At 39.3% G+C, this 72,089-nt stretch overlaps 3 protein-coding genes across 4 annotated transcripts; all 3 read right to left on the bottom strand.

Annotated features, from left to right (window-relative positions):
- Positions 1-532: 532 nt before the first annotated feature.
- asns (asparagine synthetase) lies at positions 533-10,948 on the bottom strand. Of its 2 annotated transcripts, none has more exons than XM_046844327.1 (12): positions 10,847-10,948; positions 7,205-7,460; positions 6,787-7,024; positions 6,429-6,614; positions 5,384-5,485; positions 5,182-5,309; positions 4,521-4,647; positions 3,653-3,759; positions 3,448-3,548; positions 2,351-2,432; positions 1,863-2,018; positions 533-1,181 (listed from the first exon to the last, which is right to left on the bottom strand). In XM_046844327.1, the coding sequence occupies exons 2-12, from the start codon at positions 7,451-7,453 to the stop codon at positions 972-974; spliced, it is 1,686 nt and encodes a 561-aa protein (XP_046700283.1). In that variant the 5' UTR covers positions 7,454-7,460; positions 10,847-10,948; the 3' UTR covers positions 533-971. The 2 variants fall into 2 exon arrangements, with proteins under 2 accessions (XP_046700283.1, XP_046700282.1); XM_046844326.1 differs by lacking the exon at positions 10,847-10,948 and adding an exon at positions 8,902-8,999.
- A 704-nt stretch (positions 10,949-11,652) lies between these two features.
- bloc1s4 (biogenesis of lysosomal organelles complex-1, subunit 4, cappuccino) lies at positions 11,653-16,816 on the bottom strand. The gene is made up of 6 exons (XM_046844512.1): positions 16,395-16,816; positions 16,291-16,362; positions 14,967-15,038; positions 14,765-14,866; positions 14,538-14,672; positions 11,653-12,922 (listed from the first exon to the last, which is right to left on the bottom strand). The coding sequence occupies exons 1-6, from the start codon at positions 16,782-16,784 to the stop codon at positions 12,827-12,829; spliced, it is 867 nt and encodes a 288-aa protein (XP_046700468.1). The 5' UTR covers positions 16,785-16,816; the 3' UTR covers positions 11,653-12,826.
- A 2,905-nt stretch (positions 16,817-19,721) lies between these two features.
- pard6gb (par-6 family cell polarity regulator gamma b) lies at positions 19,722-55,030 on the bottom strand. The gene is made up of 3 exons (XM_046844416.1): positions 54,713-55,030; positions 47,295-47,517; positions 19,722-21,552 (listed from the first exon to the last, which is right to left on the bottom strand). Exons 1-3 carry the CDS (start codon positions 54,785-54,787, stop codon positions 20,567-20,569), a joined length of 1,284 nt encoding a protein of 427 aa, XP_046700372.1. The 5' UTR covers positions 54,788-55,030; the 3' UTR covers positions 19,722-20,566.
- Between the last annotated feature and the right edge of the window lie 17,059 nt (positions 55,031-72,089).

The raw sequence follows: 72,089 nt of genomic DNA, 5'->3' as shown, positions 1-72,089 counted from the left end.
GCATTTTGCATTCGGATGTTAATGAATTTTACACCTACAGGCCACCGTAGTCCCTCAACAAACGCCATTCTGTTTACCAGCACTCCTGGGTAGTCTATAAAATCTCCTTATAGCACGAACATAAGGACATCTTGCTGTTTTTGATGTTCTGTTCTGATTAATGTGAACAATGCTAATCATAGAATTTAAAATATGGTGAATGTGTGTGAAGCCATTTACCACTTTATATGATGCAGAAATGGGTTTAATTCCATAATAAAAGAGACACAAAGAGTGGAAATGTGCAAGGGGAGTACACCAATATAAACAAAAAGTTGGTTTTATTGGTTCTCTACTGCTTTAGAAGCTCAAACTCACCTTGATTTCAAAAAACACTCCAAAATCTAGTGGAACATCTTCCCAAAAGAGTGAAGGCTACAGTATTATGATAGCAAATGGAGACCAAAATGTGGAATGGGATGTTTAATTATTAATCCTGTGATCAGATGTCCACAAACCTTCATCTATATATAACTGACACTTTGATCAAGAGTTGGAAACCAAAATATGTTTATTAGCCTTGGGAAAAAAATAAGCTAGGAAGCAGCATGTACTGGGAAACGGGTATATTCCGAAACACAGGTAGTCCAGAATGATTGCCAGAATGAACCGTAGATCGGACGGTGATTGAGTGGGAACGGGGGGCAGGTATAATGGAAGGGGTGTGGATTGGACACAGGTGAAGGTGACTGGTAAGAAGGCGAGGCGCTGCGAGTGTGCTGAGTGCAAAGGGTGGATCACAATATCAGTATCACAATATGGTAATTTTGCAATAACGACACACCCCCAAGTATATCATTCTTTTTTCAAAATAATTATTAAAGCTATTTAAAATGTTTAGCACTGTTATTAAAGGCACACAGGATGATCCACGATTACACAGTTACACACTGTGTTTACCTTTAAAACAGAATGGGGCTTGATTGAACGAGTTACTGATCTTTGTCTGGTTTGTAAATGGAGAGGGTTCGGGCGGAGGGATCGATGGCTTTGATCCATCGAGGCATCCAGTAATGAGGCGTCCACTCGGAGCGTCCCGGGTAAAGCTTCTCGAAGATCTTCCGGAAGAAGAAGGCTTCTTTGGTAATGGGCGGGTTGAAGGGGAACAAAACCGCCGCTTTCTCTAACTCGCTGTCGTTCACCTACGGAGGAGTCACGAGACAAACAAATCCACAAAACGTTACCACAGAGCTGAAGGCACACAATTGTGTAGGACGTCTTTAGATTTAATAGCCATTCATTTTCCCTTCACTTGATCTAGTAGACAAAATCTGTGAACCCATGAAGCTCTGCTTTACATGGAATGGAGAGAAGGATCTTGAGTGACCTGCTATAGAGTTTTGATGTGCTGAATAAGCACAAATCTTCATAAGCACACTCCAAAATCTAGCGGATCATCTTCCCAGAATAGTGGAGGTTATTATAACAGGAAATGGGAAATTAATGTGTTATGGGATGTTCAAAAAAAGCATAATTGAGTCCAGAAACTTTTGTTTATATAGTGTATTTAAACTGTTCTCAGTAGAATGCTTAATGTTAGTCATGTAGTTTTAGCCAAAATAAAATACTGAATGTGAAATGTTTCGAGCTAGCAGCAGGGGGCGTTGTAGAGACAATTATATTACATTCATTATATGACATAGAAGGATTTTTTTTCCCAATACACAATATAAAACAAAAAACTGTAAATAATTTAATATAATATTTAGAAAAACAATTAAAAATATTTTCTATTTATTTCTTTATTTTTATAATCATTTTTTTTAAAGGGGAAAATCAAACATATTCTATTGTGTAACAATGCGATTAGAACGTATTTTTACCTCAGACTCGATGTGTTCCTGCAAGCTGGTGTACCAGGACTTCTTCACAGACGTTATTCCATCGCTGAAAGCTTCTTTACGTCTCCACAGAATCTCGTCAGGGATCAGATTCAGTCCTTCGAATGATTCCCTCAGAAGACGCTTCTCCACGCCATCCTGTTCCCGTATTACACACGTGTTTTATAAAAAAACAGAGAAAAAAAAGTGACGTGATGTTAGCGTGAAATTATGAAAATGGTGTTTATAGTGTAGGTTACATCAACAGCATTAGATGAATTATATTACTGCTCTTGTTTCTATCGTAATAATAATAATAACAATAATTTTTTCACAAAGAATTGTTCCATTCAAATGTATGACAACAGGAGCTAACATGCTTTTCAGATTTTCTACTACATTAAACACAATTCCATGCCATCCCAAAATTCTCCACACATGTAGTGTTGGAACCACATTTTTGTGGACAAAGAGAAGGACAAAGTGTGAACCTTGGGCATCCTGAGGTCATCAGGCAGAGAGAGGTAGTAAGCGGTAAACCTGTGGTCCAGGAAAGGAACTCTCAGCTCCAACCTAAAGAGAGGAGGCCCAGAAAATAATCAACAATGAAATAAACTGGAAGAGACAATAATAATAAACTGATTACACTATACACTGTATGGACAAAACTATGTGGACACCTCGTCATAAGATTCTGTGTTTTTGAACATCCCATTCCACATTTGCTATTATAACAAGCTTTTGGGAAGGTCCCCAAAGACTCTTCTGGGAATAGCAGGAGATCTCCAAAACGTGCAAAGTATATCATTAATCTGCTCACGAGTATTGTTATGGTGGAACAAGTTTGGGTCTCTTAGTTCAAGTGAAGGGGAAATTAAATTCTACTGCATCCAATGAATTCTATAAAATTGTGTGATCCCCAACTTTGTGGTAACAGTTTGGTAAAACCCACATATGGATGGGTGGAAATGTGAGCTGTCCCAATAGCTCAATATAGTGAAAATACAAAAAAAAAACTTTCAAACTGTTTTAAAAATAATCCACCAGGGGTCAGTGTGGCGATTATTTTATACCCAGAGCGATCCTGAGTGTGTGGTTTCTTGTAAACGGTAAACTGCAAGTTACAATGATGTAATTTCCAACATTTAGAAATGTAAAATAATTAGATGGAAAACACAGATAGTTCTGTTCTACTCCAGTGAACATTTATGCAACATATTGAACCAGCAAACAAATAGCAAAAAAATTTGTTATTGTCTTCTCCAGACATCAATTATTATGGTCAGGATTATAAATGTAACTAAATATTTGTTTTTCTATATAAACTGTTCTAAACCAAATGCTGCTATTGACTCATTTGGACCTTGACACTGTTAACAGAGTGAGTGGTCATGTCAGTTTGACACAACAAAGTAAACGAGGGAAGCGACCATAAGTGATTAAATGGAAAATAGTTGAAATTTCACACAGGAGAAATGTTGTTTTCGGTGGTTCGGACCGGTTTAAGGCCAGGATTTACAAGTTACCAACGTGAGCACCATGAGACGTGTGATGGAGAGGGTAAAGCGTAACCACAGCAACGTCTCACCCGTGTGCTGCCGTCGTCCTGTCTGCTCTCAGTACGTCGAACAAATAAAGTTCCTCCATCAGGCGCACGCTTTCCTCTGCTCCAGCTCTGGCCGATGGAGCCTGAATTAAAAAGCATACAGCTTTACTTATGTATGTACTGAGTATATATATAAAAAAAAAAAAAGCTTAATACAGATTTTACTTCAAATCAGTCCAACAAGTACCTTATGAAAGTAGATGTAGCCCTGCGTGAGTTCATCAGATCCCTCACCAGAGAAAATCACCACACTGTCTGTCTTTTCTCTGATGTATTTAGAGATCAGATACATGCCTGGAAACACAAACAATACAAAACACAAGACTCTTGAAAACCAAAGAATTGTCGTGTTGTATCAGATAGAATAGCAGTCATGCTAGGAGAAGAAATGTGACAAAAAAAAAAACAGGCAGCATTGCTTTTCATGAATAACCTGAGGAAAACTGTTTTACGCTGATACTTTTTTACTGAATCAATCAGTGGCAATTTACCGCATTTCGTTTTTACCACTGTGCTGCATTAATGCTTAGAGGTCGACCGATTTATCGGTTTTGCCAATTAATGGGCATCGATAGTTGATTGCTGAAACTATCTGCAAAAATCCATACAGATAGTTTTTCCCGTGTTGCGTTATACAGTACGAGAGCGGCCTCTAGAGGCGAATCACTGACATCACGTGTCTTATTTTTATAAATTTTATTTGTAACTTTTTTATTTATTTGGAGTGTTTGTGTACTTTTTGCTTTAGTTTGAATGCATCTTTTATTTCACCTCAGTATTTATTTATATAATTAATATATTACATTTGACTAATTCACCTCAGACAGAAAGAAGAATGTCGTTTATACACAGTTTATGAGAAGACTGAATGACAAATGTCCAGTCTACCCACTGAACATGGTAGGCTAAAGAAAGTTTAAACTAGAATAACAATCCTAAAATGCCATGCTGGATCAGTTGTGGGCTACAGGTATTGTGAAGCTCATAGCTCTAGTCAGCGTCGGGCTGCATTGTGCACGGAAATTGCACAATTCGTAATATTGCAACAGGCTTACCAACTGACGCGCGCACTGTGGTGATGTCGTAACTCTCCAGGTGAAAAATAACCTCCTCCAGTGCGCGAATTCCCTCCTCGGGGGTAAAATTCACCTCGTGGTGTTCGCTGCCTATATGGGTTGCAACCTAGGACAAAAAAAACATCTAAACACCTACAGACACTGAACTGCCTTGTTTCAGTGTTCTATCATAGCCAGGCTCCAAAACACACCTCCATCTGAATACCAGCGCAAGTTTAAGAGCTTTCCGATATCGATAGCCAACCTGTTTGTTTTTATGAAGCTTCCATAATGCGAAGAGAACTTATAAACACTGATTCCACCTCTGGCAAGCACCAATGACTGAGGTCATTGTGAATGAAAGCAACAGGACATGATTTGAACCTGACTCACAAACTAAAATCAATCAAATGTCAGCCTCGTGTCTCAGTGCTCGCAGAAATGAACTGCTCCAGGCAAAAATGTAAAATTTCCACAAAAGCAGTAAAACCTTGTGTCAGATTCCATCATTTGGTATCTGATGCATTTTTTGAGAGTGTGAACATGAGAACAGTGTTGGATGGGCACCAAAACTCAACAACAATTGCGCTGGACTCTAACCCGCTAGTATGATCACCGTAACGTGGCATTAACCATAACTGATCAAACTCTTGATTCTGACCTTGCGTGCAGCTAGAACGTCCGGACTGTCTTCTGACCCGATAGCAAATGTCTGAATGGGATACTGCAGCTGCTCCTCCTTGGTTAGCTTAACGAGAGTGGCAGCAACGAGACTGGAGTCAAGGCCACCTAGAAATGTGAAGAGTGTTACATCGAAAACATACATAAAAAGTCAAAGGAAAAAAGGAAACATGCAGCTGTACCTGAGAGGAGGCAGCCGATCCTCCTGTTGGCCATGAGGCGCTTCCTGACGCTGTTTTCAAACAGGATCCTGATGTTGCTTTTTACAGTCTCTGGACTAAAACCTATAAGTGTACAAACAGGAATTATTTGTATATTATAAGGTAATTAATTTTGGCTTCATGAAGATAACGCTGTGAGGAGAAAAAGTACGCTAAAGTGTGTTTTTAGCTACATTTCTGCTATTAGCATGTGGGCATGAAGTCTGTTAGGAACGACGTGAAGCTAGCAAAGTGGAAACAATATAAAGTTTCGTTATCAGCATTTTCCTCAGATGTGCAAGTATATAAACCAAAATGCCTCAGCTAAAAAGAAACTAATAAAGCTACAAATAAAACTGTAACACACATTGACAATAAAGATATGCTATACTACAACTAGTGTGTGTTCATAGCTATAAAAGGCGTTAAATTACTGATGCCTAGGCGTTAAATTAAACCCGCGGAAAATCAGAATGCCGTGCTAGCAACTAAAAAAGCTAGCATTTTCATTGTGCCAATATGAACACTGCTTATACAACAAGTTAGCATTGCTAACCTTCCAGTCTTGGTCCACCGGCCCTACAATTATCTTTTCAGTTCAGATATCTAATCAGTGTAGTTTCAGTGAACCCAGAATGGCCTCGGATTCCTGAGGATCCTGAACCATTTGTATTTGCTACTACATCTGTTATAACATCTTGTGCATTTTGAGGTGCTTTTCTGCTCACCACAGCCACAAAGAGCGGTTTAATTTACCGTCACCAATCAGACCTTCTCTGATCTCAGATGCTTAACAGAGTGAGTGCACATGTAGAACTGTTACTGGATGTTTTTTGTTTGTCGCACCACTCCAGTTTTGTGTGGTAAAAACAAGATTCCGAAACACGTTAACCATCCTATCTTGTACCAACCGGCTGACCGGATCGTCTGATTGGAAAACCACAAGAACGAACAGCCCTACTGGTTTTCCTAATAAAAAGGACACTTCTTAAGTAAATGACTTTTGACCTCTCTCTTATGTTCTTACCTGTGCCGAGGTTCTCGATGTTGTTGTAGGCGGCGTGTTTGGGCTCATCGGTGCAGCGGTGGAAGCGATCAAACTGAACTGACTCCACTTTTCCGTTCAGCTTCAGGTCAAACACCTCAAAGTGGCCTGGTAGGAATGGGTTGATCTTCACAGGGGTCGACATGGAGTGGGTGATCTGGGTCAGGCCTAGAGAATGATATTTAGGTTTTTTTTTAACCTGACTTCCAAATGGCTTCTCTCCTCCCACTACACAGTGTTTGGTGAATGTATGTCTACATTATCATTTCACTGTGCAATCAATACATGTATGAATCATATTATACTGGTTATCATATTAAAAAAACAGAACATCCAGTACCTTTGGCCTCAGAACACACAGCGAGGAAACCATCTTCAGTCAGCATCTTGAATAAAGGCCTGACGCCGTACGTGTCTCTCCCCAGAAAAACCTTCCTATTGGCCGTGTCTAGAAGCACAAAGGCGAACACTCCGTCCAAAAGCGACACCATTTTCTCGATGCCAAATCGGTCGTACAGGTGGAGGATGATCTCTCCGTCCACTTTGGTCTGGTGCTCGAAATCAAAGTGCTTTTTCATCTGTAGAAAAAAAAAAGATATCAGACAATAGACTACACAAGAATCCTAAATGAAGAACTGATATATACTTGTTCATTACTACTATATAATCACAGAATTGATCGTATTATGGTATGTATTATTTATTTTATTATTATTGTTTTCAGGACTACAACGAATCAATCTAAAACTTATACACACCCTAAGGTGGTTGTAGATTTCTCCGTTATAACACAACCATAGGTACGGGAATCTCTTGATGCGTAACGGCTGCATCCCGTACAGCTGGTCCACGATGGCTAAACGGTGGAAGCCGAAGCAGCAGTTGGTGAAGCCGTTGACATTTTCGAAGCGGAAAGCGTCCGGACCCCTGTGTGCGATCTTCATGGCGCAGGTGCACTGAACTGACAGGCACTCATCACTGCCAAACAAGGCCCAAATACCACACATTGTGTTTCTGTAGGGAGGAAATGATACATAATACTGTAAAATAATGATTATATTATCAAGCTATTATATCACGTTCTTCTTATGTAGTCATTTCTTTTCTTATACTCTAAATGTGATGACATGCTCAGTTGTAGATCTAACCTTGTTCTAACATCACTTCCTAATGAAAGCCTTTATTTGCATGTACACAGCACTGCAGAAAAGGTCACAACGTAACACTAACAGGACAAAAACACTAGAGTATAAAAACAAGTGCATGTGTATGTGCTCACTGTCCACTTGCCCTCCCATTATCCAATCAGTTCAGTCTAGTTTCAGTGAGCCCATGAGGATTCATGAGGAACCATCTATTGTTAAAACATCTTGTGTGTTCTGAGATGCTTTTCTGCTCAACACGGTTATAAAGAGTGGTTACCGTAGGCTTCCTGGCAGCTTGAACCAAACCATTCTTCTCTGATCAACGACGAAACTACTAACGCATGTATTTTGTTGTCACGTGTAAAAATCCGGAAGCAGATTGTAGCCCATCTGGTATTAATCATGCCATGTCACTGAAATTACATTCATTTTCTATTTTGGTGATTGAAGCTTCTGAATACTACAGATATCATCTTTTTTTGTTGTTGTTTTTTTTGCAGTGGTCCAAATGAATGATGATTGGCTGATTGGAAAACTGAAAATGGCAAATATGTAAACCAGCCAATCTGGTTTCAACCATGTGACAGCACGTGGATCACATTCAAACATCACTCCATTTTCAGATAGACAGATAGATGGATAGATTTCAAAGATATTGAAAGAACCAGTCAGAAATGTCCCCTGTGAGTCATTTGAATGATTCAGCACTTTCGAAACAAATTTTTGTTAGGTTAAACGTAGCACCTAAGTGAACCCAGGAAATGAGCAAAACGAAATCCATTCTTTGTTTAATAAAAAAAAAAAATAATAATCAATAAAATCTACCATACACGTTTTCATTGGTGCCAATATATCTTATGTCATTATTCAATGGTTAAGTCTTAAAGAAATTGATTAGAGGAGATAAGTGACTCGAGTTTAAGAGTCGAACGTTTGATTCGTTGTATTGTTTGCATGGGAATCGTTTGCTTAAGGAGTCGTTTAAGTGAATCGATTCGCTCTGAAGCAAGACTGATGTAACTCTAACAGACCATGTGGCCATATAAAGAAACGTTTGAGATAGATTATTAAAGTTGATTATTAAAAAAAAAAAAAGAATAAAATAGGAATTTGAGTGTTTATAGAAAAGAAATTCATTCATTAACATTAACATTAATTCGAAAATTACATTAAATCTTGAACGGCGTTTTCTAGATTATTACAAATCCGAAATCGTTGTGTAAAAAAGAAGGTATAATTTTCAGCAAAAGTTAACAATAATATTAATAATAATATTAACAGCAATAATATTAATATACACGTTATGTTACCTTGGGTGTAAGAGATGAGCATGTGCTACGGTGGCCTGAAGCAGACACGCGTCTCACGCTGGAAATGCGCATGATGAAACTCAGCTGCAAATGTCATAGTATTTATGAGAGTGGGCGGGGCGTAACTAGTGGGCGTGTCAACCATTCATAAACTTGCGCTTTGTGTTCTTGTGAACAGATGGATTTTTTAAAACGTTTAAACTTTTAAGAAATTGTTTATTTTTGTAAATTATATTAGATTGTAACGTCATTTACAATATTATATTCCACTCTAAGTTACAGACCTGCTAAAAAGCATTTCACTGTGTGTAATATGTGTGTAACAAATAACAATTAAACTACTACTACCACTAATAATAATAACCATTACTGTTACTAATACTGCATCTTCTACTTCTAGAACTAATAATATTTATTACCACTACAACTTCAACTAATAAATACTTCTACCAACTATTACTACTGCTAACCATTACTATGACCATTACTACAATAAATACTACTAATAATTAAGTAATAAGGTAATAAATTATTTCCATTTAATATCATTGAAATTCAACTAATGTTCAAATGTTTCATGCCTGAATCAGAAGTGTACACAAATTTCCTGCATGATTAATACCTGCATCCTTTATCATACACAGGCAACCTGCTGTCTGTAAATATAAGAAGTGACCTCTGGGATCGTCTTTAATGTCACATTTATGTAAAAATATAAAGAGGTTTGAGAAAGAAATTTCCAGCAAACAACCAAACGCAAGTAAACACTCGAGAGCTGTTTTTTTTTTTGAAAAAAACAATAATATTTAGATTTTGGTGTTATTATAAATAAATGTATGTATTAACGCATGTTTTTTGTTTTCATGTGTAAAAATCCGGAAGGAGATTGTAAAATATGTATACCAGCCCATCTGGTATTAATCATGCCATGTCACTGAAATTACATTCATTTTCTATTTTGGTGATTGAAGCTCCTGAAAACTACAGACATTATTTTTTTTTTTTTTTTTTGCAGTGGTCCAAATGAATGATGATTGGCTGATTGGAAAAATGAAAATGAGAAATATGTGAACCAGACGATCTGGTTTCAACCATGTGACAGCACGTGGATCACATTCAAACATCACTCCATTTTCAGATGGATGGATGGATGGATGGATGGATGGATGGATGGATGGATGGATGGATGGATGGATAGATGGATGGATGGATAGATAGATAGATAGATAGATAGATAGATAGATAGATAGATAGATAGATAGATAGATAGATTTCAGAGATATTGAAAGAACCAATCAGAAATGTCCCCTGTGAGTCATTTGAATGATTCAGAACTTTCGAAACAAATTTTTGTTAGGTTAAACGTAGCACCTAAGTGAACCCAGGAAATGAGCAAAATGAAATGCATTCTTTGTTTAATAAAAAATAATAATAATAATAATCAATAAAATCTACCATACACGTTTTCATTGGTGTCAATATATATCTTACGTCATTATTTAATGGTTAAGTCTTAAAGAAATTGATTAGAGGAGATAAGTGACTCGAGTTTAAGAGTCGAACGTTTGATTCGTTGTATTGTTTGCATGGGAATCGTTTGCTTAAGGAGTCGTTTAAGTGAATCGATTCGCTCGGAAGCAAGACTGATGTAACTCTAACAACCATGTGGCCATATAAAGAAACGTTTGAGATAGATTATTAAAGTTGATTATTGAAAAAAAAAAGAATAAAATAGGAATTTGAGTGTTTATAGAAAAGAAATTCATTCATTAACATTAACATTAACATTCATTCGAAAATTACATTAAATCTTGAACGGCGTTTTCTAGATTATTACAAATCCGAAATCGTTGTGTAAAAAAAAAGGTATAATTTTCAGCAAAAGTTAACAATAATATTAATAATAATATTAACAGCAATAATATTAATATACACGTTATGTTACCTTGGAAGAGATGAGTCTGTGCTAAGGTGGCCTGAAGCAGACACTACGGTGGCCTGTAGCAGACACGCGTCTCACGCTGGAAAATCGCATGATGAAACTCAGCTGCAGATGTCATACAATTCAAAAGAATGGGCGGGGCGTCACTAGTCAACCCATTCATAAACATACGCTTGTGTTCTTGTGAACAGATGGATATTTTTAAAACGTTTAAACTTTCAAGAAATTGTTTATTTTTGTAAATTATATTAGATTGTAACGTCATTTACAATATTATATTCCACTCTAAGTTACAGACCTGCTAAAAAGCATTTCACTGTGTGTAATGTGTGTGTAACAAATAACAATTAAACTACTACTACCACTAATAATAATAATAACCATTACTGTTACTAATACTGCATCTTCTACTTCTACTACTAGAACTAATAATATTTATTACCACTACAACTACAACTAATAAATACTTCTACCAACTATTACTACTGCTAACCATTACTATGACCATTACTACAATAAATACTAATAATAATTAAGTAATAAGGTAATAAATTATTTCCATTTAATATCATTGAAATTCAACTAATGTTCAAATGTTTTCATGCCTGAATCAGAAGTGTACACAAATTTCCTGCATGATTAATACCTGCATCCTTTATCATACACAGGCAACCTGCTGTCTGTAAATATAAGAAGTGACTCCCGGATCGTCTTTAATGTCACATTAATGTAAAAAATATAAAAAGGTTTGAGAAAGAAATTTCCAGCAAACAACCAAACGCAAGTAAACACTCGAGAGCTGTTTTTTGTTAAACAATAATATTTCGATTTTGTTTTTATTATAAATAAATGTACATTCCATACAAATCGCTTCATTGAATTAGCTAAATTAACAGTCAGGCTAACTGATAACACAAGGCTAAGTTGAAGCGTAAAAAAAAAAAAAGACTATTTAAAACAGGAATATCCACAGATCTCTGTTTCTGTGGTCTGAAGGAGATAAATTGGACATTTACAGTATGAACAAGAAGCACAAGCAGCCGTGGCGTTGTATCAGAATACAGCGTATCACATTGTTGAATTGAACGCAGGTTTGAAATAAACGTCTTTGGAGTTACAGTGAAATTAGTTATGTTAGTGCGAAAGAAAAGAAAAATCTTGGCAGAATCAAAACAAAATACACTATAAAAAATCGGAATTAAAAACCTCAGAAAATCTTTCCGGTGTTTGTAGGCATGTGTTGACAATCCTTTGTGCAACATACAGAGATATTTGAATTCAATCACAAGATATGATCACGGTATGAACAAAATGGTACGTGATCTCACTCCTTAAAACTCCAGGAACTGGAACCCTATGTGATATTAAAGAAAACTCCACTTTCTGCTCTTGTTTTTCCATATAACCCGAAGCGAAGAGCAAAAAGTCCAGAGGGTAGAGTCAGCCCAGATCCAGTTCCTCCTGCTTACATGGAATTGAGCCAAAACCTCCAGGCGATGAAGACAACTCAAGAGTGCTTCAGGTTTCTTATAGGCTTTTATATTGTACATATGTCAGCCTTCGTTACCATAGAAACCATTAAGCATTAGCATGAGCGTATTCATACAAGCCTGTATCTTCCAGAACGACCTTCAGAGATGATGAAAGAAAGTTGATACATTTTGAGTGCGATATAAAGATCTAATCTCGACAACATGCCTGATTTGCTTCCATGTGAATGAAAACTGCGACGTTTCCAATTAGAGGCACTTTAAACAAAAGTCCTTCAAAATAAAAAGAAAAAAAAAAAAATTAATCTCGTTATAAAACTAGCTGCCTTCTACACGGTGTGCTAAAATAGTGCTCGGCTGTGATCGGCGTTCTCCAGTACCGCTTCAATATTGCTGTCGGAGGCGAGGGGCCGTCTCTGACCTTTTTTTTTTTGGCGGGAACGGTGCGAGATCGATGCTACTGTGTGGGTTTTTTATTTTTTTTCCCCTGTCGTCATGGTTCGGGCTGAACGGGGAAGAAATCGTCGGTCCTGAACACGCAGGGAATCTCTTGGTGTTGCTGTGCTGCTCGTTTGGGGCTGGACGGTTTCTAGGGGAACGAGGAAGGAGGGAAAAAAAAACATGATGAATCACAGCCAATGTTTATAACAATAGTGCAATTCAGAAACTGGCAGTAAACTGTGGAGAAACTGGAAACTCCTGACTAGTATTATCTGGGTGTGACTCTGGGACAAAAAAACATGGTACAGGATGTTCAGGCTGATAAAAAAAATAACCTCGGATCATGATAAAGTAGGAGGAAGTGAAGTGGTATTACATGACGTTGAAGGAGGAAGTGAATTCTTCTCTTTATAATAGAACCTGAACTACATGTGGTCGCGACATTTGTGCTATAATGAGATGCTTTACGACTTGTTTAATTGCACCAGAAATTTAAATTTGCTGTTGGACTGAAATTGTTATTTACTACCCAATTTGAAAAGAAAATCGCTAGTGAAAATCGTGAGATGGTACAACAAACTGCCATGAACAATTATACACATAAAAATCATAACTAGCTGTAAAATATATAGTGCATAGTAAAATATTACTGAACTATGTTTAGGAAAATAAAAGACCCTCCAAATAAATAAAAACATTTACATCCAACATAAAAAAGACACTTCACATAAACAGCACACGGCATCAGTGATTCACCTCCAGAGGCTGCTCTCATACTGTATATCGCAACCCGGAAAAACTATCGGGTTATGGATTTTTGTCGTTAGCCAATAGTTCCAATCGACAATCGGTGCCGATTAATCTGCAAAACCTACAAATCGGTCAACCTCTAATAAAAACTGCTTTTTTTTCATACCAAAAGTGTGTCTATATGTGGTAATGATTCACTGTCACCTCTCACAAGTTGATTATACTCCAATATCCACAAAGTGCTTTATCCTGGCACTTTGTCAGCAATTAAAAAACGGAATATATAACACATATATACGACATGTACTTTTTATCCATTTATAGTAACATTTAATGGTGAACTAAAAAAAGAAAAGTCCTGTCTGGACACTGGAGACTCCTTTTATAAATGTAGATTATTATTTATTTATTTTCGTTAAATAATATAAAAAAAAATTGTTATTCATTCAGTAATTTATTAATCCAGTAAGACCAGTAGGTATATGTGAGATAAAGAACTTGTCATCTTGCCCTGAAGTCTTTGCCCAGGAGCTCCACCAACTAAGTGTCCCACAAAGCTGGAATTCAGCCTTAGGCTGCAAAAGTTCTTGTTAAGTGTGTGTATCTGGATAATTCCATTTTCGTGCTGCGGGGAAACGGTGCTTTACTGCCACCTTCAGGTGTGTCGTTATTGCTCGTATAAGATGCAACAAATTGGACGTTCGGGTGTTTTGGTGTTGAACAATGTCTTTTGGGTGAAAATTGAAGATGATGTATTGCTGAACTGTTCGAAGAATGCAGTAGAAACCAAATGATCAAATGCAATCACTCCCACTACAATTCCCAATTTCACCTTATTATAGCATTAAAACCCACAGAACATTTAACATAAATATTATATAATTTTGGAGTGAAAGATCTTGAATGGCCTGCTATAGAGCTCTGACCTCATCCCTAGGCCTCCTCATCCCTCATTCCTCATCTTCCCAGAAGAGTGGAGTCCATTCACATACTATTTTTGTAATATTACTTACATTTAAGAATCCAGAGACGTTCATTGTTCGGAAAATCTTTTTGAACGCTCCAGGCAGAGTCCGGGCTTCGCCCTCAGCCTCGATTACTTGCTCCTCCATGGCGCTCACGTTGGCTGCGACCATCTTCACGAAAGACTTATTATATAATAGATAAAATAGATGTTAATACACGCATGTAAGTGACTGTTGTATATTCGCCGATCGTAATTACTTAAGCAAATAAATACCTCCAGCTTGTCGATTTTCCGGTAAATCTGTCTCATGTCCTCAGATTTTTGGTGAATCTGGGGCAAGCTGATGTTCACAATCTGAGATGTGTCATTGCGTATCTGCGGCGAAAGACAATAAATTGGGAATTATCTTGTGCTTTACTGTTAAGAGCATTTACGTAGTTATACACGTGATTCTGTGCGTTTGTTATTAACTCACCATATCCAGCATCCCCACAAACTCGTCCACTCGAGTGAGCATTTCTTCTAGACTCTTCTCCAGACATAAAATCTGCAACGGATAGAAAAGCGTACAAATCTTAAACACAATCAAGAGAGCTAGTAAAAGCTCCCGTGTGCTGCCCTGTCACGCTGTTCGACAGAGAAACTGTCTACGCTAAAAACATGGTGATCATACAATACTTTGCTTAACTGACCTGGACATGTGCTGTAGCATGTTACAGCAATCAACACTGTACAACCGGACTACTGCCATCTCATTACAACCATAACATTACATCTGCTTTTATTACTACTTTTATTAACACTACCACCACCACCACCGCCATACTACTACTAGAACACTACTACTACCACCACCACCGCCATACTACTACCAGAACACTACTACTACCACCACCACCACCACCACCGCCATACTACTACTAGAACACTACTACTACCACCACCACCGCCATACTACTACCAGAACACTACTACCACCACCACCATACTACTACCAGAACACTACTACTACCACCACCACCACCACCACCGCCATACTACTACCAGAACACTACTACTACCACCACCACCGCCATACTACTACCAGAACACTACTACTACCACCACCACCACCATACTACTACCAGAACACTACTACTACCACCACCACCACCACCATACTACTACCAGAACACTACTACTACCACCACCACCAGCACCACCACCACCACCACCATACTACTACCAGAACACTACTACCACCACCACCACCACCACCACCACCACCATACTACTACCAGAACACTACTACCACCACCACCACCACCACCACCGCCATACTACTACCAGAACTCTACTTCACAGTACTAATCCTACCACCTTACTACTACCATACTACTGTTTCAATATCACTACAACCATGACCTACTGTATAATCACCACCATATTACTACAATAACACTACAACTACCACCACCACCACCATCATACTACTAACAGAACACTACAACTACCACCAGAATACTACTAATACCACCACCACCACACTACTAACCAGAACACTACAACTACCACCACCATTCTACTACCAGAACACTACCATTCCTACCACCTTCCTATTATTACCATATATTACACCATTACTACCACTACCAGACCACTACTACACAGTACTATAATCCTCATGGTACCAGGGTTCGTGTCTGGGACGAAGCCGATGGAAGAATAAAGACAGTAAAGGTGATAACAGTGTTTCAGGTTTAGGTGTTGATACCGAAACCAAGCTTTAAGGAGCAAAAACCATGGATGACATCCCTCACCTCCTCTCCTGCATCTGCTCGGATATAAGAGGAGTAACTGAGCGCAGTCTGTCTCAGGATCTCATCCTCCTGCTCATGGACGGGACTCTGACAGCAGCAGCAGCACCATCATCATCATCATTACCATCACCACCGTCCGGCCCGGGACTCTGAGGCACGTCACCGCCGAAACTGGGACTTTCCGAGCCGTTCCCGGCAAAGCTGGGGCTCTGGGAGACGTTCAGCCCGAAGCTGGGGCTCTGGGAGACGTTTCCGTTGCTCAGGCCCTCACTCAGCATGGACACAGTGCTGGCGCTTTGGGACACGATCCCGCTGTCTCGGCTCACCTCTTCACTCGACTCCTCCAGCGGAGACAGCACCGGCGCCCGCCCTAACCGATGCTCCATGTCCGCATCCACGGATTTACCCACGTGTGTGCGTGTGTCCTTGTACCAGTTTCTGCAAATACGTTTATTTTCCCTGATGATTCTCCAGAGCAAGTCAGACTTCCGCATTCATCATGTGACTACAATTCCCCCCCTCCCTCCTCCTTCTCCTCAAGTACGGATCCTCGAGAGGCTCAAGAAATTCGCACGTTTGGTATTTGGTATTGTATGTCTTTTTTGACTATTTATTGATTAATAATTATATTAATAATTTTATTATTTAAATTATATTAACTTTTTTTGCATTTACTCACGTTACTGTAATTTAGTCGTTTTTTTATCTGTAACTACTTTTATTTAAGTAGGTTTTGGGGAAATGTATTATTATTATTATTATTATTATTATTATTATTATTATTATTATAAATATATGATTTTATTACATTTTTTGCACAATAAAGCTGTCTGGATTTCCAGATAAAGGTAAAATGAATAATTAGTGTTATATTTTAATATGGAACTGCTGATATTGTATTCGATTATAAAACATTACTGTATATTTTTAATAATACTTATATTTATTATATTTATACTGTATTATGTACTACTTTTTACTTGAGTAGAATATTTTATTACTCTTTCCATCTCTGTCTACAACGGCATTTCTCTCTTTGGTTGAATCTACATTTTTTTGGAAGTTGGATTGACCAAAACCGGTACCGCAACAAAGCAAACACACTTCCAGTACAGATTATTGTGGACATTCATAAAATTACTTCTAGGACTGCCCTTTATAGCTGAACAGTGTCCCAGGCCCTGCTGATCTCCACACCATGATAACGGCACCACCACCACCATGCTTCACTGTGATGGTGGTGTTCAATTATAATATCGGTGAACATTTGGTGGGTTTATATATATATATTTTTATATATATATATATATAAAACACTTGGGTTCTGTCAAAAAGAGGAATACCAATTCAGGGTGGTAACAGGGTGTTACAGGGTGGTAACGCTTTGTCTTTGTTTTCATCTTATTGGTTCACACCACCCACACTTCATTATTAAGTGAGCCATTCCTTTGTAAATTTTTTAAACTACTATTTTATGTAAACACTGCTTGTCTGCTGTGCAACGGTTTTACACAGATGTGGAAAAATGTATGTTATAAATGAAGAATGCTTTCAAAATTAGAAGGGTTAATAGTTCTCAATAACTATCTCAATAATAAAGTTCTCAATAAAAAAAAAAAAAAAGTAAATGCACAGAAAAGAATCCAAATCATAAAGCATCAATTCATCTAGGTATACAGTTTATGAAGAAACTCAGCAGGTTGTTCCAAACATCTTAAAGAAATAACCATGGATGTAGACTCAAATCCTTCTGTCTCTTCATGAAGTTTAGATCAGGGCTCTGTGGGGGGAAACCCATCATTACCAGGACTCCTTGTTCTTCACTACACTGAAAAGCACATCTTGAAACCCCAGTCTTCTTTGAAATCTTTTGCCTGTGAGAGATGTTGCTGTGCTCAATCTGGTGTACGACCTGTGACATGAAATAATCCTAAAAAACTTTACCTTAGTAGCAAAGTTTGGTTGTTCCTCACCCCAAGTCTCCTCCACAGCTGTTTCTGTTTCAGTTAATGACTGTGTTTCAACCCACATATGAAATTAAGCATCTTTAGCACTTACTTGTACACTGGTTAATAATAGGTGAGATGTTTTGGACATGTGCAGAGGAGAAACATGGGGTATATCGGTAGGAGAATGCTGAGGATGGAGCCACTAGGAAGGAGGAAAAGAGGAAGACCAAGAAGGAGGTTTATGGATGTGGTGAGGGAAGACATGCAGGTAGTTGGTTTGAAAGAGGAAGATGTAGAGGACAGAGGGGTATGGAGACGGCTGATCCGCTGTGACGCCCCCTATTGGGAGAAGCCGAAAGTTGAAGATGATGTTGATTAATAAACAATTAAAATAGATATTTTTCAAAGCATTCTTACTTTACAGCAGTAGTCCTGAAGATACATAGATGACAAATTTAAATAATTAGCAAACAGATAAACCAAAAATGTTCACTGCAGCTTATAAAATTGACCTTTTTACTACATTTAAAAAAAGATTTTTATTCAAAATTAAAATTGTTGTACAGAAAAGAGAAAAAAAAAGAAAAACGGACAAAAAAACGAAAACACAAAGACAATGTTTATCATTTTAGAGTTTCTGCAGAATAAATATATATTTATTCTTATTTAAGATGGTTTCCGGCACTTCAGTGAACTCCAGTAGCGACCAGCAGAGGGCGACACTGATCTGCCCGTGAACTGAAATAAACTAAGGAACGTTCAGAGGCTGGATAAAAGAGAATGCAGGAGTTATGAGTTATCCAAAGTCCTATGTTTGATTCTAAGGCACACAGGATCATAAAGATCATGTAGATACAAGTGGACTATTCTACACTAGTGAAACATTTCATGTAGAAAAAAACAAACAAACAAATAAACAGGTAACCCAGAGTGCGCACACAGTCACAATGATCCCTAAGCGAGTGAAACAGGACACACAAATGTCACCCAAACACCTCATTCTTTAACCAAAGGAGTCAAAAAATAAACACTGAAAGGATTCATACTTCATACTGTATAACGATTGTTCCCAGATCCAGTGGTGATAAAAGTGCACATTAAAATAGTCCATAAAAAAAAAATAAAAACAAAAGGTTCTGGTGCGAATTTGTAGGTCGGTGCCGTATTTTGATTAATCCTGCAAAAAATTTGGCCATTTTGATGAGGTCATATACCATAAGAAACAACCCTCGTGCAAACCCTGGCCTCCCAGAATGCACTGCAGCCATACGACATGGCTGCTCTGAGCTACGGCTGAGCTACAAGAGGACTTGACTTGCGAGAGCTTTGACTGAGATGTAAACCGATGTATTTAGAGAAATAAAAAGAGGTAAAAAAAAAAAAAGTTGGAGAAGTTAGGCAGCCTAGAAAGGTTGAGACGAAACTCATAAACTAAACTCATTTCATCATTGAACATCACAAAGTAATTATAAAAATCTGCAAGTCGCTCAAGGGGGGGATTTATTTCTTTTAAGGACCGCTAGCACCTGCATGTGGAAGCTAAACACTGAAGCATCTCTGGAGAACAGAGACTGTACACAGCTGTGTGTACTCGTGTCACGAGCCCGAGCTGAGAATTCATTAGGAGGTAACCGACAAAAATTCCTGCTTGTTAGTCAGCAAACAGCATTACATATAAGCCAATTTATAGTAGGTGGGGGTTTAGGGGTGGTCTGGGGAATCCCAGCAAAAAAGTCAAAACCATATTCCCAAAGGTGCATTATGTTTAAAAAGAAACAGATCTGTGAAGTTATAGTGATTCACCAAAGCACAGTGACGAAAGTCCTACATCTCCTTTAGCTGGAATGAAATTTAAAGCCACAGAACAGAGTCGGTGACACTTTGGTAAAAGCATGAAGAAAAGTCTGAGCTGATTGGTTGTTTATATCTCCCAGAATTCCAGTGGACTGCTTATGGTATTGGGAAAACTTTTGAAAAACTGTACTGTATGAACAAACACCAATCTGATTTAGAAAAAATGATCAAATTTGATATAAATGACATTTGTGGTGTTAAATTTTAATCAGTGGCTCTAGAAAAGTAGTAAAAAGGAAAAAAAAGAAGGGAAAACCGATATAAAAGACACATGTACCACAATTTCCCGTATGCGCCCCCCCCGATGGATACGATAAGACATGTCATTTAAGAAAAACGAGTAAAAAGATGTTAAATTACATTGTACAAAAAAGCTTGAGGAAAGCACATCAAGTCTGTTGCTCCAGGCTGTAAAGTCTCTGGGTGGGATTAGGTTTAGAAGGCAATATAATAAGCGTGTGTGTGTGTGTGTGTTATAGCGTGATGACCATGCCATCCTCCTCTACTCCACCGCTGGGTAGCACCAGGCTGTTCCGAGGGTCCGTCCTCAGGCTGCTGAGGATTTTGTGGAGGCTGCCGTTGCTTTCTCTGGCACCGTTGTAGGACGTGTGATGAAGGTTCAGGTCTCTGTGAAGCCTGTAGCTCAGGCTGTTATGGCCTGTTCCATTGAGGCTGGCGTGAGAATGGAAGGAAGCCGTGGACACGGCGGAGAGCGGTCTGCTTTGAGGTTTGGGCGGCGAGGCGGAGGTCAACTGAGTGGATCGAGACGTGAGCGATGCCAGAGAGGCGTTCGAATGGCGAGTCTGGCGACTGATGCTGTTCTCGATGACAATGTCCGACTCTTCATCGCTGTCTAGGTCGTCGTGCCCATAGCTGGAGCTCACGGCGGGCATGGACGAAGGCAGAGACTGCATGCTGGTGATGCCCGAGCTGCTGCTGCTATCCGAAGACTGACCCGAACTTCCGGACACGCGGCTGGCACGCACCACATTGTTGCGCTGATTAGCCGGCTTCACCGTAACAATCAAGTTGTGGCTGTTGGCGATCATCATGTCGGTCACCTGGTCCAAGGTCTTCCCCGTCACCTCGATTCCATTGACCTCGAGAACCTCATCGTTGACCGCAAGCAAGCCTGTTCCTTCCGCCAGGCCGCCAGGGACCATTCGCGAGATAAAGATGCCCGGGACCTTCTCAAGGCCGTGCGCCGTGACACGTACACTTGTTCCGTCTCGGATGTAGAACCCCAGAGGTTTGTGCGAGCCATGACGGTACAGCCTCACACGCCGGTGCGACTCGGGCACGATGTCCACGTCGATGATTGACGATACAGGACGGAAGTCCTGAGGAAAGCCGATGCGGATTTGCGGCCGCTTCCTGTTCAGGTCGTTGCGCAGGGCGACCACGGCTTTTTTCTTTCGGGTTAGTGTGTTGGTGCCAAAGGTGCTGTAGTCAATTTCCTCTGCAAAAGAGATAAAGAAGAAGACAGTGGAACTGTTAATATTATTTCACAGTAATAATATCTATTTATTAATAATATCTTATATTTATAGTTCGTTTTATTTAATGCACAATTTTCTGACCAGCTGATTCTATTTGTTGTATTCTGTTTGTGAAAATCTTGAAATTAATAAATGGACAAATGTGCAAGAAAGACATAGAGTTAAGTCTCTCTGGTCAAATAACGTATACATTCTTTTTTTTTTTTTAGTTTAGACTCCAAAAGTAGGATAATGACTGCAACCTTATGAGCTAAACATGCCCCAGTATTGTACACTAATAACTTGTGAAAATCAAAAGGAAATCATAATATAAAATCTTTGCACATCCTTGTATATGTATAACACAATCGTAATAATACAGAAGTCTTACGAGGCCATGCATTATAATATTTTCATCTTTTCTCGTGAATTCGACACAAACATTGTGATCAGCACTTAATTTTTTACTTTCAACGTTATGGCGAGAAAATTCAGTCACGATCACGAAAAAAAAAAATCGAAAGTTCATCATTTTTTTATAATTCAAAAAATTGTATATGTATATTAAGAAATATTCTGTATTTGAGAATGTTTTTTCCACAAAATCCCTCATTTCCAGTTCAATTCAATTATAAAGCAACTATGGATATTGTCACAAAGCAGCTTTAAAAAACTTACAAAATTTCGAAAGTAACCAGATGTAGACACCTGTCGAGTATAGTTGTGGCCAGCAGTGTATTCTTTTGTGAATTTCATGACCTTTGTTCACATTTAACTTACAAACACGAAAGTATTTGCGTCAGAGGTAACCAAGTTTTACAGTAGCAGATTTCACAGGAAGAGGGTTTTCGGGACGGTCACATATCCTGTGCAGAGTATCATTATATTATGGCTTTAGAGATCACACAACAACCAGAACAACAACAAATGAGTAAACAGTAAATAAATATCTGAGCAAACACCACTTCTGACGAAGCTAGCATGTAATATTCCAGAGTAGCCATCAGCTTCCGGCCCAGAAACCCTCCGCATGAACGTGATGGGCGGACCAAGAACGAGCAATTAAGCGGTATACGGCTCTCCACACACCCTGCTGTCAGATGCCTTTTGTGCCCCTGCTAATGACCGAGTTTCCCCCAGAAGACCACACAGCAGTTCCATGACGATTCTCAGGGAGCACGTAGTCCACTGCAATCAATTCAGACAACCACAGCTATTCAAGGTGCATACCACCACTACAAAACACCATCCCAGGTTCCAGCTGCTGCCCGGCACGGAGTATAAATAACAGACTGTGGCTGACCGTACATGCTCTGATATATTTAACAGTACTCATACGAAGCTTTAGAGGTTTATCAAAGCCGCACTTTGTGGTTATTGTTAGGCAGCATCTGACTGAATGCAGACTTACTTTTATTATGTGCTGGAATTTCAGCTGATAGGAAACACATTGGCTTTCTTTCTGGCTCCCATTAGGAACGTAAAGCACTTGCCAGACTTATATTCATGACTTGCTCTTATCTACGAACATAATAAGTACACCTCATGTTTTGACATCTGTCCAGAGGTTCATGATGCGGTTTGGAATAAGTAAAAGCGTGACGAAGAGCTTTAAAGCACTACATCATGCTCAGTTTATATTATCCTAGGTATTCAGCCTGGAGCTAGAAGTCAAGGTTCGGTACCGGATGTTTTGGGGGTTTCAAATCCCAGGAGATACTATCAGAAGACGACGACGGTTAAAAGAAACAACTCCGGTGTTTTTTTTTCCTTCAACGAGATCTCCATCTTCCTCATCTAAAGCATGTGTATGAACATCACACACACACCACAATCACAAATTCTGTTCCCACATCGGATTCCATATTTAGTCCCCATGATAACCTCCACTCTTCTGCAAAGTTGTTCTAATAGATTTTGGAGTGTGGCTGTAGAGATGTGTTTATTCAGCTATGAGGATGTTAGTAAAGTCAGGTAATGATGTAGGTGAGGTGAGGAGGCCTGGGGTGCATCAGCATTCCAAATTTATCCTGTTCAATAGGGTTGAGATCAGAAGAACTCAAGTTCTTCCACTCTTACTCATGTAAACCATATCTTAATGGCTTTGTTCACAGGAACATTGTCAGGTTGGAACAGGTTTGGGTCTCCTAGTTTCATGTGAAGGTAAAAGTTCATGCAACTGCATCCAAAGACGTCCTGTAGAATTCTGTCTCCACAGAAAACAACACCATATAGCTGGAAATTCTGATGTTTTAATACTTATAGTCCGTATAGTGTAACTTTGGATCACGGTTTAGCATGAGCAGACCTTCTGAGACACTGATGCATGATGGAAAAACAAACACTGCCTAGCCGTTTCCAGACACTGTGATGGCACAGCCTACTAGACAGAACACAAGGTCTAATTGAAATAGAAAGAAAAATGCTCCTCCATTTGAAGATTTCCTGCACGATTTGTGCCAAACCTTAAAAATATTTTGGCTAAACAAGGCGCAGAAACATGAGCAAGCTAAAATGCTAAGAAAACAATTACAGGCTTTTGCAAATGATCCTCCAGTCAAGAAAGAATTAACTCGCTAGAAACGGCACTGAAAACCAAATTAAAACCAAAATAAACCGAGCGAGACGTGACGTCATCAATCACGGCGGCTTCAGTGAGCACCGCATGCCAACGTTAGCATGCAGACAATGAGTTATTTTAAAGCTTCAGTAAAGAGACGAAGTTCTTCACACGGTGCCAGGCACCCGTTGCTGTCACCTGACTCAGCCTGGCGGAGGGGCAGGGGTCAGAGGTCAGGGGTTACTCAGGGGGTGGGAGGAGAGGAGTGGAGTGGAGTGGAGAAGGAGGGTGGGAAGGAGGGATACATTCCAGCATGACTCAAAGTTTTAAACATTCAGATCTGCCGCGCATTAGAAGCTGCACCTAGATCCAAGGCTGTACCGTGGCTGATTTGTCCGCCTTTTGGAAGAATAATCAGTCGGTCATTGTTGTTGCAGACGCTCTGCCGGTGCGTGATAATAGGATCGCGCTGTGGGAACGGGACGGTGGGAGAGCAGGCGAGTCTTTTGTTGCAGATTTCCCACCTCTCATTAACTTTCACAGTGAAAACGGCCCCCCTTTCAAGTCATGCACAATTTTGACAGAGGCTAATAAAAGCAGGGATCTAAAGGCTTTAACAGGCACTCATTAGGGCTCCCGATGCAGTTTACTCTGCATCTACTCTAGGGCATAATGAAAAGTCTCAATTTAATCCAAACGCCCAGAAAAAATCAATTAATGTGCCAGGATTTCAGTCGCACTCTGAGTAAAACGATCTTCTCGGAGATAAAATAAATGTAGCACACGGATTAGCGATGTGACACAAAAAGCAAGGATCTGCTTAGCCCAGGCTTGATTCCAATCCATTACCAACAACGTTGATTTTTTTTTCCCGCTTTAAAACTAACTAGCTTAGCTGTTTTCAAATACCTGGATATGAGCAACAATCAAAAAGAAAAGCAACTACGAATCGAGAAAACGTGAAACAAATTAGCGCTAAATGGGGCTACGTGATTCAATAGAAACGGATTGTTACAATGAGCATTAAAACAGGAAGATGGAAGACTATCTCAACTCCAGAGAAAATACAAAACACATTAGCATCCTATTTACTGTTCACAATGCATTCGTTTCAAAAAAACGTATTATATAGGGATATAAAACAAATCAACGTCCCAGTGTTGTAATGTGGCCCATCGAATTCTTGTCCAATCATGTTGCGTCCTGTGTTTTTATTCCTTTTGTACCACAGAAATGAGTCACCAATCACAAACAAGGAACATCATCATTACAAAATCCTCTATAAACTAAATATAATTATTTCATCATTGTTGATTTCACTGCTGCAAAACATTTCATCAGTTAAATCGAATCCGAAACTCTTTTCAAACTGGTAAGAGCCGCCTTACTGTAACTTCAGGATCCAGTGTCATCGTATGAGATCTTTTTACTTCCTTCAGACTGTAGATCGCCAAGATATGCATGAAGCACTAGCTGGGTTTAATAACTGAACACAGGAAGCGGGCTAAATCAGGAAACTTTCCATGAGTCTACAACCAGTACCAAGGACTGTTTTTATTTTATTTAGGAATCATGCATATTTGGTTATTTTCTTAATTACGAAATGTCATTTCAGTGGTGTGGAACCAAGTCTATTTATCAAAAATACATGATTTGTTTAAGCTTTTTGTAGCCAGAGGGGGGGAACCCACATATTTAATGTCTACAGTAATATTTTGGTGAATTTATTGGGAACAATTGAGCGGTTTTAATTTCCCAAAGGCAGCTTTATTAAAATGACCTTTGAATTTGTCTTAACTTTGTTATTTTGGCTAGGTTACTAGGACTAGTAACAGTGCAGCATTGAACAGTACAGTAAATGCATGTTAGTGCAAATAAATTGTCCATTTAGTAATAAATGCTGTGCATGTAAACATTGTGGTTATTTGTGCAAAAACTTTCAATGAAAATCTTCATTTGAGTGTGTGTAATTGAAAAATTTGCATCATAAAATTTATTGATGTGATGCATTGATTGATCGTTTTTAACATATTTGCATCGACTTATTTATATATATATTTGTAAGTAGATGTGCCATACTTTTATTATTTAGAAAGTGACTAATGTAGATTGAATATGACGTATCACAACACTACAGAGACAGAGGCGTGTCCTGAGAGTCGCATAGAATACAGAGATTAACATGGCAGAGGTAGAGCTGCGTCTTCATGGAGACAGAACAGAAAAGAACATCTGGTTTTATTTCATCTTGTATCTTTTTTTTTACAAAGGCCTGTTTGGGAAAGGTCAAAGTCGGATCGCACTGCATTGTAATAGGGGTGAATCGCATCAGTAGCTGCTTCATATGTATCTTTAATGTATCGCATCATTGGCTATCGATGAGAGACGTGTGTCAGTCCAGCCACTTCGTATTGTCTGATTTCAGAATTCAGAAACCCACATGACGAGTGAAACCAGCCAGACTGTAATACTGGATTCTATTTCCTTCACTGTTACAGATTTCAAGAATCACCTGTGCTATTACTGCTTGACTTGGATTTTCCAGCTCATTTTTCTACAGGTTGAAAACGAAACGTAAAGGTTTGCTGACAGACTCCCGAATTATCTCTTATATCTTCTGAAACATATAAACAGAGAAATCAGTGGAACTGAAAGATCTGCAGGTTTACAATCTAAAACTAATTGCCTTGAGTGTGTACTTGTCTTTTGCTGAATCTTGAAGTTCTTGAAATCACGGAGCTCCTCCTCGACTATTAAAGTTAGTGCACAGTCAGCACACACACACACACACGCACACTTTTCCTCTTTCAACCTGTATCACCAGTCTTACCCTGTCTCACATCTGGGAAAAGTTAAAGGCCTACATGCAGAGGAGGTAAAGAATGTGCCGTTAGATTAGCCTCCTTTTCAATCTCCTTTCTTGTCGACACAACGCGTTCTCCACAGGTCATGGCGGTGTGACAATCTGTATTCGCGTGTGTGTGTATGTGTTAGTGTGTGTGGGTGTGTGAATCGAGACACAGCTTTAAAAATTCCTCCAAATGGACACAGACAGCGGAGGAAAACCTCAATAAACGTCTGCCAGGCAAACCAAAACAATACCCTACAAAAAGGATGTTTATTAACAGTAGCAGGAAAAGTAGTGTAGCTTCCTGTAACTATAAATTCAGCTCAAAATGGCCACCAGAGCTTTGATCCCGTCTGTTTCTTTTCTTATATACCTGCCTGATTGATCCTTCGGTAGCTCCACATGTACACCATAAAAACCCATGTGGTTACAGTAGAAGGTTAAAATCCAGAACCATAAAGATGAATCTGGAGCGCAATTAATATGAACAGTGATGTAAATATTATAAATAAATATTCAGTGTTGAGGATGAGACGAGTTCCCTTTCGAATCAGGTTCCTCTCAAGGTTTTTTTCTCATGCTATCTCAAGCAGGTTTTCCTCAACACTGTTGCCACTGGCTTGCTCGTTAAGGTATAAACGAACAGGGATTCATTAATTAAGCTCGAATGTATATTCGTCTATTTAACTATGTAATTCTGTAAATCTGCCAAACAAAAAAGCACTGAATTGAATTGAACCTTGTTGTGGAATTTCTTCAATTCTTCTTCTGTTCACAATAAGCGAACGTATGTATGTTTTCAATGAGAAAAAGATCTCGCTATAAAATATTTTGCACACAAATTCTTATTAGATGGTTAAGGTACTGTAGATTTTAAGTTATTCAAGACCAAGAACAGTCTAGAGACCTCTAGAAGTTGATGTTCATTTACATTAATACTTTAATACATTAATATTAATACTTGCTTACTATGAGCTCAGTAGCTCATAGTTTTATAACCATAAATACTGTATAAGACTGTAGAAAGAACATTACTTATAATCTTATACTCCAGTGCTCATGTTAGTTCTCTCTCTCCAGTGTTCTGTAGTGTTGAAAGATTTATGATCACACTCTTGATGTCACCCAAATGAGGATGGGTTCCCCTTTTGAGTCTGGTTCCTCTCAAGGTTTCTTCCTCATAACATCTAAGGGAGTTTTTCCTTGCCACAGTCACCACGGCTGCTCATCAGGGATAAATGCACACCATTCACCTTGACTGTTGATTTCTGTAAAGCTGCTTTGAGACAATGTCTGTTGTGAAAAGCGCTATAGAAATAAACTTGACTTAACTTGACTGCTGAAAGAACTAGAACAAGTGGGGACAATTAAAACAATGGATGCTGTTTGACCATAATATTGGCCTTCTAATATTTATTATGCATTAATAACACTCACAAAGCAATGGACAGTATGTTTAACAGGGTGAAACCAGTGTCCTGACCTCATTCTGCCCAGAACATGACCCTCAAAATTCCCCAAACTCTCCCACAAGCTGCTCCCTGAGTCAATCCAGACCTGCCGTCTAATCTCGGCATGTCACACGTGATAACAAACAGGACAGATTTTCAGGGGGTTTAAGGTGTTAATAAAGCTCTCAATCCATCCCTAAAAAGTGTTTCTGGGAGAAGCAGATAAAAGTTATTCTGCTGTAACTCAAAAAAAGAATTCAAACATCAAACACTCAAACTGAAAAAGTCCACGGTAACAGGATGTGGCACATTTAGGCTGATAATTACAGAGTCACGGTGACAAAAACGTACACCGTTTTCCTTCACCACTGCAACACAATGCACAAAGAGCAAAGAAAAATGCCTCACTGGAAAACCACACTTTTAAAAAAAAAACCTCATTGAGAACTGCTTCGGTTGCATTTTTTCCCTCCGCCTTTTGCACTCGGAGACCTGGATTACAATGTGGTTGAAGGAAAGGAAACTACAGTCTTGTATGTAAATAATGAGAAATTACAGTTCTCATGGCAAGTTGAGCTTCTTTGGATGAATCATGAGGACTTTGAAGAAGAAGATGCATAAAAACGTCTTTGCCAACAAAAACTTAAATAATAAAAAGTAAAGTTTGGGGTCATTTCAGACTAAAAACAAAGAAAACGTATTGTATTAAAAGCAATTTGAAACAGATTTTTATATTTATATTTATATATTTGTATTTGCATTTTGATCATGAAATATGTTAATTAAACGCACTGTCTTTTCTTCTCTTGTATATTTAGTTCTTTAAAAAAGAAAAAGTACTTATTATCCGATTCCTCGATTAATTGATGGACTAATCGTAGAATCTGTAACCCTACTTCCTATGTGCTTTTTGAACATACTTACTTATCATATCATATACCCTTATAATAACCTCCACTCTTCTGGGAAGATGTTCCACTAGATTTGAGTGTGCTTGTGGAGATATGTGCTACAAAGTTGTTAGTAAAATCAGGTACTGATGAAGAGAGGATGAGGAAACCTGGGGTTCAGTTAGTATTCACATTCACTCTGTTTAGTAGTGTTGAGCTCAGAGCTGTATAGCATTAGATTTCCACTGTAACCCACGTAAAGCATTTCATCATGGAGCTGGCTTTGTGCATAGCCGTATTTCATTCTGCCGCATCCAGAGACGACACTCCCATTAAGTGTTTTGTTTCTAAACTCTGGTTAATTTTATTCGTATTTAAAACATGACTGACATTGCTATTTACTGATAGTATCTGATATGATTTAAATGGATAAGATGTTTTGCCTGTGACCGAAGGTGATTTTTATTTTCACTGCAACATCGAAATGTGTAGAAGCACATTTTGTGAAAACCACATGGGGCACTCATGTGACCAACCTTCTCTCTCGGGGGCAGCAACTTAATACCAATGGTATTTAAAACATCACCTTGTGGGTTTGGGCAGGTCCAGGCTTGCAGTGCACACCTGCAGTGCACACACACACACACACACACACACACACACACACACACACACACACACACATGTATTTTGCAACAGACTTCCTGGCTTGTGTGCTGACACAAATGTGTCAGGTTTTCGAATTGTGCTTCGCTCTACTGCTACTGTTTGACATCATCACGCACACACACACACACACACACACACACACACACACACACACACACACACACACACACACACACACACACATGCGTGCATACACACACGCAGAGAAGCAGGTTCAGCTCTTAGCTGCAGGCAATTTGACAATAACATTTGAATTGATTACATCACATTTTTTATCGCTGCGTTGACCACATGGATCGCCTCAATCGCCGTGGCAACAAGTATCTGGTTGAATGGTAACTTTACTCTGCATTATAATAGATGTTAAACTCTATTATTATTTTTTTTACTCTATTTTACTTTGATTTTCGGTTTAGTTCAGCGTCTTGAAGGCGAACTCGTGAACTCTGGAGAGGTTCGAGATTGGCAGGAGCCCTGCATGCTTGTGGAGAGATTCTGTCTCCGTCTCTGTCTCACTGCCATCTGGGGTAAATACCGCTGTCGGTATGTTACAGTCAGCCAGTTGCATTCAAGCCAATAAATAAACCTGTCCAAATAGCTCTGAGTGAATCGGGTAAAAAAAAAGGAATCATACTTTTAAATGACTCGTTCAAGTGAGTCGGGTTGGAAGTTGAAGGTGTGTTTTTGTCAATTTTTCCATTACTTTAAAAATCTGTCATTAAGAAAGTAGGAAAAAATTTGTAAGTTGGAAAACTAACTATATCAGCCAGATTATCTTGTTTGTCTGTTGAGAAATTATAATATCATTAATTATCTAATAAAAAAATGTGTTATAATAAAAACTTTGCCATCCAACTTTATAATTTGTTTCTATGAATCTCATTAATGTATTGGTTAATTGGACAAAAGTTTGTGGAAACCTGACTATCAGATTCTATATGCTTTTTAAGCATCCCATTATTTAATCCCCATCTGCTCTTATAATAACCTCCATTCTCCTGGGAAGATGTTCCACTAGATTTTGAAGGGAGATTAGCGATTTGTGCTCAAGGGTGTTAGTAAAGTCAGATACTGATGTAGGTGAAGTGAGGAAGCCTGGGGTACATTTGGTGTTGAGGGTTGAGGAGCTCTATAGCAGGCCACTCAAGATCTTCCACCATATACAACAAATCTTCATGGAGCTGGTTTTGTGCACAGGGGGCATCATCATGCTGGAACTGGTTTGGGTCTCCTAGATCAAGTGAAGGAAAATTTCATGGCATCCTATACATCTGTGTTCCTCCAACATTGTGAGAACAGTTTGGAGGAAAAACCGTATATGAATGGAAAAGACTGGTGTCCCAATACTTTTGTTTGTATAGTGTATATGCTGTAGATGTTACAGTTTGTGCAAAATAAATTGTGATGAAAAAAAATAGTTCAAAACAAAATCATTAAAAGATGTAAAAATTCACAAAAATGCGAACATAATAGTACAAAATCGTAATCCCGCAAGGTTGTTAAACAGGCATGTGTAACCAATGCCCACGATGTAACGTATCAAACAAAACAATTCACATACACTGATTCATGTATGTTTCATCAAAGCATCAAAGCGAACCATTGTGGCGACAGGGGCATGAGCACACAAAAAAGGCATTTTTTTTTGGTGATGCGTTTTGGATCATTGCACACATACCTGTGTGTCAAACCTGAAACCGCTGCCATCCGGATCCACTCTAACAAAGACGGATGTGTGTTTTTTTAGTATCTTGCGTTGAGAGCTTATTGGCTGATCGTGCATGGTGACGACAGACTGTCAATCCTCTCGAGCGCAACACAAAGGGCTGGGGGGGTTCAAATCCACGTTCAAATCCCCCTAACTGGAAGCTTTTAGGGCAATGCTTTTAGGACTGTTTGTCAATCACATCGCTTTGTTTTAAAGGTCTCTGATCAATATCTTAATGGAGCCAGGTTAAGGAGTCGACCTGTCGAAATCCCATGATGCACTACAAAGAGCAACAGTCCCTGCAAATCCCTCAGTAAGCCGGAGATAACAGGAACAGGGAGGTTATAATAATTAATTTGGTGTACGCATCACCAGGCTGCAGAGGATTAAAGGAACTGACTTCATAAACAACATTTTGATTGATTTTCTCCTCAGCGTTTCGTTTATTGGGATATTAACCAGCTACATGTAATCATCATAGAGCTTTTTTTTTTCCAGACACCTTTCACTCATAAGCAGCTTTATCTGATCTAAATTTAATCAATCAGTATAGCACATTAAAATGGTGACCTCATAAGGGGTCAGATCACAGCCCAGGTCAAATGCATGCAAACGTTTCAGGAGTTGTAGCAAAAACTTGGAATGTACGTGTGCACGCCGTGGTCACATATTTTGAGGTGCCAGGGTGAAAAATACCTCTCGGGTTTCAGTCACGTACACCTCCCACACACACACACCAGGCATGGGCATTCAAGCTTCACTTAAAAAAAATAATAACAACCCCCCCCACAACACGGTGCTAGGTACATTGTAAACACGTTTTACACGTTGTAAGCAAACCTAGATTGGACATTTTGTCCTCCTACAACATTTTTCATTTCCGATACATTCTGCATCAACACCGAACTAAAATTAGGTATCTATTAATCCATAATGCTGTGAATGCTTCAGTCTGGTTTGTCAAAATGTGGTTTAATAGTGTTATATGACGGAGTTTATTTTATTAAGTGATCAGTTTAACAGTAAAGGACATTCACTGAGAGACATACGCAATTCGCCACATAATCTCAAGCTAATAATAATAAACGTGGTTTTAATTAGCAACAGAAAAACATTATAATGCTGTTTCCTGTAAAAAAGACATTTATTGATCAGTAATGCCAGGAGTCTCCAGTGTTGGAGCTTTATAGCAGTTTGTAGGCTCTTTCCTAACTCTGGGATATGCTAAGGTAACTTTATAGTGGATTACGTCCAATAACTGCAATAGCCCGTGGTTTTTTTATTTTTATTTTAGGGATACAACAACTAATCGATAAAATCGGTATTAAAATTTGTTGTCAACGAATGCCCTTATCGATTAGTTGGGCTGCTCAAGTTACCGGTTAGCATGACAGCATGATAACACAGCTGCTTGTAAAATGGAGAGTACAGGTCAACAGGCAGCAGGAATAAGTGTTTGTGTCCCAAGACATGAAAGTTTTTTATATTAAACTCAAACCAAAAGAACAAATGTTGGAGAACAAATTTAGATTTACACAAATTGTTTCACCTTGCATACTCAGTGTTTTTTTTTTTTTTTTACAATAACAACCCAGCATGAGTGAATTTGTTTAAAGGAGAAAGTCCCCATTAAGTCCTCAACAAACACCTACTAGATGATGATGATGATTAATTATTATTATTATTATTATTATTGAGTCCATATTAATATTTGAAATGAAATACCCAATCATTCTGGTATACATCACCTATTGTGCTTGATATTTCATAAACTGATTTATATTTTCCGATGCCAAATGTTTGAGAACCTGTTCGTTAGCTCTCCTTACAAAATAAACAGAATTTATCATCATATAAACAAGCTGGAACTTCCAATTAATCGATCAAAAAGCACAGAATCGTGTCTGTTCACATCCTCTCATGATGTTACTGGGAAAAAAACCAAAGTATGTGTGTGCGAGACAAGAAACCAGACATTTCTGTCAGCAAATAACACATTGAGCCTCTTGGCCTCAAAAATTCGTAAGAAAACGAGTTCAGTGCAATCATCTCTCCCCACTGTGGCTCCTCAACCCCCTCTCCTTCCTCTTTCCCTCTAACCATAACTGCCGGTTAGAAGAGAGATGGAGGAGACGTGGAGTCTCACAGCTGCCCTGTTTGTTTGTTAGTTTGCTGATCTTGCCATGGTGGATGCAGTGTGCCCAATGTGCATGTGCATGTGTGTTGGACTCCAGAGGATGAGGACAAGAGCCTACATTGTAATTAAGAGACCAGAAATAAGCCAGCAGCAGAGTCCCAGGTTTCCACAAACACCCTGCACACTTGCGACACTCACGATCCAAAGAGCTTGGTTCCGTTCGTTTGGGTGAATGTGTGGCTTCATGGAAGGGAGGAAAGGAAATGAGGCTGATTATGACCGTCACTGCAATCCAATTTGGGAACAACCGTAAACATTCTCTGCATTCCTGCACTGTTTTTAGTACGCGTCCATCCACTTTCCTTTTCCTTTCTTTTCTCAAAAAAAAATTCTAATAGGAGTGGTCTTCTCCAGAATGACTCCACCCCCTCAATTCTTTCTACCCAATCCACATATGTAGGCTCACAAAATGGTTTGTTAAGGATAAAGTGTTCTCCACAATCGAGAATATCATATCTACAAAGAACTTACTGAATAACGTTTTGTTTCGCCAACATCAGTTACTTTTCCCATTCGTCACTAAGGCACAACAAGTCAAATCATTTTGGGTTTTTGTTTGTTGTAGCTCTGTTGCTGTGTGATGAAAAGTACCCCAATATCTACCAATAACCAGAAGTTTGGCTTGCAGAACGATACCTTCCCAGACATTTTGACGGCATCCCATTGGCTTTTTCGGGATGCTTTTTAAATTGCTGTACAGTTCTAATCCTCAAACAGACCAATGATTAACATGAAATCATAAAAGCTTACCAGAAAACAGGATACTATCAAGAATTATAGTGTCCAAACCTAAATATTATTTAACAATATTGTTTATTTGCTGAACAGTGCAAATTGCAGTACATCAGAAGGAAGATGTGTAGAGCCTCAATGTATTTCTAAAAGGAACACAAAGAACAATGTCTGGTAGGCAGCGAGTCTTTTTTCGAGCTGTGTACAAAACTATATAAACATGCTAGTGACATGGCTGGTTACGTAAAAATAAAAAACCCTGCCAGACTGCAAATGCCTTCTGGGCAAGTTCTTCTGTCTTCTGAAGTCTACAGTTATATTGCCTTGGTTCCTCAGGTCTTCAAGCGATTCATCAATCAAACGTTTGAGCTATAAAATGATGTAAAGAGCCTTAAGGGTATAGGCAGGGTTTCGCTAAAAGAAATGGGAAAGGCGGGACATGTAAAACTCTGGGTTGGAAAAGAGGCATAGTGCGGGTCATGATCTTTCCAGAACATGCTAACGCTGCTAAAAACAGCTAGCACGGACCTCGAAAAATAAGGAGGGTCTGGTCTATGTTCAAACATTCTTAACCACAGAGACTGGGGAGTAGCCAGAAATCTGTCAATAGTTGGTAAAAAAAAAAAAAAAAAAAAAAGGGTGTGGATATGGACAAGATTAGAGAGAGGCGAACATGTTCCATATTCGGCATATGGCCACCATGCACATCAGATATTTACAATCCTGCAGCATATAATAAGACTGAAGCCAAGCTCTTAATTATGTAGATCAGTTCATCATTTTGCAGACAGTCATAAAAGAAAGCTATAACAAGATGGTGGCAGAATGTACTGTAAAAAAAAAAAAAAAAAAAGAGCAAAGTGGAATGTATTAGCTGCTTCGATTAAGACGTTTATGAACTCCATGAAACACCTTGAAGTGATTGTGGAACATGTCGCTTTTTAGTGTGAGGTCATGTGGTGCTTTGTGAAGAAAAAAAACAGGCGTCTTAAAAAATCTAAGATGATTCGGAGATGCTAGAATCCACCCGCCCCCAATCTTTAAAAGAAAACAGCGCACATAATGACTGATAAACAAGTTCCCACTTGTCTTTGCAGTTCTGAACCCAAGTGAGGAAATCTACTACGAGGTCTGTTAGCCTTAACAGAGGCAGCCTAACAGGCTCCACATGCCTGGCCTTGTCTTCCAGATCACAGAAATCAGTTGAAGCAGACTGAGCAGACCAGCTCCACCAGCTTTGCAACACTTCAGCAAGTGTCACTATTACCCAGAATGCACTATTGGTGATACACACCCAGATATACATGTCTGTCTAACCGCACTGGACTGAGGAGGAAAAAACCTGCAGCCTCAAGCTATAAACATCTGCAGCCTGAAGATACTTGGTTAAGGCCATCAAATGTCTCACCTCATTAAATAATACGGTGAAAAAAAACAAAACAAACAATTACTATATATTTGTTTGTTTTTAACTTATTCATATTTTTTTTTAGAATCTTCACTGGAATGCTAATCCAGCTAGCAAATATATGCTAATTTGATTCGGTTTCTGACAGGATTCTTCAGCCATATTTATACATTTCAAAATCTTCACTGGAACGCTAATCCAGCTAGCAAATATATGCTAATCTGATTCGGTTTCTGACAGGATTCTTCAGCCATATTTATACATTTCCAAAAATCTTCACTGCCAGCTCTAGCATGCTAGTTTACATATGCTAACCTGATAGGATTTCTGACAGGGTTATGAAAGCATCTCCTTCACTAGTAGCACTAGCTAACTAAATAGTTAACCTGACAGGATTTCTAACATGATTTTTTTACTACTAAATGTTTAATATAATACAACAGGAACTACCTCGATAAAAATTCTGGCATATTTAAATCACATTTACAAATCAGATTACAAATAATACTAGGTATATGGCTAATCCTGTATAAGCTAACTTGATAGGATAGTTCACAAAAGTGTCTATAAATGCAATATTACTAGAAAAAAAAAAAAGACTAGGACCATGTAGACATCTGATATATTGATTAAAAAAATACATCTGTCAGAAGACGTTTCACCACATTAGGGACCATTTTAGGGAGTATTTATTCATATAATAATAATTTTGATAAAAGGAAAAGGGCGACTTGCTTCTAGTAGATACTTAGGTTTTAGGGACATTACATTACATACACTTTTTTCGTGAAAGCAATCCTTATAGGCAGGGAATAAATTGTAAACAAAAAACAACCATTGACAGAAAAAGAGTGCTTTGAAACGAGTCTATATATAAGTGCTAATGAGCATGTTATATTTCAGGTGCAGAGTAACATGACATGGTTCAGTAGGGTGCAGTGGCTGATGGGAAACACAGTTCAAATCCATAATCCTAATTCAAGATTAGGTGACTGAGTCATTAAAAAACATCCCAGATTTCTAAATCCTGGCCAAGGTCAACATTTATTAACCAAGATAAGTTATGTCAGCAGATTGGCACAACAAACAGGCAAATTTGTACATGTTGAATCATGCATTTGGTGATGCTGAGAAAAGGCAGGAACTGTGGTTTGGGGAGTGAGAACCAAACCACAAAAACAAAATGATCACCGAGATGAATCCGAGGCGTAATGGAGCATGTTTATTTATATTTATCAAAACTAAAAACGTGGCAAAATCAGGCCCATAAACCGCAGAGCTGACGGATTTGAAACGCAAAACGAGAAGCGATGATCAAACAAAACTATTCACACCCTTGCTCACATTAAAGAGTGTAAAAATCTGTGGGTCATCAGAGACGTGGAAAAAGTGAAGGTGGCATGTCAGTTTCCACTCCTTTCCACCTGCAGTTCATTTGACATCTGTACATTGCTATTCCCGCTAAAAATACAGCACGTCTTTATGAGATGGACCACACACACGGACAGACAGAGACACACCCGCTGAGGTTATTTTACAGCGCTACTGCGAGCATGGCACAGGAACAAAGCCAGGAGCTTCCTGGGGAGCAGCAACCAAGCAACGATGCAGAAGGAGACACCGAGGTGAAGTCAAGTGCCGCCTGTTACAGCCCTGATTAATCACCTCGGACCGACTGCTCACCATATTCAGCAAAAAGATAAAGGTCAAAAACCTGCTGGCTACTGGAACGCCTGAGTCCTTGGTGAATCCTCAGTCAGATAAAAAGAGAGAATTGACAAGAATTTGCAGCAAATACAAAAAAATATTTAGCATTCTTCATTCAGAAAATGGCTGAAGGTTGAAATGGCTGAATCGAATTTATTGTGATACCCTGATATACCCTTGAGGCAGCTTAAGACCTTAAAAAAAAACAGCAGCTATTATTCAATTTCTCACTGATCATAAGTCATACTAGATGGTTGTAGATGAATTACTAAGACAGGTGACCTCCAAACAAACATCATAATTTATTCTGGACCCTAAAAACAAAATGTTTTTCTCCCGACTCAGAAAAAAAAAGAATTTTAAGTCTATAACACTATATTCAGAGCTTTAAGTCATATGTCTGCCTACAGATTGCGAGACACGTCATGTAAGGAGTAAAACATAATATATATTTTAGATAATATTATGGAGAATAAACAGAGTGGAGTTACTGTTAGAAGTAACAACAGCAAATCTCTCTAGCTTTGCATAAAGTATTGCATATACTTTTTTTCAGTAAAGGTTACATTATACAAGTTGATATTGTAATCCAATACTGTATGCTAGAAACTGCTGTTCCCTCACTAGTTTTTCACCCAAATATCTCATTTATATCACTGAGCAGCTGAGTATGAAGGGCCGTGCTTAAGATCCCAGCAGTGGTAATTGACTGGTGCTGGGATTTGAAATCACAATGTTCTGATCGGAAGTCCGACATCTTTACCAAACGCCAAAAAAAGTCTTCTGCCCTGACGGTCATCTCACACTGGAGACTCCTTTAAAAAATGCTACATATGCAGTACATCTCATAGAAAAAAATCACTAACAATTGAACATTTTCTCACGTTTTTTTCTCTTTTATATCAGATTATGTGAATTGCCAACCATAGAAATGGCCATTATTATAGCAGAAATCCCATATTACAGTCAGGGTATTAATATAAACCTGTACTTTGCCCTGCTAGAAAATGAATCAGCACTTTTTGACCAATCAGAATAGGGAATTTTGAAGAAACTATGATATGATGTTACAATCAGGAGTATAAACTAAGTGGCTAAAGTATTAGAACACTAAGATACCAAGTGGTCATCTGGTCGAGACAAAAATATTTGGGTTAAATATGAGATCTACGGCTTTAAACTGACTTTAGAAAAAATTGATGAAAAAGCAGTGTTCCAGCAGAACAAACATGCTAATCTGGCAAAATAAGTGTGTGTGTGTGTGTGTGTGTGTGTGTGTGTGTGTGTGTGTGTGTGTGTGTGAATACTTGTGGAAGTACTACTAATCCAGAAGAATATAAAAGCCACAAAGTAGTGTCTGGCCTGAGAGGACATTTCTGGCTGACTGGGAATTTTTTGAAGGAGATCAGCACTTTCACTGGATAGAAAGAGAGAGGGAGAGAGAAAGGGAGAGAGAGAGAGAGCAAGAGAGGAGAAAATGAGCACTGCAGCCACAGGAAAGTGGTCCCACAGCTGTTTTTCTTTCCCTCCTTCAAATAAAAAAAGACACTATTATTAATAACACCTGCTTGTCGTCTGATCTCTTATTGAAGTAAAAAAATATATATCTGCACGTTTAATTACAGCGCCATTGGCCAAGGAAAAAAGAAAAGCTACTGTTGCATGGGTTGATCACCTTGTAATTTTTTTATTCATAGAAGAAACAAAACATTATGTAGGTAAAGGGTGCAGTTTATTTATTTTGTGTAAAAAAATAAAAAAAGTTGTAGTTATGCTTGGATTTTCCCAGGCCAGAAATAACCATGGGATTGTGTGGTCAGGACGAGACCCAACTATGAGTTGTGTAATCCTCTGATGTACTTACATAACAGGAGGGTAAAAGCATAAAGCATGGAGAGGCCTTCATGCAGAAATAGATTCTACAGGGAACTAATGAAAGATGATAAAAATGTTATGTTAAATACTGTTTAGGGTGCCATTACTTTTTCCCTAGGATTGCTTTTCCATTAGAGGAGGGCTTCCTAGCTCATGTTGAAGTGTGAAGCCAGATAAGAATTACTCAATGTCAGTGCGTGGAAAACCATTGACTCGTCCATGTTACCGTGTACGGTAAGTTCCTCCACAAAACAAACTGTATAGTCAGCGGGAGATTTAACTAGCAAGTACGTCTGCAAAGTAAATACTGTAGCTCATGCTGTGAGCTGCCATCTTGGATTGATGTCACCTGTTGTACTAGAGTCGAGAAAACAACCACAAGTCGTTTAACACAAAGGAATTATCTGGGTGATTTCGTTGTTTTTTTCCCCCCAAGCCAGAGGTCAGAAGTTTTTTTTTACTATAAAGTGTAAGAGCATAAATAAATGCACTAATAAAGATAGACAAGATGAATAAATTCAAATAATAATAATCATTACAAACAGTCTAATATATATCCTAGGGTAAAAAAATAAATGAGTACAAATAGTATTGGTACAAAGTCAATATATTCTCTAACCTGCTGGATTCTAATCAATTTGGCAACAATACAAACCATAAAGTATCAACCTGGTACTGCAGAAAGCTCGTGTTACACAGCAACCGTGTTTTAACGCCAAACAAAACAACGTGGGCAAAAAAAATAAAATTCCACACCAAGACAAAACTTCACCAGTGTGAGGAAAGAAGACAAGTGTGTTGTGAACACAGTGGGGCTTCATAAAAGCTGAGAGTCAGAGATCAGAGCAGGTCACGTCACCTCTACGATCCCTCCTTGACTCCCACCCCTGCACCCTTCCCCCAAACACTCCTTCACTCACTCTTAAGAGAAAGAATCTGGGCACCGCTTTGAGCATGCGCTAATAAACCGTGACAAGTTTACCAACCGGCATCTTGAAAAGCGATTTCTTGATAATTACCAGGAGGGAAATTAGGGAGTGTTAAAGCGATGAGGGATCCGAGCTGTTTTGAGTCGCATAGGTAAATGAACAAACCACAACCAAATTTCAATGCATTGTGTTCTTTTCTTATGAATGGCAGAAATGGCCAAAAAAAAAAAAAAAAAAGGAGGGAGCTATGCACCCTTCACAGAACAGGGCAGCTTTCCCAGAGCTAAAGCTACATTACTCCATAGACTGATGACTGATCTCTATTCAAGCCATGCCAAGCTTTGTTCTCTCAGTAACAGATTTAAGATTTCCACCGTTATACACGAGCCAAAACAAATCAGCAAGCTCTCCTTCATGCTCTTTCTCATGACACATGGGCCGATACAGAAAAAAAGAAAAGAAAGGTTATAGAAAAATATCTAGAAAGTTCAACGTCAGTGTGGTGCAATGCAGGTTTGAAAACACACGGACATTTAAACACGCTTATGTCCTATATATAAACACTATTTCGTCCTGGCCTGCATCTGGATAGTGTTCTCTACGATTCGAGGCCACTCTGTGCAGCTGGGGATAGTTTCTCATTAACGCCCTGGGGTTCCATAAAATTACGGAGTAAAAACGGGAGCTTTGAGGATGAATTTGGACTGCAGTTAATGTCAACAGTCTGCTACACTGACTCAGGACTACAGTTTGCTTCTGATCATCACTGCACACCTCAACATCATTTATCTGTAATAAATGGACATTCTGTGCAACCCAGATGAGGATGGGTTTCCTCTCGAGTCTGGTTCCTCTTAAGGTTTCTTATGCATCTCAGGGAGTTTTTCCATCCGGCAGTCGCCACTGGCTCGCTCATCAGGGACAAACTTACACTTCTAAAGAACATCTTATTCATTTTTAGCACCACATTATCTGTGTAAAGCTGCTCTGAGACAATGTTTATTGTTAAAAGCGCTATACAAATAAAAACGAATTAAATTAAACTATATAGACATATAGAAGGTTTGTGGACACATCCATAAGGTTTGTATGTGTTTTTCTAAACATCCCATTTGATGTTATATTAACCTCCACTCTTCTGGGAAGATGTTCCACTAGATTTGAAAGTATTCTTGTGGAGATTGTGCTCATTCAGTAACAAGCACAAAGTCAGGAAATGAGAAGGCCTCTGGTTCAGTCTACATTCCAGTTCATATCAAAGGTGTTCAATAGGGACGAGGTCAGATCGCTATTGCAGGCCGCTCAAGATCTTCCACTCCAACCCATGTAAAGCATATCTTCATAGAGCTGGCTTTGTGCACAGGGGCAATTACATGCTGGAACAGGTTCGGATTTTTTATTTCAAGTGAAGGAAAAATGTTATGTGACTGCATCCAAGGACATTCTACACAATTGTGTGCCTTCAACTTTGTGGTAACAGTTTGGCAAAAAATGACAAGTCAGGTGTGCCAATACTTTTGTTCATATATTTTATCATCATAGACATACTACAGACATCATTTTCTGTATATATGATTTGGATCATCTATGATACATCTTGTCTATGTATCAATGTATATTTCAAATCCTAAAAGCACAACACACACTTCAGATCTCTAGTTGGCTCAAAAGCTACTGAGATTTGAGCCCTTTTTCCTAAAGCATCAGACAAACAACAAACCCGCACACAGCCCACATTGCTCTGTGGTTGTGTTTCAATTTCCATTTTTTCCCCTTCGATCTGCAGAATCTGAGTTTGTGATTAGCAAATTTCTCAGAAGACCACTGGAATTCTCCAGGCTTTTATATTGAGTGCTTTACTGTATCTCAGGAATCCTAAGTCCACATCTTCAGGTCCTGCTTTAAACAGCCTTAAAGCTATGATAACTCTCATCCCTTTATTAAACTGTCATAAGACCACTTTACATCATCACGCATCACGATTACATCATTATGAATCACTGTTCCATCTTCCTGCATCACTGTTACATCATCACACATCACTATTACATTATTATGAATCACTCATATCTTCTTGCATCACCGTTACATTAACACACATCACTATTATATCACCATGAATCACTGTTACAACTTCCTGCATCACTGTTACATCTTCATGCATCACTGTTACACCATGCATTATTGTTTTATTTCTATTACTCATTGTTATGATTTTATGCTGCAATCACATCTGTTACATGCATCACCGTTACATCTTCATGCATCATCAGGTCTTCAGGCATCATTGTATCGTCTTCATGCATCGCCATTATGCCCTCATGCTGCACAATCATATCTTTATGCATCACCCTACATCTTTACCCACCACGGTATTTAGGGACCATCGTTATTTATTTATGCATCCGTTTTACATCTTTAAAACTCATTCTTCTGTGCTTATTCACTCTTATGCACCAGCTATCGCCAGTCAGTATTAGGATTGAAACGCAGAGTGATCACACCTCTTAAAAGTGAAATATAAGCCTAGTCAGCATGACATGAATGAGTACTGACTTGCAGACTTGATTTACTCCAGAGCTGAGGTTAAACCATACACAGTGGATTAACCTCTTCCTGATTAAAATAACACTTCCCAACACTGGATATAATACATGTGCACCGTCCTCTTCTTCACGCTACTACTTTCAGCCTAATTACCACTACATCACCACATGTAGCAAGGACCAAGACATGACATGTGTTCTTAATCAGCTTAATATCATCAATATGTAACTGAAATCGCATTCAATTATCCACTCTGAGAGCATCAAAATACACCATATGCAAGAAAGAAGAAAAGAATACTAGTCAAAAGACAACAAATGATATCCATATGGTTGAAATGTTAACAGTAATAAATAAAATGGACCGGCTCAGAAGAGAACAAGAAGATCCAGATTATTTGATGTTCATCCATTTTTGAGAATTTTGTCTCTCACAAAGAGAATCAATGACAAATGACTTCACCATAAACATCCTTGTGCAAGCAGTTTCCATAGAAACTACTGTCAAATTCAACACCATTGTGGTATGTGGTATTGTTGTTAAAATGTGGCAAGACAAATTGATTGGTACTGGTGAACTTCCTGTCAACTTTTAATTCAGTTTATTATTTTTTCTGCCTCGGTTTGTATATTTGTCCCTGTTCTTTATGTATGTGTTTGCTCACGCTTGTCCTTCCGCTCTTCCATACAGGATGCACATGGAGGAAGATGAGATTTGGCCTCTGATTAGTCATTTCTCAGAACTCCTTCACATGCCTCCTGCCTCCCGGCCCATCACAGGCAAGAACAGGTGCTCTGCAATGCGTTCGTCTCAGTGGAAGTCCCCGGTGAGGGGCTGTGTAGGGGCATGTCCGTGACTTAATGTAATCGGCTCGATCCTGGGCGAGTTGGTGACTACTGGAACGAACGAGAACGCCATAAAGGCAGAGTGTGCGTAACGGACAGCAGTGTTAAACCGCTTCTGTGTTTGTCTTTACTGGATAAATAAAGGAAGTCCCCAGCATTGAGGATAAGATCAAAGCTCAGACTGAGAATAAATACATTTTCCATGCTATATTTCCATGTAACTTCAGCTTATTTTGTGCTCAATATTTAAACACCCAACTATCAAGATAAATTCTATATGCTGTTATACAGATATTTTAGCACATATGATGGTACGGTCCAAAAAGTGCATCCGGAAAGTAATCACGGTGCTTCTTTTTCCACATATTCATTAAAATGTATTATTTTCTAAAATTCAACATCCCATAAATCCCATCCCAAAACTGGAAATAAGTCTGTTTGAAATCTTGGCAAAATGATAAAAAGAATAATAATAAAATTACATTGTGTTGAAGCACCTTTGGCACCAATTACTGCCTCAAGTGTTTTTGAGTTTGATGCTACAGGTTTGACACCTATTTTTGGGCAGTTTCTCCCTTTCTTCTGGGCAGAACCTCTCAAGCTTCATCAGGCTGGATGGGGAGCATCGGTGCACAGCCATTACCAGATCGGTATCAAGATGGTAAATCAACACAAGAATGCAAAGTCTTGAAAAAGAATACTTTTTACGAATAACGCTTTATTATGTCAATATAATGGAACAAAAAAATCTATTGATTATTCCATAGAATCTGAATCTCCAGGCTACAATTGCATTCAAACACTTGCATTTAGTGACACTTAACTGACTCACCAGCTTGGTGTGTTCATGTGTGCGACTAGCTGGAATCTGTGTCCCCTCTTGTACCACATGGCTTAATGTCTGATTACTCACCCTAAGAGCTGGACACCCCCCTCCACAAACACCCACCAACGCACCACATTGTACTGTGCATACAATGGACGCCACCGGACTTGAATGGCGGCCTCAACTATGAGAAACGGCCGCATTAGCATGACAACACCAAGTCTATCGACCACACAGCTTGTGCTGTCATGAGAAAACGTAGCTTGCGTAATGCAAAAGAGGGAGACAAGACGTCCTGGGATTCACTGCTGGGAAACTACATGTAAAAGCCTACACATAGCGATGTGTGGAAAAAAAAAAAGTAAGATAGTTGGTTGTGCACCATAGACAGTAGCTAGAACTTCCTAGATAAAGTTGTTCTTAATTTTTTTTTATTGAAATCACCGCTAGTCCTGCAGACTTTCACAACCTTTCAACACAAAGTGGGATCTTAAATGTGGACCCTAATGTGGGACATTAAAGCGAAATTAGCAAGCACAAGCTAACATGGTCGTTCTATAGTTCAGCCCATACTTGAAGGGTTGAACGAGTTCAGTTCCTGCTCGACTGACAGCTGTCAATCATACATGCTCATTAGAATATTAGGCCACACCTCTACATTTCTCTAATTCCCGATACCCAGTTACAAATTTAGAAATGCATTCAAGTAAAGAACAAAGAAAGAATACGCTTGATGCCTTCAATCAGATAAAATTACGAGCAGGCAAAAATTAGCGTGTAAAAAGCACCAAACATCCAGCTAGGATTCATAACGTGTAAAATGCGTGCTGTTTATGGACACGCAGAGAGACAGACAGGAGCCGCTCGGCATATCTTTAGCTCTGCTGGGTTTTCATTGGGCTCTTTTATCTCTATGTAATGCCTGCAGCGCAGTACACCAATGTTGCATTGTCTGCTTACAATACACACACACACACACACACACACACACACACACACACACTAGCAGGATACATGATCAAACAAACAAAGCTCGACTGAATACTAAACATCACCCACACACTACCCACTACTACAAAGGAAGCCATATTTGTCCAAATTTAAGGTCCGCACATCAGTAAAAAAACATGAATCGAGACATGCAAATACATTGAGATTTGCAGTCAGAGTGTTCACGTTTGTTAAAACAGCAACGCTTCTCCACAGGAAACGTTGTCACACAACCAGCCTTTCCTACAGGAAGTCACCTCCAGGCCTTAACCACTATCCAGTATGTTTTTTTTTTCTCTTTCCAGTGAATGCTCTGTAAACCCAGAAGGCCCTCTGGAAGGAAAATGTGACATGGCAAAGATACAGAACAACAGTAATAACAGAGTCTGTGGGTATGAAAAAATGAAAATGAGTATCTCATAATCCTAAAAATCTGTATTTACAGACAAAATGCTGAGGAAACACAGTGACAGTTAGGGTTTAAGAGTTGAATCAGAACTTTTTACAACCGGACTGGAACAAAGGCGAGGACAGAAAGGTGGCATTAAACTGATAAAAGGTGTCAATTTTTACTTTCGTATTAAATTATGCAGTCGATAATCTGGTAAGAACGTTTCTAGAGCAGTTGGAGCCATTTTATTAGGATAATGATCAGATTGATCTTGTTGCAGAATAAAAGGATGTAGCTAAGAGCGGTTAAAGCTCTGGGTTAATGAAACAGAAGGTCAGGGGTTTGAGCCTGAGCACCACCAAGATGCCAATGTTGCCTTCTTGAGAACAGCCCCTAACCCTTTACCGTGTCAAGGCTGACATTGCGCTCTGAATCCAGCTTCCTAACAAGTTGTGATATGTGAAGGAAAGAATTTCCTTATGCTGTAGTGCAGTGGTCCCCAACCCTATCCCCTTTACTTAGTTACTGACATTTACACAGGCCATGCTTCCATTATTCAGACAGACAGTTACAGAGGCCACATCTCCAATATTCAGACAGACAGAGGCCACACCTCCATCATTCAGACAGACAGTTACAGAGGCCACACCTCCATTATTCAGACAGACAGAGGCCACACCTCCATCATTCAGACAGACAGTTACAGAGGCCACTCCTCCATCATTCAGACAGACAGCCAGCCAGCCACAGAGGCCACACCTCCATCATTCAGACAGACAGTTACAGAGGCCACACCTCCATCATTCAGACAGACAGCCACAGAGGCCACACCTCCATCATTCAGACAGACAGCCACAGAGGCCACACCTCCATCATTCAGAGAGACAGCCACAAAGACCAAGTCTCTTTCACACAGACAGACAGCTACTGAGGCCACGCCTCCTTTTCAGGTACTGAGAGTCACAGAGTCTAAAGGCGGCTTATTGAACCATGTTACTAAATAGCATTCTACAATACAAAGAAGCAAATGCTATCTCAGTTCACTACGGTTGCAACCCCTCGACAATGTTTCCGTGACACACTACAATTCTGCCACAGTGTTGAATTCAACAACATTTTGCAGCCCTGGAGCTGAAAAACGAACAGGTACCTTGTCTTTGGATAAAGATCCTGAGCAGCGGGTGCGCAGTGGACACAGCCTTGCAAAAGTTGTCATCGTTGTTGATGGGCAGCAGGTCTCCATGGATGTCTGCGTAGCCGATCATCACCTCCATGTTGGCGATGCGATGGAGGTCCACGATCAGCTTAAAGAACTCGTCGAATTTGCCGGGCTTCGCTCGGTTCACTGAAAACCTGCGAAACTCGGCACCATACTGCAGGGAGAAACAGAACAAAAAACTCACATGAAGTCATCTCAATCCATCTAATCATTTCGCTAACATATCAATGAATAACATCACCCATGTTTCAAAAAATGGAAATAACTTTCAGCATCAAGCTGCTAAATTTAGTCGGTTATTGTTCCATACAATGATTTTCTTTCAGCTTGTCCAACACAGGACAAGTTAGCAGAGCAGAGCACCGACACACAGTGAAGTTCTGCCCCATTTCAAAGCTGTGTGAAATGTTGTTTAAAACATTTACGACTGGGAAAAAAAAAATCAGGCACATTTCTTTCACTAGTTGCCAACAACAGCGGAAAACTAGACACAATATTTCTTCAGCACGACAAAACCGATTCCAGGAGCCGGCCATGAGGCGTTCGAACCAAAACAAAATCTCCACCTCTTTATTTTCCTTTTGGCCTGTGTGTTTAGTCTTTAAACACGTCAAGAATTTTGAAAGCAAAGTGAACAAGAGACAGAATTCTCCACCAAGCCTGGGAATAAATATCAAATATTCCAAATTTGTCCTTTTTTAGGTGTCACTTGTACAGTAAATATACAGCTCATCTTTTCAGCTTGGTGCTACTTGTGCTTTGGTCCAATTAAAACAATATAGGAGGATGGGATGAATAATGGGAGGATTTTTCAATTGCGGTGTATTTTATTAATTTTACCTCTCGCGTTTTGCCATTTTTCACCGTTAAAAGAACATTATTCCTTTGATTTATTTATTTATTGTTGTTAAGTACACAGGAATCAACTTCACTCTCACTTTGCTCATGTTAGAGCAGCAGAAATGGTAAAACAAATTTTTTCGATCCCTGTATGTTGGATCGTTCATTTTTTGATTGGATATTGAGAGCAGAAAATGGAGAAAGTGGATCATTGTTTGATCAAAAAATGAAGTAGTTACTATCTCACAATTGTAAATATGATCCTTGCCGAAAATATCTAATGTAACAATCCTAACTTTGGAGTAAAAGTGAATTTTATTCATTCTGAAGGAACACTCTGGAGCCATTTGCTCAAATGATAAATAATGCGATTCAATCTGAAACAACAAATTCAGAGATCGCAGACAATTTAGTACAACATGGTGTGGGGTGTGGCAAAGACCTGGGGGCGGGGCTGTTCTGCAATAAGTTTCCATACATTTTATGTACAGCATAACATTGTAAGAAGACAACATGCATCTGACTCCATTTTCCAGTCGGTTTCTTGTTTTTGGAAAGCATGTAGTGATCTATATGAACTTTTCAGAGGGAGGACAGAATTGTTGAATGACGCCAATAAGAGATTACAAGCTGATCAGTTCATTTACATCCAGGAGACCCACAAACCCAGATAACTCCAAGTAAAAAAAAAAAAAAAGATGGCAAGAAACTATAAATGGGGCGGATGGATGGATGGATAGATGGATGGATAGATGGAGGCACGGTGTTCATAGCTTTGTGGTTCCTCAATAACAGGATAATACATTTCATTTTTTTTTTTTCGTTTGATCTCAAAAGAGAAAATCAGCACAGATTTTCATGGATGTTCCACAGTAATTATAATATTTATAAAAGGATAAAAAAAATGTGTTGAACTAAAAACATTGTGTGTTATATAAGCAATAAAGCACCTCAAGATATGTTGTTACATAGAAGTAAATGACAAGACTCCAATGATTATTTTTCTACAGCAGCACATCCTTGTCTTGGTTCTGCTTTGTCAGTTTAAATGCAGCGGATGGAGGAAACCGAGGAAGAGGAGGCAGGAAAAACACTGCAGAACAATGCAACATGCAGCAGAAATGACAATACACGTACGAAGAGGGGGACGTCATGCTCAGAGAGCACAGACAATGTATACAGAAAACGTTGGCAGGAAACAGACACGCCCCCATACACACCATTAACCATTACTGAGACATTCAACAAAACCTACACGTCACCACTAAACAACAATAAACACTCGGGTGTTCGGATGAATTGCGTTACCAATGACAGCACAAGAAGCGAGGTGAGCCTGAGGTCATGTGATCATGTGACTGTTGTACAAATGTTTGCTGCGTGGGCCTTCGAAACACAGGTCTAGCTTTGTCTCCTTCCATCGCAGTGCTCTCAGAGCAGCTCCCAGCATGCACTGTAATTACACTCTCAGTAGGAAAAGCCTACATGAGTGGGGAACAGCCTGTGATTATCAAACAGGCATAAATATGAATGCAGGTGTGTGTGAGATGCTAAAACATGCTGGAAAACTAATGGCATCCTGAAGAGCTTGTTCCTCCTAAACTATTACCATTTTCCAATTATTTTTATGTATTAAATAAATTACATTATTTTTTTTAAAGATTTATAGTTTAATGTTGTGGAACATCTATTAAAAAAGGCAGATTATCATTATCCCAAGAACCCATAAATCCAGATCAATCTACAAGTATACGAGGGTGTTCACAAAGGAATTTGGTTGCCAGGTGAAAAGATTGGGAAAAAAAAAAGGTTGATGCTGACAGAAAACGTTTGGTTAAAAGCTTCATACACTCAATGGCCAAGAAGTATTTTGACACCTCACTTTTTCTGCCATATTTTGCTCCACCTGGAACTGTTAAAGGCACATAGCTGTATTAAAACATTATAAACTGTATTTGCTTTGCTTGAACTAGAAGACCCAAACCTGTTCCAGCATGACAATGCCCATGTACACAACGTACGCTCCATGAAGATATGCTTTACATGGTTCAGAGTGGAAGATCTAATGCTACAGAGTTCTAACCTCAACCATACTGAACAGGATGGATGTGAATGCTGACTGCTAACGTCACCTACATCAGTACCTGAATTTACTAACTGGCTGATTAAGCACAAATCTCCACAAAATCTCGTGGATCATCTTCCCAGGAGAATGAAGCTTATTATAATGAGGATTCCTCTCAGTGATGTTCAAAAAGCAATTTTATAAACAAGTGTTCACAAACTTTTGTCCACATAGTGTATGAAGCGAGGTTCTCATCATTGTGTACACGTACATAACACTTGGAGTGAGATCACATGTACACAATCAATATACAGTAATAAATAAACTGACAGACTATTTCATAAAGTTCTTCACAGTTAGGTTTGAGGTGGTGGTGGTGCTTTTGATAAGCAAAACCGAGGAACCAAATCATGGCTGGAGGTTTCGATAAACAGGCACATGTAAAGCCAGCTAGCGAGCCAGAATGTTGTTTGTACAACCTGTGACCACTGCTGCCTACACACACACACACACACACACACACACAGAATTGCTTAGTCTTGCAGTAAGGCAGCTCTGCCCCCACAGTGCCTCAGCCACCATCAACACACACCAACACTTCTCCTTTAAAAGAGTGCCATTAATTTTGTCTATGATGATTTGCTTTTATTTTTTTCTTTCATTCATTAAACTGAAACGACTGGGTTTCACAAAATGTTTCATGTTAACGAATCAACGTATGTTATCTGTATTAAAAATCTCAGAACCTTGTCGAGTTTTATGATTCGAAGCTGCTCAATTGAGATTTTACTCCCATGGGTTGCCTTGCAGGTAAATTTACGCGAATACCGTACATAAAAATCCGCCTTGATAAATGACGTCCGTTTTGACGACTTTCCACTGATTCTATTAATGTAGTAAATTAATTCGATGCCAATACTTAAATCTAACCCTAAAATTCAACTCACAATAAAAGTACTAAAAGGAATCATTTGAGGTCCCCAAAAGGTCAAATCTGTCAGACATTCATACCAGCTTCTCAGCTTCGTCATCAATACCCCACCACTTTTCATGAGCCCTCACACCTTTACAAGTTGAGACAGGCCAAAACTATTCTCACCAGGAAACTTTTCTTGACGCCAAACAGTCCCATGTCTTGCTTGTCTCTGGTTTCAATGCTAGTGTGCTATCTCTTATTGAAATGCAGATAACTCAGATTTCAGCTCTGAGAAAACAGGGGGGGTGTTCTGAAAAAGGTTTTTGACACAGTGGTGAGTTTTTTCTGCTGCCCCAGTGATAGGACTGAAAAGCTTGTGTCTGAAGACAAAAAACAAATAAAAACAAAGACGCATCCCGGCCCCGCATGTCTCATCTTATCTAAACAGCAGGCTCTCTCAAAACAAGAGCTCTTCCTGGGACAGTGAGAGACAGGAACCTGACAATGACGTCCTCTGTAATATCACACGATGTTCAGTGAGATACGAGGAGATTAGGCACAGCGCAATGGGGAATCTCAAGACACGTGACGGGTTTCAACATCCTGCCCGGTCTGACGCTGGTGTTCAAGAATGTACCAACCTGAGCTGGATTTTGCAATCTCAAGCGTGAAACAAAATGCATTTGAGTCTGTTTACATAAATCCTAGTCACGCGAAAAAATCCTTTAATTTGCGTCAAGGTGATTAAGAAGGAAACCCCAGATTACTCAATCAACATTTAAAAAAAAGCACATTTGAACAAATTGATCAATTCATTCCATTTACCCTTTCATTTTATAATTCATCAAATAACGTTTCATCTAAAATGTTCCCTTCACGTAACACTAGGAGACCCAAAACCTATTCCTGTATTGCAATGCCCCTGTTCACAAAGCCAGTTCCATAAAAATACGCTTTACAGGACATGAAGTGGAAGATCTCCTACTACAGAGCTCTGACCTCAGCCTTACTGAACACCTTTGGGATAAATTAGCCTTCACCTCAGGCCTCCTCACCTCACATCAGTGCCTGACTAAATGACCACAAATCTCCACAAGAACTCAAGAACATCTAGTAGAACATCTTCCCAGAAGAGTGGAGGTTATTCTAAGAGCAAATTGGAGATGTGGAATGAGTTTAAAATACACATACTACCACATATCTTATGGTCAGGTGCCCTGAAACATGTGACTTGTGTCCATTGACTTGTTGTTTCTTCCAAAAATCCAACAACTAGATAAAAAAAACATACATTATGGGGAAAAATGGCACAAGAATAAAATAACTTATTGGGCATTTTATCCATTTATAGTTCTCAAAACATCCATTTTCCGTTTTCTTCTCTAGTTTCAGTGGCTGCTAACAAGGTCGAGCTTCCTGCATTAGTAAAGTCTAATGATCTGAAATATCATGTTTAGCTTCATTCGTTTTTTTTTTTTTTTTAACCTACGCTTACATTTAATTTACACCAAAACACCACGAGCAGGAACCCTCTCTTTCAGAAAGCTGCCGAGGAACAGAAGATTGTCAAGTAGTAATTATGAACTAAAACCCACCATTTCGACAACAGTAAGGCTCAACATGTAGGGCAAGTTAAGTTCTTCTATTTATACCGACAACAACAGTCGGTATTCCTGAACACGGTTCACACAAGCAAACACGACAGGAGCATTTTGCAATCATTACGACACTCTGATCTCTGATGAAGCTTCAGCCTATTAGCAGTGCAGGTGGGTGAAACCTGTTATCTCTAAAACATCTAGGTTCCTCCCTTCAGAAAAGACCCTCATGCTTTACAGGTCAAGTCAGTTTCCCTCCATTGACACTATACTTTTTCAGGTTTCGGGGACAATTTTAAAAAAATCCGGACCACTTCTGTATTCAGACGTGAACCATCTACGAGAAGCTGCTTGTTGTCCTTCGATCCAGACACTGGCCCCTTTCATGGACACCAGTAGCAACAAGCATTCCAGTCTCTGTTATGAATTACTGAATACAGCAATTAGACAATGGCAGCCGCAACGCCGCCACCCCCCACCCCCCAAAAAACCCAGGCATCGTTCCGACTACGCATTCCACCAATTTGGATCAGCCACAACATTACAACACTGTCTACACACCGGCGTGTGACGATCTGCCAATTTGCAATCAGGTTATTAGGACAGTAGCTTTGGTAGTCAGGGAGATACCAACAAATAGGGGTCTAGCTATACAAAGTTGGAGGCACACAATTGTGTTGAAATTGTATGTCTTTGAATGTGGTGGCCCCTGTGCACAAAGCCAACTCCATGAAGATATGATTCACATGGGTTGGAGTGGAAGATCTGGAGTGGTCTGCTATAAAGCTCTATAACCCTATTGAACACCTTTGGGATGAACTTGAACACTGACTGCACCCCAGGCCCCCTCTCCTCACCTCACCTCACCTCCATCAGTACCTGACTTCACCAACACCCACAATTCTCCACAAGCACACTCCAACAAATCTTCCCAGAAGAGTGGAGGTTACAATAACAGCAAATAGGAACAAAATGTATAGATCTTCAAAACTCTATCTATCTACCAATCTTTTGCTCAGGTGTCCACAAACATGTCCATATCTACATAAGAGCTGCTTTGCATTTCAGCGCTTAATGTAAAAGTTATACAAATTTATACAGGAAATATTTTTATATGGAATATATACAAGAATACAGGAGGTAACTGCTTCGCGAGAACTGAATTAAGCAGTTTCCAGAGAACCAGAACATTTAAGACAAACATTTGGACGGAGAATTTTTTGTCGTCTTTCCTTTCTCAAAAAAAATAAATAAATAAAAAATCGCTCTAAATAATGACTTCTATACCACCAACATATACAGTAAAGTCCATGGTGGACGCTCCAGTTACAGCAGTTGCAGTCGATATGGCGAACAGATGTTTATTTAACCCCTAGGAAGGAGTCTCCAGTGTCAGAAGTTCCCTTCAAACAATCACAGGATGCATTTGCTATTATTTTGCTAAAAGCAACTGCCGAGAAAATGTCGATTGGTTCGAATTGCTAAAAATTAACATCATATAAAATGTTAAATTAAAAAAAAATTCTGTAAAATGTTGATGTTTTGATATCCAGTGCCTAAAAAACAAACAAAGTCTAATAAAAAATGAAATACCAGCTCTGTATTGTTTGTTTGTTTTTGTTTACAGATCAAAAGACGTTTGGAAACTTTGTATCAAAATGTATCAACCTCATGCTCGTGCATGAAGTAGATGAAAGAGATGAAAGTTCTCCATGCAATCAGGTTCATGTGGAGCTCAAGTTAAGCACCGGATTCTCCCAAAACAGTTCAATTGTTCAATAATTCGGATTAAAACAAAACGGTTTTGGGAGCACCGGTTGCAGATCCGGAATAGTGTTGTTTGTTTAAACCAAGAAGTCAAATCAAACACACATTGAGATTTTTTTGTTTCACAAAACAATTCAAAGTAAATGAAGATGCATTCACTCACTTTGCTCTTGACTTCCACTGCGTCCAGATCCGAGTGGCGCAAACTTTGCGCCTTATTATTAAAACTCCGATTCATAGTTTTTGACGCCTCGCGGGTCTCACTGTGGTCCGCTTCTCAATCCGTCTATAAGTGTGTGTGAGTGTGTATGAGTGTGTATGGTGTGTTTATAGACTAGAGCGTCTATATCCTGGAAATGAAAGAGTAATCCGAGGTTATTCCGATCTCAACTCTTCTGATCAACAAACTTCAGGGTGGAAAAAAAACCACTACATGTAGAAGGAGGGTAAAATCACCGCCTTCTGCCTACAGGAGAGAGAGAGAGAGAGAGAGAGAGAGAGAGAGAGAGAGGAGGGAGGGAGGGAGAGGGAGAGAGGGAGGGGAAAAGAGAGCGGGATAGAGGGAGAAAACTTTTTGAGAATGACATCATGGGTGTCTCTCTCTCTCTCTCTCTCTCTCTCTCTCTCTCTCAATCCCTCCCCAAAAAGCAGTGCATAGAGTCTGTATGAGGGGTAAAAGGGGTCAAAATGGGACTTCTAACTCTGGTGTTAGTTTTTTCCTTTCTCAAAAGTAGCTCGAAAGTAGTGCAAATGTCAAATTAAATGTATTTGTATACTAGTTTTCAGATCATTTTCTAAACTTTGCAAACGAAGGAAGCGATTAACCCGCAATCAATGTTTCTTTTTTGCACTTTTATCAACAGCTTTTCAGAGATAAAGTGTTCTGAAGACTGAATTTAGAAGTGTATTGACTATTAGTTTATCCCCTAGAAGTTTATCCTAAGATTTGGTGTTTAGCAATCATCCACGCTCAAGACACACTTTTTTCACTACATTCAAATTTCTAATCAGAAGGTGGTGAGTTCAAATCCCAGCACCACCAAGATGCCATTGCTGGGGCCCCTGAGCAAGACCTTTAACCATCTACTGTTTGGTGTATTCGTGGGATTCTTGTACGTCGCTCTGGATAAAGGTTTTGCATGTCGCTGCAGCCCAATTTTCCACTTTGGTGACCTGCGGTTTTAATTCGATAGAGAAACCGAACACCTCCTGAATGTCCTACACGTGTTCTATCTCTTTTTAGTTTCATTCGCCGACGTTGTTCATATGAATGATATCGTTCATATGTAAAATTTTGCACTGCAACCACAAATGAGCATAATTCACATTTTCGAATTAGCATTTTACTTAGAATAAAGTCTGCCATGCAAAATTCTAAAGATATGTGAATATTAGAATTCTGACCCGTTCGATGCTGCATATAATCCAGCATGGAAGGCAGAATGGTTTCACAGTACAAGGAGCTTCTTCCAGACCATTCAATCACTGCCATCTACTGACAGCAACACATACTGACACCACCATCTGCTAACACCATCTACTGACAAGACCACCTACTAACACCACCATCATCTACTAACACCATCTACTGACAAGACCACCTACTAACACCACCATCATCTACTAACACTATCTACTGACAAGACCACCTACTAACACCACCATCTACTGTATATATATATATATATATATATATATATATATATATATATATATATATATATATATATATATATACATACATGTTATGGCTGCACAGTGGCCTTAAAGTTTAATATATTTTTTAATAAAAACAATTATTTGACATTTCAATTCTTTGGTACTTAGACATTTTGCATGGTTGTAATAAAATCTGGTTTGTGAAACACATTTAATATTTTTCCCTTTTTTTGCAGCAGCAGCAGTTTTCTGCTCACAACAGGTTGCTTATACATATACAGTACATGAAAATATCATTTAGGCCACTAGATGTCAGTATTGTAGAACTAAAGCTTTTGGAAGTGGTTGAAAACAGTGCAATGTTTCGGGGATTGCAATACAGCAAAAAATCGAAAGACTAGCTAATGTCGAAAGAACATGCACATTATTCAATACAGACAAAAAAACTAGCTGAGTGTCGAATCACCTGAGGCTGTCCTTACACACTTTTTTTTACACACATACAGAAAATATCATCTTACTGGTCTTTTTGACTGTTTTGTTTCTTCGTGTACACCACTGACGCTGAACCAGTTAATGGGGTATGTAGTGCTTCATGGGCTGAGGGGGATTATGGGGCCCAATCCAAAACGCATCCTGGCCTCAGGGGGGGTTAGACCCTTGAACACATTCCCTTGTTACTTCCTGGGCCTAGGCCTAGACTTGCCCCTTAGTCATCTCTTACTCAAAGTCTATGGACAGCTTGAGCAATGGGTTTCACATACACCATAAACATGAGTAAAAATGCAGCTTGTGGGAGCTCTCCTGGCCCATCATAACCCCAGGGGGCAAAAATACTACACACAGCCCTGTGCAGGCCTCTTAGAGTGTGTAATCCGAGATTGAAGAGCCGGAGGAGTTTCTATTGTGAGGAGACAGACTGAGAGTCTTCGCTGTGGAGAGCATGAATCAGTCATGCCTGTCGAAATTATTAAAGTCTCAGTCTGGGATTTGAGGACTTAAAAGATACATGTGAGACTTGATCTCACATTTTGGGTCACTAGAGTAGAACACTGACTTGATTTACTTCTTCTACTTGGTCAAGATTAAGAAAATGAGGTAGAAACTTTTGCATGGAGCCTCCAAGCCACCAGGGGTCTCCTAAGAATGTTTGATTTTATTTAAATATGTCAGTTTAGATGGTAAAGTTTGGCAGTTTTTTGTATTAAGCACCCTTTTTTAGATACCAGCATTTATTTTTTACATGTAGTATTGGGACAAAAGTATTGGGACACGTGACTTTTACAACCATATGTAGTTCTTATGCAAACTGTTACCACAAAATTAGAGGCACACAATTGTATGTCATTGTCATAAAATTTATTTAATTGAACTAGGAGACCCAAACCTGTTCCAGCATGACAATGCTAATGTGCACAAAGCTAGCTCCATAAAGATAGGGTATATATTGAATGGAGTAGAAGATCTCCAGCTACAGATATTTTACCTCAACACTTTTGAACAGACTGAATGTGAACCCTGACTGAACCCTAGACCTCCTCACCTCACCTGCTTTACTAACACCATCATATCTGAATAAACACAAATCTTCACAAGATGTTGTGAAACATCTTCCCAGAAGAGTGGAGATTATAACGGGGAGAAAATGTGAAATGGGATTTTTATTTAATGCTTATGCTCTGTAAACTTTCATCTATATTCTGTAGCTATTGCTGATGTTAGTGTACCTTTGTGAAGAACTCATCTTTGTTAGCAAGCTAACTTACCTTAGCTAGCTTCTAGCTAGTGCAGAAAAGTCAACCAAAAACAGCTGTGAACTCCTTTAGTGCTTTTTAATCTAAATCTTTTGTCTGGCACGTGGCCAAAACACTACTGTAAATGGTTTTGGCTTTACTGGGTCCTTCAGGGGATAAATCCCAGGGCTGAGATTATTTTTTGGATCCTACTACAGTATGAATCTGTTCAATCCATTAATCTGTGAATCCATTAATCACACAAGTCATCTATTATATTATTACAGGTTAAGAAAAAAGTCGTTTTTTTTTTACCTCATTGCATGAACTTGACCTTTATAGTTCAATACATTTACCCATATAAAAAGATTTTATAAATTCTTTGCTCCTTTTTCATTTATTTTTCTTTTTTTTGTGATATTTTGCAGATTATTCTCAAACAATGAATTTTTACAGAAGTATTCAACATGACACTTGGAAACGTGTCTGGTCACTAAAAATATTTATAGGAGTTACACAATATGGACAAATGTTTGTAGACACCTGAGCCGTTCGTTTTGCGCCTTCTCCAAACAATAGGTGAAGATTTCCATCTAGTTGTTGGATTTTTGGACGAAATAACATAGTAATGGACATAAGTCATGTTTTAGTGCTATACGTAGATAGCATGCTATACGTAAATAGTTATACGTAGATAGCACTGAAGATATTGGAACACATTTGTAGAAACCATAAGATTGGTAGGTTCTTTTTGACCATTCAGTCCGCATTTCCAATTATAATAACCTCCACTCTTCTGGGAACTAGATTTTGTGGAGATTCATCCCAAAGGTGTTCAGAGCTCAATAGAAACCCACTCAAGATCTCCAACCCATATAAAGTAGATCTTCATGGAGCTGGCTTTGTGCACAGGGGCATTGTTATGCTGGAACAAGGTCTCCTAATTTAAATAAATTTCATTCTCCCGCATCCAAAGATACAGTTGTGTGCCTCCAACATTGTGGTAACAGTTTGGGGAGGAAACAAAATATGGCTGGAAAATATGGTCAAGTGTCCCAATACTTTTGTCCATATGTGAGGTCACTGTGGTGTGCGCGCATTTCTGTTCATCAGTAGCTTTTTGTCATTGCATCATTATCCATAGTGCTTCTATGATGAAGTGCTTATATTTTATGTAGCTGAAGAGCAGAACAGAGGCACCAGTTTAATGAAGTATGAAATATTAATGGTCCCCACCTGAGGGCATTGCAGTAAGTAATTACACCAGTAGGGGGCATATAGACCCCACAAATTTCCCCTGAAAAGGGGCAACAGCATGCAACCTTGGTGTAAATATGAACAAACAAATATTAATGGATTTATTTGTTTTTGAGCTTATTTGAGCTCCTATTACTTTTGTCATAGCAGCTATAACCGGTCAAACGTTTCTTTTTTTCTTTCTTATCCCATGAAGTCAAAAAGTAGGACATGGATTGGAAATTCGATTGTTCTTATAAGTTCTCTAAGGTGGAGTGCTACAAAAGTGCTGACACTAAAGAACAAAAAGCTTCCTACCACAATCAAAGATCATTCGTTTAGATCTTTCAGAGCGTCCACCATAGAAAGACATATGATTAGTTAATATAGGAATGAACATAATAGTAGAACTGGTGCATTATTTAAACCACGCTGCCAGGAATAGTGCCAGAGCTGGAGGTTGTAGAAAATAAAACACTGGAAACACTGAAACACTCCAGAAGTGGAGACTATTAAATTCTCAAATGCAATTTGGTGAAATCAAATGCAATCGGGTGAGTAAATATTCCAGAACGCGCAGCGACATGAGCGGGCCACATTGCCTCATTGTGTGAGTGTGTGTCTGTTTCATTCATCCCCTTTCCCATGCTAAGTCCATTGCTCTCCTGAGTTTGAGACGGATGGGACCCAGATGCCCCCGGCCTGCCACACATGAATGTGTGTCCAAAGGAGAAGAATGAAATGGAATTCAGCTGGAGCTCCAGAGGGAGAAATTCCTGTCAGCAGGTTGCTGGAGAGCACAGATCGCTGGCATTTTATTTTCCAAACGGGAATTGTGGAGCATGCTCCGGTCCACTTCATAGCTGTGGTGAAACGCCTGCAGAGTGAGCGAAAGAGAGAGGGAAAGAGGGAGCGAGAGTAAAAACAAAGCTCCAAATGATTAAAACCTCATGTCTGTGAAAAGGATACAAATGATCTCCGGGAATTTTTTGGACGCGTCTGCTTTAGATACCCCAAAAGAGTAATGCGGCAGTGCTTTAAGCTAAACAGATGACTGCTGCCTGTAGTGTGTAACACCTAAGCCGTGATAAGTAATGTTTTAAAAGCTGTGATGAAACGCATTCAGGATCTCAGCCAGGGATAGGAATAGGCAGGGCGGTGAGGTTTTGGCTCTGTCACTGTGTTATTGTTTTGCCTCGGTTGTGGAAGAACAGGAGGGGCAGGAATTAGGATTGGAAGCTGTACAACTCACATACCTCTCCGGTTTCTTCCTCTGACCAGTTAAACAAAGCCATTACAGGGGATTTTGATCCTAAATTGAGTCAACAGGAACTAGAATTCTCTATTAAACAATTAAAGTAAACCAAATATATGAGATTGTTATTATTAAACGTCTAAACATCATGCAAACATTTGTAGATTGGTTTGTGATTTTTGACCATCTCTTTCCACATTTCGTCCCCATTGACTCTTATAATAACCTCCACTCTTCTAGGGAGATGTTCTACTAGATTTGTGAGTGTGGGATTTGTGCTCATTCAGATATAAGGCTGAAAATAAAGTCAGGAACTGATGTAGGTGAGGTGAGGAGGTCTGGGGGTGCAGTCGGCGTTCACATTCTTCTTAAAGTTGTTCAATAGGTATGAGGTCGTAGTAGTGGAATCAAGATCTTCCTCTTCACTCCATGTAAAGTATATCTTCATGGAGCTGGATTTGCACAGGGGCATCATCATGCTGGAGCACATTCATGTGAAGGGAAAATTGAATGTTACTAAATCCTCATGCCTACAAGTTTTATGGTAACAGACTGGGGAAGTAAACAAACAAACATGTAAATTAATAAAAACAATTTACAAATAAATAAATAAAGATTTTTCTTAATAATAATAATAATAAAATTGCCAAGTGTAATGTTGCTGTTATATTTAAATAAAATGTATAAAATTCAGTAAATGAATTAATTAGTTAAATAATATTCATAGGCAAATTAATAAAATAAAACAAATGGTATATATTTAATTATTTATTTCATTTTTTTCAATTGGACCTCCCAGTATCCGAAGCAGCCAGTAGCAGTGTGTTTGCCTTTGGGTTTCCTGTGTGGTGTTAAATCGTTTTCTCTCTCTTTCTCTCTCTCTCTCTCTTTCTTTGTTTTTTTTTAGCAGAAAAATGAAAACATCAGCCATCTGGTGTGCAGGTCACAGGTTAATTCCTGGCTTGGTAATGAGGAGGCTGTATCTCGGGGACGTGTGCGACCCTCGAGCGCGATGGCCGTCGGCCTCTGGAGCGCGCATTAAACATTAACAATACGCCGCACACTCTGTAAACCAGTCTGCCCTCCCCTTTCTCCCTCCATCTTTAGTTTCTGCTTCAATATTCCTTCCTGTGTATTGACTCAGCCTGCCACTTCTACACCACTGCATCAATACTTACGATCAATACAGCACAGGAGTAAAAACCTTCAGATATTACATTGCGCTTCTGACATTAAACAAATGCTTCTGGAGTTTAAACCCAGTTTGGATGCTGATTTGCAAGGCTTGGCTTTCGGTCTGACATCTGTTTTTTTTTATCTTTTCTTTTCCTTTCCTCAAATAGCTTCTGGGTGTATTTTTAACCTAATTGGAAATACCATATTCAGTCTCTGTAGTCTAATGGAGCGAAGAGGACCATTTCCTCTTGTTAGGGACTCCGGAGGCCGTGTAGGACATGTCAGGGAAAAGGCTGGGTTAATTAGCTGTCTGCCTCACCTCCTGCAAATTGTGACCAGACCTCTCTCTCTCTCTCTCTCTCTCTCTCTCTCGTTCTCTTTCTTTCTTTGCTGCACGTTCATTCAGGTTATATGGTGTGGTCTGTGGTCATTATGACTGTCATGACCTCTTCAGACACCAGTCTTTATCACTCGCATACTAAAGATTAAACCCAATTCTCACCACTACATGAGAAAAACAACGAATATCTGTCTAATTTTAGCTTGTGATTGATTTCATAATAAAAAACGAATAACATTTTTCTAATTACAGGTGTTCCCCCAGATACAAAGGTTTAACTTGAGATTTTTCGATTTCACGACGGTGATAGCGATTCGACAAAATCGTAAAAATATTTCACGTTTGTGCGAAAGGCAAATGTACAAGCGTATGTTCACTCTACTCGTGAACCGGCGCTCCTCCAAGGCTCCTGGGTTCGGCTAAGACATGTCTTGACTTATGATATTTTCAAGTTATGACCTGGTCATTGTTACGCATTTCCATTGTAAGGCAGGGTTTATCTGAATTACAATGATATAATATATTTTTTCTGAACATGACCAATTAATAAAGATATGATGATTAGTTAGTATGGTACTATATAGACTGCCCCCCCTTCCCCCACGCCAAAAATCAATATCAGAAGGTTTCTATAAAGTTATAGGTTATATATAAATTTTTAATAGAATTAATAAAGATCTCACTGCATCCAATCAGTAATTTTTGCTTTCATGTTTCACGCATACACACTTCCATTAAACCGGTTGAGGGAAAAAAAAGAATCTGCTGTTTAAAAAGCACAGAACATTAAACGCTCCGCCCACTTTCCCCAAAATTTGCATATCGGCACATGAGAGGCTTGTGGATATTCTGACTTAATAATACTTCCATGTGATGCAATTAAGGATCTGAAAAGAAGCAGATCGCAATAAAATACAAAAATATTGCACAACGATCCAAATACAGACTAGAGAATGTGTCCTCTCAGCTGCACACACACACACACACACACACACACACACACACACACACACACACACACACACACACAGTACTAGAGTAATCACCTTCCTAAAGCAGCCTGACTCCCAGAGCTGTTTCTCCTCCTGGCCAGATTTACAGAAATAATAAAGAAGAGACTGAGAGAGGAAGCTTTGGGACAGACATGCTGTCAGGAATCACACTCGCCCGAAGCACAGGACAGGACAAGGGCAGACACGCACACACACACACTCACATGTGCATATAAATATATATATGCACTTAGACATATACCCATAAGCACATAGACACACTTTGTCTCTGTCTCCACCATTCCCTTGTTCTGAGGCAGATCTGATAAAGGTAAAGGAGTCAGTAGAAGGACAGGACCTGGCCTGTCTGTGCCGCTTTTTGATCTACCGTGTGTGTGTGTGTGTGTGTGTGTGTGTGTGTGTGTATGTGTGTGTGGATTTGTTCAGCGTATCAGAGAAACATCGATCATTGCAAGTGGAGTTGTTTTTGGGCAGTGCGGAGCAGTTTTACACAGAAGAATGTTTATCTTCTCAGCAATCTGCTAAGGATGAATGTGTGTGTATAAGTGTGCGTGTGTGTTTGTGTGTGTGAGGGAGTGTGTTGGGGAGAAGAGCAGGGTGATAGCTAGTGAGACAAAGAGAGAGAGAGAGAGAGAGAGAGAGAGAGAGAGTATTTATGCGTGCACGCTGGAGCTCGTCCCACACTGCTGCTCTGATTAAAACAAAACAACATCAATCTCCAAGAGCACAGAGCTTTAAATATGTGGCCTGCTGTTTATACGTGTGTGTGTGTGTGTGTGTGTGTGTGTGTGTGTGTGTGTCTGCAGTCTGCATCCTCCAAGCCGTTAATTCTCCTTAGCTCAGCATTAAGAGTTTAACGATTTACTGACTTCAACCAGTCACAGTATTCACACACTTGCATTTCTAGTGAAGTGCATGTCAGGGTCAGTAAAGGAGGCGTGGTCTCTGTGCATGTTGGGGTCAGTGAAGGAGGCGTGGCATCTGTGTATGTCAAGGTCGGTAAAGAAGGCGTGGCCTCTGTATATGTCATGGTCAGTAGAGGAGGCATGTCCTCTGTGTATGTCATGGTCAGTAGAGAAGGTGTGGCTTCTGTGTATGTGTGTCAGTAATGAAGGCGTGGCCTCTGTGTATGTCAGGGTCAGTATAGGAGGTGTGTCAGGTGTGGCTTCTGCCAGTGTCAATTAAGGAGGCGTGGCCTCTGTCAGGGTCAGTAAAGAAGATGTGATCTCTGTTAGTGTCAGTGAAGGAGGCGTGGCTTTTGATGGGGTCAGTAAAGAAGGTGTGATCTCTGTTAGTGTCAGTGAGGGAGGGAGGCGTGGCCTCTGTTAGGGTCAGTAAAGAAGGTGTGGTCATTGAACAGGTGTGTCCTATTGATCTGTCAGAACCAGGAAAGGTAGCATGGCCTCTGTTTATCAGTCAGTGAAGGAGGTGTGGCCTGTGTTTAGGTCAGTAACAGTGAAGAGGCGTGGCCTTATGCAGTTTTGTTAAAAATGTCACTTCTGTCTGTCTCTCTAGCCCAATCAGAGCACACCTCACACACACACACACACACACACACACACACACACACCTCACATACACACACACACACACACACACACACACACACACACACACACACACACACGGTCTTACTATGACCCTGCAGTGAAGTGTGCACTCGTCTCCCCCTGGCTTCCCTCCTTCCTGCCCTCATCTTTGTTTCGCTGGGGTTTTGGGGAATACCATGTAGCTGCAGTGGGGCGTGTGTGTGTGCGCACACTGTTGTTTTACAGAGGCCCACCTTGCCCCTGCTGAACTCTGAGCCATGCTGAGCAGCTCGAGTGAAAGAGTGCTGAACGGTGAGTGAACATTGTTCGCTCACTCCTCCCTCTCCTCCTTCTTTCACTCCCTTTATTTTCTCCCAAATCCCCATTTTCTACTCCCACTTTTCTCTGTCCTCTTTTTTGTGCCTCATGTCAGTCTGTCCAGGTGTCCATGCTTCATCATTTACACTATGTGTCCTCAAGGTGGGAGGGACATCCTCGCTTTGTCCTGCTATCATTTCCACACTACAGCTGATCAGGCGCATCATGTATGTGGAAGAGGACAGATAGCATTTTCCTCCGAGTTCGAAATGATACCTGAGTTGTATTAGTCACGCTGTAATTACATAGAGAATGAATCTGCTTTCGTCTGACTGAGAGCGGGAGAGAGAGGACAGGAAGTAGAAGGCCATATGGCCTGGGGCGCTTTTAGTTTATTTCCTCCCTTGCTGGGGTAAGCTTAGAGCCTGCACACTCAACAAAAAGAAACCCCTTCTGACCTGCACTCCTTTACTAAAGCATATGGACACACACACACACACACACGGCTCCCTAAAGCCCCTTTGAGTGTTACAAGATGTCAGTGGTAGAAGACGAACGAGTGCGGAGTGCATTATATATTATAAGTGTGTGCGACTTGTGTGTGTGTGTGTGTGTGTGTGTGCGTGTGTGCTGGTTCTCAGCAGGCTCCAAAAGTCTAAAAGTTGGAATCTTTGAAAAAATAATTGTTTCTTTTTCATCAGTTATAAAAAAATCTAAATTAAATATGCGTATTCTTCTCACACAGTTGCACCGTTTTTAATAATAATGTCTAAAAATAGTACACATAGTTACACAACACTAATCGCTTTTATGTACAAAAGAATGACATATTGTACATTTTATTTATTTGGAGTTACATCTAATAATGTGGGAAAAAAGGCACAGATCCAAGAAACGTTTCTGAGAAAACGTAAAACCACTTTGCCCTGAAAACTTTTAAGTGGTGGAAAAAAACATCAAGGCACAATTTTACTTGCTTTTTGTTCCTTATATACGTTAAAATAAAAAAAGACTGGCTCATTTGTTTGACTTCCCATCGGGGAAGTTTCTAAATACCATTTGAATTTATGTATTTGAATTTATGCAACATTTTCTTACTTGCAAAACTGAAATGAAGTTAAAACTGGAAACAAGCTTTTGGAAATCATCTGGATCATTTACAATAGAGGAAACATTTGGATGGAAAGCCAGCTAGGGCAAGCGTTAAAACCCCGTCCATCAACTCTGTATCTCGTATCTGTTTAGAGCTGTTTCCAATCCACTATTAGACTCAAATGTAACTTACAAACATTACATTTTGTAGTCATCATGTAGTAATTATTAGACTTTGTAAGACTTTATACAATACATTTATAAGACACAATTTCCAATATAAATATCTCCCATATATATATATATATATATATATATATATGTAGATATAATTGAAAATAATGTGATATGTAAATATTTTTTATTTCAAATTTAAATAAATTCACTTGTTTTAACTTCTTGACTTGTTTTAACAACTCAACTCAAGAATCTTTTACTGTCAGTTCTTTTGAATAATCGATAAAAATGTGCTTCATTTTTATTTATCTCTATATATTTGTCCATAATAGCATTTTGAGTTATTTTGCCATCTAATAGCGTCACAGAATTTTGGATTTTGTGCAGCAAAATATCACTTTTCAATGTTTCAAAGCAAAAACTCTCCTGAAGCTTTAAATACATCTTCAGACAATGGACAAATTAATTAGAACATTTACTCAGACATACGCCCACATTAGCACCTTCTTTTCAGCCAAGAGTAATAACACACACACACACACACACACACACACACACACACACACACACACACACACACACATTGGCATGTACCCATATAGATCTGTTGCCAGTATCGTATTTATCGCTCGGGTAATGCAGCAGTACTGACTGGGTTATACTAAGAGCTTTGACTTCAGCAGTTCAGAAGTGTGTGACAGAGACGTAAAGTGTCTCACTGCAGGTCAGTGACTGAGTGTGTGACAGAGACATTTTAGTGAACAAATGTGTGGCAAAGACGTGACAGTGAGTGAGTGTGTGGCAGACACGTGTCAGTGAGCGTTTGTGTGACAGAGACGTGCCAGTGATTGTGGTGACAGAGACATGTCTGTGATTGAGTGTGTGACAGAGACGTGTCAGTGATGGAGTGTGTGACTGAGACATGTCAGTGATTAAGCGTGTGACAGAGGCGTGTCAGTGAGCGTTTGTGTGACAGAGACGTGTCAGTGATTGAGTGTGTGACAGAGACGTGTCAGTGATTAAGCGTGTGACAGAGACGTGTCAATGATTAAGCTTGTGACAGAGACGTGTCAGTGATCGAGTGTGTGACAGAGACGTGTCAGTGATTAAGCGTGTGACAGAGACGTGTCAGTGATTAAGCGTGTGACAGAGGCGTGTCAGTGATTACGCGTGTGACAGAGGCGTGTCAGTGATTGAGTGTGTGACAAAGGCGTGTCAGTGATTGAGTGTGTGACAGAGACGTGTCATTGATCGAGTGTGTGACAGAGACGTGTCAGTGATCGAGTGTGTGACAGAGACGTGTCAGTGATCGAGTGTGTGACAGAGACGTGTCAGTGATCGAGTGTGTGACAGAGACGTGTCAGTGATCGAGTGTGTGACAGAGACGTGTCAGTGATTGAGTGTGTGACAGAGACGTGTCAGTGATTGAGTGTGTGACAGATGTATGAATTGTGCTATGGATATAACTCCTTTGCCATTTAGTCGCGTTCTTCACACCATCCTGCAGGAGGACACGAGAGCAGAGGAAATAAATAAATGACTAAATCAAAGACAGATTGCTAAAACAGATTAGGAGAGACAGACAGATCAAAAGAGAGAGAGAGAGAGAGAGAGAGAGAGAGAGAGAGAGAGAGAGAGAGAGCATGCTTTAATAAGTTTAAATGGAAGAGATATCTGGGTGGCTGCAATCAACAAACATGACCTTTTCTTTCTTTCTTTCTTTCTTTCTTTCTTTCTTTCTTTCTTTCTTTCTTTCTTTCTTTCTTTCTTTCTTTCTTTCTTTCTTTTTTGCTTCCTTCCTTCCTTCCCTCCTTCCTTCCTTCCTTCCCTCTATCCTCAGAAAGAGGCATTTTTCCCCACTCATATTTTTTATCACCCAACCTGTCCACACACACACACACACACACACACACACACACACACACACACACACACACACACACACACACACACACACAACCTGAGGGCATGTTTTTGTTTTTAAAATAAATCATTGCCTTGTGCTTTTATTCATCTCCTTGTCCGTGTTTCATCTCCGCCTCCTCACACTCCCACCCAGGAACATTCAGGGCTTTGGATTAGTTCAGTACTCTGTGTGGTACAGTGATATAATTGAAGAGCAGCATGCTGCAGGTTCAGCTGTGTGTAAATCAGGATTGTGCAATGATGGTGTAAAAGAAAGCAGCAGGGAGACAACATTCACCTCACTTCAGTTTAAGATGAAGCTCCAGCTTCATAATCAACTATATGTAACTATATGTGATTCTTCTCCAAACTGTTACCACAATGTTGGATTTTCCTTCACTTGAACTAGGAGACCAAAACATGTTCCAGCATGACAATGCTCCTGTGCACAAAGCCAGCTCCATGAAGATTTGCTTTATATGGGTTGGAGTGGCCTGCTATAGAGCTATAATCTCAGTGAAATTTATATAAACTTTCCAAAAATAGGGTTAATTACAGTTCATTTATGCTTTAGCAAGGGTGGGTGTTACTTTTCCACATCGGGCCAGATGTTTTTTTTCCCTTAATAAATAAAATCGTAATTAAAAACCTGCATATTGTATATACTTGGGTTATCTTTCTGTAATATTCTAAATTAGCTTGATGATCTGAAACATTTTATGTGTGACAAATATGTAATAATAATAAGGAAGGGGGCAACCACTTATAAAATCCTATAATAATTAATAAAGTGTTCATTCTCAGACACGTGTCAAAAATTAACTGAGTTCAATCCATGACATTTCATGCTTTTTCTGTTTATTAAATCCTCAAGGAAATGTTTTTTTCCACAGAATACTCTACTGTATAAAAAACATAACGCTGGGTGAGTTGGGATTTTATTAGACACCCCCAAATAGATTAATAACATTTTACAGCGAGTTTGTCGTTTGTCGTCTCACTGGAGTTGGCAGACACAATTTAGTGGAATTAATGAGCATTTAAGAGTGGCACGTCCCACAGAGACACACACAGCTCTTTCACACACACACACACACACACACACACACACACACACACACACACACACACACACACACACACACACACACACACACACAGATCCATAGAGAAAGAGAATCTAGGACACCAGTTTTGGTCACAAATATGTGTTGGATAATTATTTATATATATTAATCATACAAAACTATTGCAGACCCATTTCCTGTTACACATGACACTCTTACACTCTAACCAGAGTAAAGTAAAAAATAAACAGATAACAACACTAGCTAGCTTAAATAACAAAGCTAACCAGAATCTCATATATTTTACCTGACAAAATATTTATAGACTAACTTGAGAAATTAAAATTTGCCTTATTATTTTCTTTTTAGTCTGTAATAACCTACTAACTAATTAACTAACTAACTGACTAACTAACCAACCCAGCAACTTACCACACAAACAAACGTCTAACTAACATACTTACGGACTAATTACCCAGCCAATCGACTAGCCAAACAAGTAACAAACTAAACAACCAACCGACAAACTGAATAATTAACTGACTGACTGACCAACTAACCAACCAAACAACTAACCATCCAAACAACTGACTAACTAACTAACCACCAAACTGACTAACCAAACAAGTAACTAACTAAACAACCAGCCAACCAACCAACTGACTAACTAACCAACCAAACAAGTAACCAACCAAACAACAGACTAACTTACTAACCAGCCAACTGACTAACCAAACAAGTAACTAACTAAACAACTGGCTACCCAAACAACAAACGAATTAAGTAGCTAACTAACTAACTAAGCAACCAACCAACGACTTACAAAGCAAGTAACTAACTAAACAACTAGCCAACCGGCCAAAGAATAACTAAACAACTAACTAACCAACCAACTAACTAACTAACCAACTAACTAATTAAGTAGCTAACTAACTAACCAACCAAACAATGACTTATCAAACAACTAACTAACAAACCAACCAACCGAGTAACCAAAGAACTAACTTACTTATTGAAAAACTAACCAACAACTAAACAACCTAACCAACTAACTAACTGAACACCCAACAGACTAACCAAAAAAATAACCAACCAACTAATGGCTAATCAAACAACAAACTAACCAACAAAATATCAGACCAACTCGACTATCCAACTAACTAACTAACTAACCAACCAATTGACTAACCAACCAACCAACCAACTAACTAACCAACTAACTAAAGGTTTCTATATTCCATTAGCTGTAACTTGCTTTATTATTGTAGCTCAGGTTTCCAGAGAACTGAAATAAATTACTGAGCACATCACATCTCTCTATTTTCCACCTCTGAAAAGCATGAATCATGTAAAGGCTTTTTCTGTACACCGTAATGCATTGTATCTTTTTACAGAGCAGTATAAAATATTGGCCATGCTTTTAAAAGCATCATAAAGCTAAGATAATCTTCACTGCTCCTGGAAGAGACGGGATGTTCAAGGTATTTTTGTGTGTTGCTGCAGAGTAGTGTGTGTTTTTAAGTTTCAGAGTTTTTCAGCAATTAATTGTGCGGTTTGTTTAAAACGAACCAGAGCTGAACACAAGCTGAACCTAATGCGTTCAAGAGCACAGATTAGCTGTCAAACTGCTGTGCATGAATGATGCTTCAACTATTCCTACAGGACTAACCGTGAGTGTACACACACACACAGTAGCACCATAAAGCTCAGACATCCAGATCGAAGCAAGCAATGTGTCATATGTGGCTTTGTCTTCCTGAGACACCTGCCTTAGTAACATCCCCCCCACACACACACACACACACACACACACACACGCATTCCATAATTGCATCTCGAAGCAACAGAACAGAGGCAACAAAAGGGAAGTGCAGTCGCTGAAGGCCCAATCTGTCTCCGGCTTTGTGTGTGTGCCCATTTATCCACATTAGTGTTGGATTAATTGGGTTAGAGACAGAGATGTTAATAAATGCAGTCCGTGAGGAAGGCTGCGATTGATCACCCGTTTCCTGCCATACTGCCTTCTTTCTCTCTCTCTTACACACACACACACACACACACACACACACACACACACACACACATGCACACAGCCCAAACCAGCCAGATTCATCACACACAATCTTCAAACACACCACATTTTACAGCTTCATAATCCCTCCATCTTCATAAGAATACAATTACGGCAAGTTGCGTGTCCCCCTCCTCATACTCCACTCTGCATATCATCTTCCTGTTAGCGACGTAGATTCGAAAAGCAAAAGCCCTGCTGTACTCAAACGCTTTCTACTCTTTTGTCTGCCTCCGTTTATCTGCAGCTACACACATGCAGAGATGAATCTCGTACATAATCGGCGTCTTCGCATCTTCCAGATTGCGTCACCTGCATCATTATCGGCCGTGAGTAAACCAGGAGGAATGGAAAACAGATCTGATCATCCTACTCTCATCTTGGTGGGAAATTCCACTCTAGAGATGGGATCGGCGTGCTGACCTGAACGCCAGTCTATCTCTTGGTGGCGAAAAACGATAAGGGAACTCTAGATTGATACCAGTTTCTGGAGATGAAAGGTACTGTACAGTACCATTGCTCAAAATGAACTAGAATGAAGGTCAAAAGATGACAGGATTGTACTAATCCAAAGCAGGAATGCCTTTAATTAAAGCGTATTCATATTAAATTGGGTTTGAAGAGGACTTCAGTGGACCTTGAGTTGTACTTCAGAGCACTTAAGTATGTTTTGTTTCATTTTGAAAGTGTTTTGGTTACAAAGTTCAAGGGAAGATAAAAGTGGAGCGTGGGAGGAGAGAGGAGATCCAAGCAAAACGGAAATCAGTGATAAGAGACGAGAAACCTGACAGACCTGGTTAATCTTACAGTTATGCAAACCTCTTTGGTAATGAAGTTGTGAGGCGACAATGCTAGTTAAAAAACAATATAAAAACCCTCCACTGCACCCAAAATGGCTGCGAACTCACTATTTGACAGATTGGAAAATCCCGGAGCTGTATTTACTAGTAGAAATATTACTCAATTCTC

This window comes from Silurus meridionalis, chromosome 29 (assembly GCF_014805685.1).
Source record: "Silurus meridionalis isolate SWU-2019-XX chromosome 29, ASM1480568v1, whole genome shotgun sequence".
Taxonomy (NCBI): Eukaryota; Metazoa; Chordata; class Actinopteri; order Siluriformes; family Siluridae; genus Silurus; species Silurus meridionalis.
This window is presented reverse-complemented; position numbering and strand designations above follow the sequence as displayed.

Bases quoted from the DNA above. Each gene is read 5' to 3' on its own strand.
- asns (XM_046844327.1), bottom strand. From the start codon at position 7,453: ATGTGTGGTATTTGGGCCTTGTTTGGCAGTGATGAGTGCCTGTCAGTT. The intron at 7,025-7,204 runs GTGTGTATAAGT...TTTTTTCTACAG, and splicing joins AAATCTACAACCACCTTAGG to ATGAAAAAGCACTTTGATTT. The intron at 4,648-5,181 runs GTCAGAATCAAG...TTTTTGTCCTAG, and splicing joins ACGTTCTAGCTGCACGCAAG to GTTGCAACCCATATAGGCAG.
- pard6gb (XM_046844416.1), bottom strand. From the start codon at position 54,787: ATGAATCGGAGTTTTAATAATAAGGCGCAAAGTTTGCGCCACTCGGAT. The intron at 47,518-54,712 runs GTGAGTGAATGC...TTCTCCCTGCAG, and splicing joins CAGTGGAAGTCAAGAGCAAA to TATGGTGCCGAGTTTCGCAG. The intron at 21,553-47,294 runs GTACCTGTTCGT...TCTCTTTTGCAG, and splicing joins GATCTTTATCCAAAGACAAG to AGGAAATTGACTACAGCACC.
- bloc1s4 (XM_046844512.1), bottom strand. From the start codon at position 16,784: ATGCGGAAGTCTGACTTGCTCTGGAGAATCATCAGGGAAAATAAACGT. The intron at 15,039-16,290 runs GTGAGGGATGTC...TATCCGTTGCAG, and splicing joins GAGCAGATGCAGGAGAGGAG to ATTTTATGTCTGGAGAAGAG. The intron at 12,923-14,537 runs GTAAGTAATATT...TCGTTCCCCTAG, and splicing joins ACGTCTCTGGATTCTTAAAT to AAACCGTCCAGCCCCAAACG.